The sequence below is a fragment of the Oreochromis niloticus genome, linkage group LG3 (genome assembly GCF_001858045.2).
Source record: "Oreochromis niloticus isolate F11D_XX linkage group LG3, O_niloticus_UMD_NMBU, whole genome shotgun sequence".
In the NCBI taxonomy this organism is placed as follows: Eukaryota; Metazoa; Chordata; class Actinopteri; order Cichliformes; family Cichlidae; genus Oreochromis; species Oreochromis niloticus.
The window spans coordinates 47,228,768-47,300,856 of NC_031967.2; the positions used below are offsets into that span (position 1 = coordinate 47,228,768).

General features: G+C 38.2%; 2 protein-coding genes, 1 long non-coding RNA gene and 5 other non-coding genes across 9 annotated transcripts; 1 reads left to right on the forward strand and 7 right to left on the reverse strand.

Annotated features, from left to right (window-relative positions):
• Nucleotides 1–2,945: 2,945 nt before the first annotated feature.
• Nucleotides 2,946–16,077, reverse strand: LOC100691037 (RING finger protein 175). The gene is made up of 9 exons (XM_003455537.5): nt 15,792–16,077; nt 15,416–15,453; nt 15,084–15,225; nt 10,024–10,178; nt 8,534–8,641; nt 6,869–6,989; nt 6,438–6,571; nt 5,663–5,764; nt 2,946–5,343 (listed from the first exon to the last, which is right to left on the reverse strand). The coding sequence occupies exons 1-9, from the start codon at nt 15,810–15,812 to the stop codon at nt 5,223–5,225; spliced, it is 942 nt and encodes a 313-aa protein (XP_003455585.1). The 5' UTR covers nt 15,813–16,077; the 3' UTR covers nt 2,946–5,222.
• Nucleotides 16,078–17,844: 1,767 nt separating this feature from the next.
• LOC102078218 (uncharacterized) lies at nt 17,845–21,496 on the reverse strand. The gene is made up of 8 exons (XR_267227.4): nt 21,393–21,496; nt 20,227–20,302; nt 19,905–20,018; nt 19,299–19,422; nt 19,013–19,074; nt 18,728–18,805; nt 18,160–18,217; nt 17,845–17,948 (listed from the first exon to the last, which is right to left on the reverse strand). It is a non-coding gene; the product is annotated as an uncharacterized LOC102078218 (long non-coding RNA).
• LOC112846582 (small nucleolar RNA SNORD14) lies at nt 18,023–18,114 on the reverse strand. Its single transcript, XR_003219592.1, has one exon. It is a non-coding gene; the product is annotated as a small nucleolar RNA SNORD14 (small nucleolar RNA).
• LOC112846583 (small nucleolar RNA SNORD14) lies at nt 18,292–18,383 on the reverse strand. The gene has a single exon (XR_003219593.1). It is a non-coding gene; the product is annotated as a small nucleolar RNA SNORD14 (small nucleolar RNA).
• LOC112846581 (small nucleolar RNA SNORD14) lies at nt 18,876–18,968 on the reverse strand. The gene has a single exon (XR_003219591.1). It is a non-coding gene; the product is annotated as a small nucleolar RNA SNORD14 (small nucleolar RNA).
• Nucleotides 19,145–19,237, reverse strand: LOC112846580 (small nucleolar RNA SNORD14). Its single transcript, XR_003219590.1, has one exon. It is a non-coding gene; the product is annotated as a small nucleolar RNA SNORD14 (small nucleolar RNA).
• Nucleotides 19,505–19,597, reverse strand: LOC112846579 (small nucleolar RNA SNORD14). Its single transcript, XR_003219589.1, has one exon. It is a non-coding gene; the product is annotated as a small nucleolar RNA SNORD14 (small nucleolar RNA).
• Nucleotides 21,497–22,324: 828 nt separating the features above from the next.
• On the forward strand, nt 22,325–43,791 carry LOC100695074 (tripartite motif-containing protein 2). Of its 2 annotated transcripts, XM_025905513.1 has the most exons (15): nt 22,325–22,400; nt 22,830–23,003; nt 30,934–31,619; nt 33,117–33,265; nt 34,458–34,638; nt 34,783–35,042; nt 35,559–35,697; nt 35,793–35,978; nt 36,629–36,824; nt 37,875–37,978; nt 38,060–38,227; nt 38,355–38,523; nt 39,792–39,862; nt 39,998–40,138; nt 40,231–43,791. In XM_025905513.1, the coding sequence occupies exons 3-15, from the start codon at nt 31,521–31,523 to the stop codon at nt 40,381–40,383; spliced, it is 2,016 nt and encodes a 671-aa protein (XP_025761298.1). In that variant the 5' UTR covers nt 22,325–22,400; nt 22,830–23,003; nt 30,934–31,520; the 3' UTR covers nt 40,384–43,791. The 2 variants fall into 2 exon arrangements, with proteins under 2 accessions (XP_025761298.1, XP_019210003.1); XM_019354458.2 differs by lacking the exons at nt 22,325–22,400; nt 22,830–23,003 and adding an exon at nt 25,123–25,262.
• Nucleotides 43,792–72,089: the final 28,298 nt, after the last annotated feature.

The following is a 72,089-nucleotide window of genomic DNA, read 5'->3' on the forward strand; positions in this document are numbered from 1 at the left end:
CATTGTGTCCAGTTAAAGTCAATCGACTTTTTAAAGGAGAGTTGTTAGATGCTGCGCTCATGAGGACAATGAGTTTTAACTTGGAGCACAATAAAAAGCTGCCATATTGGATCAACGAACAAAACACTTAATTGAGCAGAATTAAGTCAAAATGTAATATCCTCATATAATGACACATCACACATGACCCAGCATTGTTCTAAGAATGCAAACTTTCTTATTGGAAGTTTTCACAGCTGCCAGAAAGTGACAGATTTCTGTCTGGTCTTAATGAGTGGTCGTTGCTCTCTCGTTTTCTCTGGAATTGCGGCAGAGAGGATGTAACACCCATGATAAGCGCTGAGGTGTGTGTCCTTGTCAGGAATCAGCAATACTCAGCTTCCAGGTTAAGAAAAGTGGAACCAGAAGATATTCAAATACATCTCTTCACAGCTGCTGATGAATTCTACAAAAAACAAAGTTTGTTAAAAACATTTGCAGGTGAATCACCACTGATTTATCAGTGACATCCATTTACTCAAAAATTACTGACAAGTGGATAACTAGAATATATAGTTTATAATTTCAACAATGTACTGTACAAAATGGAACTGTATATGACAAATGTGGTGTGGTGGTTGTGGAATTTTTAACAAGGGCCCTACAAAACTTTACAGTACTCATGCTGCCAAACTTCTGATGGCTAGGTGTGCAGTTCCTGCTTTAAATGCATTCACTTTTAAGATTAAGAAATCTAAGTGATAAGAGGCCAGAAATGTTTGAACTCGCTCATGAACCTACATCACTGAGGTCATCTCTCCTGCATGAAGTACAAGCGCTGGTTTTCCAGTGTGTGCATCTGATGGCCCAAAGCTGACTCAGAGCCGTAACACCATCCATGGCTGCAGTATGGAACAGATGTGGGTGTGTCCTCATCTCCCAGAGGAGTCCAAATCGTCATCAAACAGCCTTACAGACACAAAAACATGAAAATATAAACAACCAGACTATCAGCAGTGATTTAAGTACTTTAAGACCTCTGTGAAAATCATTTACAGTATATATCACAGAATTTAAGGCATTTATAATCACAGAACATACAGAGAAAAGTACTAAACTGAATCAATTTCAGCTTTTGTTTTTCATGATGTATATTGTATTAATAATTAAACTTCATTATCTGTATCTTTACCACACAGGTGTAGATACTGTAGGTTCAGTGAATGCTTAGAGGCTGGGATTTGATGAATTCATCATATATACAACCTTTGATCATCATTTATGTCCAGTTGAGAATGAATCTGTGCACTCACATATTAAATGAACTGAAATCAGTAGTGTGATCTCCAGTCTTGCTAGAAGGAATGAGAGAACTGACAGCTGTTATTTTAATCAGCCTGTCTCAGTTGTTTTAACTCTAAGTATCACAAAGTAATGTGGTAACATCTGGACTGACGAGTTTACTGTCAGCATTGTAATCACTAGTTTAAAGGCTGTAGGTTGCAGCCATTGCTCTAACATTGTATAAATGTAACAGGCCTCAGTGCTGGTTCTAACAGTCTGAGCTGCTTCCAGCTTTATTTGTGAAGAGCACAGCAGCTTACAAAACACGTAGCTAGCTCGTACAGCTGCGACGTAAAATTTTCATAAGCTAAAATGACCTTAAAATAACGGGGCTACGTGGGGTGATGCTAGCGTTAGCCATGTTAGCACGTTACCTTCAACAGGTGGTCAGACTGAGTAAACGGGCACTCAGTCAGAGGTTGGCTCTCCGTTTCACTGCAGGCTCCCTTCATTCTTCACATATCCGTGTCGAGCCGAGTGTAAATCCCGAGGCTGAACGGCCTTTGTACAAGCACACACGCTTCGTAGCAGGGCGAAGCTATGAGCTAGAAAAATCCAGGCTGGCAGACAGCCTGTGTCTGACCAACCAATCAGATTGCTCCTTACATCCCACGGTGTGGCTAATTTGAATAGCAGCAGGATTTTTAAAATGAAGTTGTTAATCCAACTGCTAATCCAACTGCTAATCCACATGTTAATCCCTGAGCGAACAGGAAAGGGAAATGGATTTTGAAATGCAGTTTATTAAAGTGCAATTCGAAAAAGGTTTTTGAAATGCAGTTTATTAAAGTGGAATTCGAAAATGTTTTTTGAAATGCAGTTTATTAAAGTGCAATTCGAAAATGTTTTTATTAAAGTGGAATTCGAAAAAGGTTTTTGAAATGCAGTTTATTAAAGTGGAATTCGAAAAAGGTTTTTGAAATGCAGTTTATTAAAGTGCAATTCGAAAATGTTTTTATTAAAGTGGAATTCGAAAAAGGTTTTTGAAATGCAGTTTATTAAAGTGGAATTCGAAAATGTTTTTTGAAATGCAGTTTATTAAAGTGGAATTCGAAAATGTTTTTATTAAAGTGGAATTCGAAAAAGGATTTTGAAATGCAGTTTATTAAAATTAAGCACAGAATTTTTTATTTCGATGCGCGTGGCTCTTGTGGTCCTCCATATATTTTAGGCTATTTTTAAGTTGTATATTTCTTGAAGCTTTTCTTTGTAACTTTTAGATAGCCTCTTTTATTGCCATGCACTGCTGATAATGCAACTGCAGTCATTCTGTTGTTCACGTTTACACGTAGCTTGTGCTCACATCCTGTGTCTGTCCTTCTCAATTTTCCCATATTATTACATGTACTTTACATCAAGCTTATTGCTGACTTTGCTCCAACACAACCAACACTATGGAAATCACATTTTTATTAAAATGAAGAGAGCCACATAACCTTAAGCACCTTTTTTAATGACTTTGTATTTAATAAATGAAAGATTAAAGTAATCAGCAGCAGTTGTGATAAGCAATCTGATTTGGCAAAGGAAAGCTTTCTACCGGATGCAGGTAAAACTTCCAATCTTCAAACTGTTAACATGAAACTGATGCCCAATCCCAAACCATTCCTTACACATTCCCATTCCCACAGACTGGAATTATCACATTAGCTTCTGTGGATGGATAGACTTACCTTTAAAGCCAGCTTTAAGCAGCCATTAAAGGAGTCACAATTTCTGGCACTTAGGCTACATCCACATGTACACGGGTATTTTTGAAAACAGATTTTCTGTTTTTGTTTTGAATTTATTTTTTTTAATCCCTTCCACACGTGCAGTTTTGAAAAAAAAATCTCTCTGTCCACATGTGAACACTAAAAATGAAGTCAAACGCTGTCAAGAACATGCCAAATCCTAACAGTGTAGCAATGTTGGCCAGTCTAGAAGCCCGGGAGGGAAAGAGTAAACAGGGTTTTGTACCCTCACAAAACCTAAAGCCACGTCCAAAGTTCGCTCTGATGCCTCTGTCTTTCTAAATGGAGGGACAGTAACTGCGTGTGTATATGTAAGCGTGTAAAAACTGCAGATAGTAAAATTAACAGCAACAGTATTTTTTATTGTAGAAATTTATCTCATGTAAACAATAATGTGGCGCACTGTGACGTTTTTAAAAATCTCAGTTTTCAGTGAGTGAAAATGCTGTTTAGGGCGAAAAGCACAAATGCATAGAAAAATCTGCATTTTCAAAAATAGCCATGTACGTGTGGATGTAGCCCTAGTCGTGGGATTTAATTTAAGCCTTGGAGATTGCTGCTTGTGCACATGTCAAAAACACCTAAGGCTATACAATCTCTGGCAAAAACCATGTATTTATAGATATCTGCAGTGAATTAAAGCAGAGTCTCTTTCCATCTAAACATGAAGTTCTGAATGGCCCTCCAAAGTAACAGAATGAATTTGAATAGGCATTGGATTGGAAGTGGGCCTTTAAATGGTCCTACTCTAGTAAGTCTATGAAAACTCATTAATAAACACAAATCTGACATATTGACATCTACTGCTACCTTAGGGTGACCATTAACCACCAACTTCAGCTTCATATAAATTAAAACATAATAGAAAAAAAAGGAGTACATTAAATGTAAACAGTTGTACACAACTATTTAGACTGGACTAGGTAACACTTTTCTTAGTTTGATTCAAACTTTTCTTGAGATTTTCAGTAGATGCACCTATGGTATCCATTTCAAAATCCTATGTTGCCTCTTATCCACAAACTTGGGTGTCCAAACCACCTGCCCACTCAGCAGGGTGACAATACTCCATCAGCTTCTTACAGCCGGGAGTGTGCCAATTCATGTATTATACCAGAAATATTCTTTGACTAGAACCACCAACACCAACAATTTGGGATTTCTGTGAAAGAATGAGAGAAATCCCAATATTTAAGCGTACATGTGAGAGGCATGAAACAACAGGAAAAGCATGTCAGAAATTAAGGCTGTAGCTGCAGATTCAAGGCAAAAACTCAATTTTTCATCAAACCTGAACCGCGACTATGACAAACATGTACTCATCATGATTCAGTTATTATAAGTCGAATCCCGGTTGTGACCCGTTTAAACTTGCAATGGCATTCACATGATTTAATATGCCCGAGAGCTAGCATGTCAGAGTAGACTTGGGTTTCAATTTCATTCTCATGGCAGGAGAAAGTACAACACCTTATGAACTCTGTGAAAACTGTACAACAAATTGCTACCGATAGTTACACCAGACTTCTGAGTTTTATCAATGCTGTGGGAGACGTATGCTGAACTGTAGCAGAAACAGAAGAACAGCAAACAGAATCAAGATTACATACAGTACACAGCATGCTTCAGTACTTTGCATCGACACACTCAAATACTGTCAAGTTACAATTATAAGTGTAAGTGTAACCCAGAGCTGTCCTTTTTATAAACAATGTGCAAAGAGCTGCAACAATCCAAATAGACATGAAGTCTAATGGGAAGGAGAAATATTATATTTAAAAAAAAAAAAAACAACAAACAGTGAAGGAGTGTGCAAATTAATCACTAAATCTGTAAGATGGAAAAAAGTAAAGCACCTTTCAGCTCAACAGAAATAGCATGAATAACAGCAACACTTCCAGAAGGACCAAACTAGATTCATCTTCCAAAATACTGGCTCTGCACTCCAATCATTTTGTTTGGGTTGGCAGCAGTTTTGGGGTTGTGTTGAGACTCTGACGTTTTCCGTTTACTCTGCAGTAAATCGTGCAAGAGTTCAGTCAAAGAACACGAAACAAAAGACTTTGAAAGCAGCTGCAATCGGTTCCTTGTGTGACAGTTTGCTACCACATGTGTCCTGAGCGTAACTCGACTCCAGCCGTACTTACGGCGGTGTTCCTCGGGGCTTTACTCGAGGCCCAGGGAGAAATTAATGCCGTGAACTATTCCAATGATGATGGGTTGCCAAGCAACCAAGTATCTAAGCCAGTCGAGAAGCTGCCCATAAAGGACATGCGTCTTCTCCCAGCTGGAATTTGAGGAATTAAGGATGAACATCATGTTTTCTAGACAAACTTTGGGGGTGCACTGTACTAATAAAGAACAGTGAAATTAAATAAGTAAAAGAACATAATGTTGAATGTTACAAGGGCAATGTTAATAGTCTACGCTTTTTCAGTTATTTGGAGGTCACTTGCTTCATAGAAATCACTTTCTATGAAGATCTGAAGAAGTTTCTACTTATTTAGTCATTAAATCCATGTTATCTTCTTATTTTAAAGAAAAAAAAAACCCCAAACAAACAAATAACAAACAACCCACCAAAACTTCAATCAGCAAAAGGATACGGGTTGTTCATCATCCTCTTCAAGTCAACCTTCTCATTGCAGTATGGACACGTTTGCTTTTTACCCACAATGCACCAGCCACGGATGCAGAACTCGTGGAATCTGTTGGTTCAGGATCGAGTTAAGGCCGAAAGAGCAACCCGTTTACAGAAAACTCATCATCATCATAACTCCAAAAGCCATTTTGATTTACAGGTGGCTCCCTGACATAGGTGGTTGTAGCTGCTACTTTCCTGCTAATCTTGGCTAACTAAAGTCACTGAACCAGATCTCGAGTGTGTTTTTCCACTTTTGGAGGATTTTAATGCAATCGTGCGGTTAAGAAGCCATCCAAGAAATTCTCCAGGAAGTCCCACTATTGCCTCATGTGCCCTAACAATTCAAATGTTGATGGGGTGGGTTAGGGTCTCTCAGGGACACCTCCAAGGTAGTAATCATATGGACGGTTAAATAACTGGGACTCCCTGTCAGCTGTTGGAACTGAAGAAGGCCTTCAGACAAAAGGTTAAATGTCTTCATGAACCTTAAAAGATGTTGAGCTGCATTTAAGATTACCTAGACCTGGAGACAGACATACTTCAAGATCTCTCCTTTCAGTTAGGAACCTTCCTACTAAAAGCTGACTGCTTGACCACAATCCTGGCACCTCTAGTGCCACAACATGACTATAGCCAAAATGTAATCATGTTACATCAACATCACTAACTTAAAACACATTGAAATTATAAAAGCATTTCAAGCTCAAGCTGTAGGAAACAACAGGGCTTTAGGATACAAGTGTCCACAGGAGAGCTGGTAGGTGTCTTCTATAAATCCTTCCTCCTCCACGTTCACCAGGATCCTCTGACCACAGACCGCACAGATATCATTGGTTAGGCTCCTGCTGGGCATGCCACCCTTGTTGTAGTACTGGAAACACAAAAGTGCTACATCAGCAGAACATAGAATTACAGGTCATCATTATTTTACTTTTATGGATTTATATACACAAACAACAGTTTCTGTAGCTATTTTCTTTCAAAACCGTTTTTTGATCGTGTTTGTGTTAAACTTCAAAAATGATGACAGCTTCTAAGACTATGTGTACTGTTTGCAAGCACTTAAGCTTAATTTAATTATACTTTAAAACACTGTTAGCTTTATTTATTTACAAACTACCTGAAGGCTGCTATGTTGACCTGGGAGGGCAAAAAAAAAGTGTTTTACCCCAATTGTAGAAGCCATGTAGTCCGAGCAGATTTCAGCAAAGTCTCTGCCCATGACGCCGTAGTAAAGTCCATAAAACAGCATAATCACGCCGACATCCATCGAGTCCTCTGCCTTGATCCTATACAAAGAGAAAATGGAAATAACTCAGTTATTTAGCTGTACTCATGCCAGTACAGCTAATTTAACTGTGCTCAGTGGAACTGAGGGGTGTTTAAATGGAGTCATGTAACTACCACTTAGCATCTAAAAAGCCACTAAAGAGGTGTTACACTGTATCTGAAGGTATTCTGTCCTGTAAAAGGTGAAAGGTCTACTGTTTGATAGCTCACTCAGCCAAAAATCATATTCAAGATGCTAAGACCACAGTTTAATCAAATAAACTGACTTAAACTCCTGGCCCCTCAGAGTCACCCGATTTATTATTTTTTTTTTTTTTTCTGTACATCAACTTTAATCTGTTTAAAATATGCAAACATTTACCTTCACAGCATTAATATTTTCTAAGGCAGTTAACCTAGACGAGAAGTGGATCAGCATTTTGTTGTTTTTAATTATATTTCCTGTATCCTTAGGCCTGGTGGATATCTTAAGTACAGGAGATAAACATATTTTGAGTCCACATGTGGTTAAGGTCTGTTAAAAACCACAAGCACATCAATTTTATAACCTCTCCAACTGAAAAATCTGGTTTGGATCAGGGTCAATGGGTGCTCTCTTCATGTCTTGTACTTTACCTGCCTGTTCAACTTGTGATAAATGTATGGGGACGTGAAGGGACATTTATGTCCACTGTATCGTCTTCATATACTGGCTCAGAACTGATTTTTCATAGAGTGACTCTGAACTGAAACTTTTCAATACCTCCATTGAAAGAGGTTTATTTGTGTTTTGTCTCACTATCTTAAACTCTTCCAGGCAGTTGAAATCTCAAATAAAACAGAACTCATGGATGGCCGTAAACTCAACCAGAAGTCAACACTTTAGCACCCTCTACAGTTCACTGCTACACTTGAGTGGCACTGGTAGCTTTCTGCATGTTTAGTCCGTTCTGGAAATGAAACTCAGTGGAAATGAAACTTAATGAAACGAAACTTAATGAAGTGAAACTAAGTGTAAATGAAACTCAGTGAAAACAAAAAGCTCAAAAATAAAAATGTCATTACAAAGTACACAACTCCAGTATCGTGGGTTTCTGACAGTGACTGAAGCAGACTGTCTCGTTGCTCTAACTGCTCTACATTTTGATTTCTGAATGCTTTTTGTTTTAATACTTTCAGTGTTTAATAGCCACTATTGTAGGAGCAGTGGCTCCATTGCGTATCAGTTAGGTAGGGCGTTCAATTCAATTTTATTTATATAGCCCCAAATTACACACAACAGTTACCTCAAGGCACTTAATATAGTAAAGTAAAGATCCTACAAGAATACAAAAACCCCCCAGAAAAAAAGCCCTGCAATCATATGGTCCCCTATTAGCAAACGTTGGCGACAGTAGGAAGGAAAAGCTTCCTCTGTATCTGGTGAAAAAAATCTGCCAGAACTATGCAGATCTACCTGCTGTGGTAACTGCTTGTGAATAAGGGAACAGTCCAAATTAGCTTTGAATAAACTCTGTATGATTAAACAAGCTCATTAAGAGTTGAGCTGTCAGCACTGACTCACCTGAAGAAGACGTTGAAGCCGAACATGGTGAACATGATGGCCATGTAGCCCAGAACCCCGACTGCATAACTCAGCTTGTAGATGAGCAGAAACCACTTGTAGACCATCCTGGAAATTCAAAGAGACAAAGACCACATCACTCCCATCCCTGCTCTGGAGTCCTGCTGAATATAAACGCAATCAGATTTCGTTAATTATTAATTACTTTTTAAGCTTTACATCGATCACTTTGCTCCTACTTACATTTTGAAATTGCCTCCAACTTTTCATACATTGCCATTAGCTGTAATTGATCTTATTTCTTTATTTAAGTACACATTTATCAGTTTAGTTAAATACATGTATAATGAAAAATTATTCAAGTAATTACACACTTATCTAAGCACTTTTTGTTAACTTCACACATAATTTTTTTTTGCCTAATTTTAAGAGCTTCTTTATTTATTAATGAGCTAATTTAAACTAATAAATACTGACAAACTTATTTAAGGCCCTGTATGTTTATCAATGTACTTGTTCAACAATTTGGGAAGTTGTTTAAGCACTTATTTATTCACTTACCTGCTTTTACCTCACTTTTTTTTTTTTTTTTTTAAAACATACCTATGTAATTACATATTTAAGCACCATACATACATACATACATACTTACTAGTACTGCTTTATTTACTTCCTTAATTAATAAATGAGCTTTTAAATATTTATTTAAAGTATTCATTTTTCCCTTCACTCGTGTACTCATTTAATTACCAATTTGCTTGCTTGTTATCACTATTTTATTGGGATATTTATTTCCATTACATTTAATCGGTTGTCCCTATTAGCTGAATAACTGACTGTGGGTGTACTTATCTTGAGTGTATAGCATCAAAACACTTGTGTGTCTTGCTTATCTTAGTGTTAGGAAAACCTCCCATATTAGTCCTGTTAGTTATCACTCAACATGATACAATGTCACTGGATACATCTGCTTTGAATGAAAGGGTTTTGAAATTAGGAGCTAATGTTCAGAAATAAATTGTATCTTGTGCACAAATTGTTTAATATCTTTAAACAAAATTGATTTAAAAGTATTTTGTGGGATTTGGTTTTGCATTTTTTTGCTTTTCTTTTGTAGGTTTCTGTTAGTTTTATCACTTTCATCTCATTATAAAAATATTAAGAAGGCCAAAAAAGGCTCACAAGTATATAAACGTACAGAAAAACCATCCTAAAGCTTGATTTATACTATTGTTACCCCCAGTCAGTAAAGCATAATGACGGAGTTGTCAACAACTGTGATGGGTCTCTCTTTGTAAACTGTAAACTTCACTTATGATTATCAAAAGGATAAAACAGGGTGTAACTGTATGTAGGTTGCCATAACTCAGATAATCCATTCTGAAATCTTTAGTCTTTCCATTATTTCAGTAAAAGAAAGTCAATCTTTAGTTTGTCTTCATCTCCACCAACACAGTGGTTTTAAGAGCCAGCAGGATCGTTCCCCTTACCTCGGCGTCCTGCAGGACAGCGGCTTGCGGGTGGCTCTGAAGATGACATAGCTAGTGATGACGGAGAACATCCCCCACATGGACAGAAACCGCCACCAGTACAGTTTGATGGTGAAGTAAAGAGGAACCACCCACATCTGGACCAGAGTCACCAGCTGTTGAGGACAGAGACAAAGTCCGTATTCAGTATTAGACTCTTAAGCCCGCTACATACAATGGTGTGAATGGTAAACGAATATAGCACATTTCTTCTCTCCCAGAGGACCAAGTCCCTTATACAACATCCTTCCTTTACCCATTCACATAAACTAAACTTTAGCTGCTCTTTCACACACATTCACAGCAATTCAGAGTCACCATCTTTCCCAAGGATAATTGCACGCAGCCTGAAGCGGAGTAAATATAAAATGTATTGTTTACATTTTTTCCAAAGGTTATCCAAACCTACCTGCCAGTGTGTGAACAATTAATTGCCCCCTAATCCACATAACTGGTTGTACGACCCTTGGTAGAAAAAGCTGCAAGCAGCCTTTTGCAATAACTGCCAATGAGCACTGTGGAGGAATTTAGGCCCACTCTTCTTTGCAGAATTGTTTTAAATCAGCCATAATGGTGGGGTTTTGAGCATGACCTGTTTAAGGTGAGGCCAAAGCATCATGATTGGATCATGTCCAGACTTTCACTGAGCCACCCCAAAACCTTCAATTTGGTGTTTTTGAATCAGTCACTCGTGGATTCGTTCTGCTACATAATTGAACTAAGCTTAACTGGACATTATCCTTCAGGATATTCACCTGCAGATGGGGAAACACCATTCTTGTACATCACTGTTAACAGGAGGAGTATATGCTAACAAAGCTCTTTACATTTTGGACATAGGTCATGTGCCATAGCACTTTGATGCTGCCATTCTGTAATAATAGCAGGCTAACATTACACAACCAGCCAAAACAACACCAAAGTGCATGCCTGCAGTTGAGCTTACATGTGCAGAATGACACTGACAATGACAGAATAACTGCTTGTACAAAAGTGTTAAGTGACTTGTTTCCTCTAAAGGATTTCCTTTGGTACAAAATAATATCAGTAGTGTAGTTAAGGCTATAAAACAGGCAAAAAGATGAACTGGATGAAGCTTGGACATTTCCAGGATCCTGAGAAAACTTAATCCTCAATATAAAAAATATAGTTTTATTTTAAACCTATTCAGCATTACTATGAATAACAATGGCACCAGGCAAATAAAGACAAACATCCTGTGCATAAAACTTTGCAGCTTCTAACCACAGCTAATGCCAACTTATTTATAGCGGGTTTCACACAGGAAAAGGTACAGCAGAAACGTTCAGGACGTGGCCAAATTTCTTCTCAAACCACCTCCTCTAGCTTCATTCCATCATCAGAGGACAAGAAGCTTTCGATCTTTTCTACAACTAAAAATCTGACATTTGATTTTACAGAAACCTCATGATGTGGCTTGTGCTTAATCATTAGGCCATACTTAACCTTACAACTTCCACTGCATGCTTAAACTTATGTTAGTATGGTCATGATGCACAGGGTTAAAGGTGTTAACGCTCCACAATTTAACTGGTCAAATGATTACGCAGAAATCACAAGCACCAAAGGAAAACTAATTCAAATTTTATGCACATTGGAAGCAAAATAAAATGAAAAAACAGCAGCAATTCACTATCTCTGAAGTGGTCACACAGTCTAAAAATTGCGGCCTTGACTATTTAACATCTGTTTTGTTCATAATCACTCAATTATTTTCAATTTTATTTTATTCATACAGCACCAAATCGCAACAACAGTCGGCTCAGGGCACCTTATACTGTATTGTAAAGACCCACAATAATACAGAGAAACCCCCAACAATCAGAGAACCTCCTATGAGCAAGCACTTTGACGACAGCGGGAAATTTTTCCTTTAAACAGGAAGTAACCTCCGACAGAACCAGACTCAGGGAGGGGCGTTTTTTTTTTTTTTTTTCCTGCTGTTGTACATTGTAGATGGTTCCTTCCCACTTAGAGTAAGAGATCCCAGATAGAGATCAGTGCTGTTTGTTCAGGTGGGATTCACATGAGCTTGTAGCTCACTGTCTGAAAGTGAACTAATGTAGTGCACACACTACTCTCTAGGAAATTTTTAACCCCATCCTCAAAATTGAAATGTACTATTTAACACTGGGGGATTGACAGATGCGGCGGCACGTCAAAATGAGATTGGCGATATAAGATGACAGCAAGACAGAGCCTCACTGAGATTCTGTTTCAATTTGTGTTGAAAGTGCAAACTTCAAACTACGTACTAGTTTTTAAATTGTGTTTATAGGCCAAAAACAGAGTTATGATTAATAATATTCGGCATATTCCCCGTTTACTGCAATAAGAGACGATGAACACCAGACTTTCTAAAGACAGCTCTTGCATTGCAAGCGAAACCCCAAAACACAGCATTCCCTTTCTTACTGGTGAAAAATTAACCACATCAAGCAATCAAAAAAAATATATGGCAACCCCTGACATTTGGTTGCTGAGTCTGAGTGGAAGATTGTGGGAGCTATGGTGGAAAGTGATTGACAGCAATACTGACAGTGAGTTTTGAAAATTTGTTGTTGTTTTAAGTGTCAAAACAATGAGACGGCTACTAAATGTGGATCAGGCATTGAAATTTTTTTTAGGTTGGAAGTAGTTTCGGAGCCAGACTGAGCCGGAGAGTGACAAGTATGACAATGAAGTGGAAGATACACTTTTTATTCAACAAGAGGTAAAGAGGGGAAGAGGAGGAGAGGAAGAAGAGCCTCTGACATCCACACAGAGTGTACTAGGAGGTCTGCAGAGAGAGGGAAAGCGTGACACGCCCACCAGGTCCAGATCTCCACTGGCCCAGGCAGCAGAGCCACACCTCAGCTCTGAGTCCTGGAAGTCAGAGAAGGATGCTGACATCGTCCCAGACTTTAGCAGAACACCAGGAGTCCAGATAGAGACACTTTGCCCCCATAGTCCAACGGACCTTTTCTTATTGTTTTTTTGCTACTGACACAGTCAATACAAATTTGTGCAAACACAAACAAAAAAACAAAAACAAAAAACAAAAACATAATTTAGGCAAAAAATACAAATGGACTAAGACAGAACATCTCAACCAGTTTTTTGGTCTCCTGATTTACATGTCACTTGTGTCACTTCCAAGTCTCAGAGATTACTGGAGGCAGAATCACATCTTGTCTGTGCCCCTTCATCCAAAGTGATGACGAGAGACAGGTTCTGCACCACATTTTGGAAGATCCACCTCAGTGATCCTGAGGAGGATTTAAAAAAAAATGACGCAAAGAAGGGAACACCAGGCCATGACAAGCTTTTTAGAGTCAGGTCTATATATGATGAGACCCTCAGTGCCTGCCAGGCTTATTACCACCCAAGGAGGGAGTTGTCAGTAGATGAAAGGATGGTGGCAACCAAAGCAAAAACTGGGATGACACAATATATGAAAGACAAACCGACTATATGGGGGATGAAAATGTTTATATTGGCTGAATCAAGAAGTGGCTACACCATCAGCTTTACCATATACACTGGCAAGAGTCGAACTGCAAGTGAGCATGGGCTGGCCTATGATGTGGTGATGAACCTCATTCGGCCTTTCTGTCTTGGCACTGGATAAAAAGTTTACATAGACAATTTTTATACCAGTCCCAGACTGTTCCTGGACCTGACAAGCATGAGGTTTGGTGCATGTGGCACCTACAAGGAAAAAAAGAAAAAAAAAAGAAGAGGATGCCCCAAAGAGACGGCAAATGTTCTGAATAAAAAATGTCAAAGGGGATCTATGAGATGGATCAGAGAGGGGCCACTTGTTTTTGTGTAGTGGATGGACACACGGGAGGTGTCTGTGTGCTCCACCATCCATCCTGCATTTTCAGGGGAGACAGTGAAGAGAAAGGTGAAGGATAGAGATGGACACTGGGCTATCAGAGAAATCCCGTCCCACACCAATCATGGCATATAATAAAAATATGGGTGGGGTTGACTTGTGTGACCAGCTCATTCAGTATTATTCCAGTCACAGAAAAACTGCTCGCTGGTACAGGACCATGTTGCTGCAGTTTTTGGACATTGCGACAACAAATGCATTCATCATGCATCATGAGATGTGCAGTGCCAATCAGGTTCAGCCCATGGCACACAAAGATTCCATAGTGTGTGTCAGCTTTGTGGCATGGACAAGACAGGTGTTCCCCACAGCAGGAGAGCTGAACACATTCCTGTTCAAATTGTCACCGACACAGATGCTGCCCAAAAAGCCACTAAAGGCAGACTCAAATGTAAACGCTGTCTCCAGGAGGACAACAGGAGGAGTGACACACCCTGGAAGTGTCAAGCCTGTGGTGTGCCCTGTGTCTTGTGGTGAAGAGTTGTTTGAAAAAAATTGTACATAGGTTTTTAAAATTTACTATTTATAGTTGCATTTCAAGTTATGAAAATGATTCGTTAAACATGTTTCGTTTGTGTTTTTACCCCCCCAAAAATATAACTTTTTTCTACTTAGATTTTATGTTTTTGTCTGATTTAGATCAATTGTGCTAATAGAGTTAAGTCAAGCCAGAGGGTTAAATTGTAAAACTCTCCATTTTTCCCTGGGCAATTTTTTCTTAGAAAAATTACCAATTTCATTCCTAAATTTCTTTTATTTTTTTCTTCATTAATTTTTCAGGCTATTTGTCATTTGTTAATTTCTAACGTCAGTTTCTAAATCTCTGCAATTCTTTCAATGACGTGCACGTCCTTCCTGGCAAGTGCAAAAGCTTTTACGGGGGATCAACTAGAAGCCTATTTAAGTAGAAAGCAACTGCAGAAGTCAGGTGGTCAAAATTCAATAGAAATAAAAGATTAATGGGGTCAAACAATGGATTTAGTCACATTATTAAAAAAGGGCCATGCAGAGATGTTGCACTGGGGACAAAAATGGAAAACAAATATTATGAAAGCTAAAGATTTCTATGCATGCTTAGAGACAAATCAGTGCCTTTAGCCTCCCTGCTGGCAGCACTCACATTGTAGGAGCGGTGGTGCCTCTGCTTCCACTGCACCAGGACTATCTGAGCCACCACCAGCGTGGCGATGAGGATCAGCACCATCTCTGCGTGCATGGCCTCGTGTCCTCTGTGCTTCATGTGCAGGCGTTCGTGTTGCACCCTTTAAAGATGAAGAAGAGGAGGAGGAGGATTAAGAAAGGAGTGAAGCATGTGCAGGTGAGTCAGGACTAAAGATGAATTTGTGGAGGGCAAAAGCTGCATTTATTTTCATATTTGTTAAAAAAAAAAAAAAAAAAGCAGATGTTTTTGGATATAATGTGTAAAGAACATACAGAAGAGGGTGTACTCACTTCCAGTTTTCTCTGTGTGTCATTTTCAGCAGGTCGTCCTGGAATGAGAGACAGAAATAGCAGCTGTGAGCTTTGTGGGTCTCACTGGACACTTTAATGTAGGTTAACACAACTTCCCACACTGTGAGACAAGCTATTTGATGAACTGTGTTTACTGCCTTTAATAAAACAACATGAAACCTAATGTTTCTGTAATAAAATAAGGCGTTTCCTTAAACATGCCTCTGTTGTGCCACGTCGAAGCCACAGTTTTCACTGCTCACCTGAACTACGGAGCTAATTAGCCTCAGTTAGCCGCTGCTTTCTTCACTTGACACCGACATTAACGGTCGTTAGAGTTTACAAACAGCTAGACTGAACAGTTTAGTTCACTCACCTGGGGATGTACACCCGCCATTGTCTTGCTTTCTGTGCGCTTCTGGTGCAAGCTATCCGGCAACCAGCAGCTAGCTTAGCCCGGTCCCTACTGACCGAGTAAGGAAGGCCAAGGGTGCCAAAGTTTTAAACGCGATTCAAAACTATCCCGCCAGTTTTTATTTTTTTTAAAAATCAGTTTTTATTTTAACACTTTTCCAATTCAGTTTAGCTTGAGTTAGTTTCTAGGGTGGGTGAAGTTATTAAATTGTGAGAATTATTTTTCTTAATCTTTCTGTCATTTCTAATTTCAATTATTTCATGTCTGTATGTATCAGGACATATTCTGTTAACTTGAATTTTTTTTTTCCAAGGCAACATTTATTTATTTATTTTCAAATGAGACAAGGCTCGACATGGTTGGTTTCTGCTTGAATTACCCCGTGCCTCAGTGCTGTGGTCAATTGTGATTTTGTATCCATAACAAATCCTTCACTGGGGTGGTATGAGGAGGACCCAAAGGGAAAAACAAATACAGTGGCGCAAAGCTGCCATTGAAAATTTGGTCTTTTAACCCATTAGCATTATCCGGTCTTTAAGTGATGATGTGAAGAATCCTGCTTCCGGGCCTGAAGTAGTCTGCGTTTAAAATGGCTTTTGTGTTGTTAACATGTTTAATGTTTTGTATTTTCTTCTATTTAATCTCAAAAAGCTCTTAAAAACAGTCAGTGATCACTGTTGACCTCCCTCGGCTTTTATTACTGCTAATCATTTATTTAAGCTCAGTTTTTAAAACCTTACAATGCAACTACAGCCCAGCCCATGCAGCAGTATATGAATGACTAACCTCGTATTGTGGATGGATTATCTCACTTGTTCTCCTGGCTGAAGTTTGGTCCGTTTACAGCATCCTGCCATGCAATTACATTTGTTCCTGACCACCGAGAACCCTCACATTAACTTTTATTGAGTGGAAAAAAGTTAGCGTGTTTATATTATGCTCACATAGCTGTGTCGCTAGCGATCACGTAGCACATCGTTATATACCAGCTAGCCAAACTTCAGTAACCCTACAAACATCACTGGTGTTTAGTTTTCTGTCTTCATTTATGTTGGAAGTGATAGCAGAGCTGTATGTTTGAATTTGTTTCAAAAATCCCTTAGTCAGGACATGCTATATTGTATTTAGATAGAAGCTAGCGAGCCAACTTCCTGCTAATTTTTAACTCCGTTAAATGTCATAAATTCCGTTTTCAAGGATGCCTGGATGTTAAACTCAATTGTTACACCTAGTACAGCAGAACCAGGTGTAACCAGGTGATCATTTTATTATAGATGAAAGACTTTAGACAGTTTAACTCTCAGTGATGCCACAGTGATCGTTTGATTTATAGACCTGCAGCGGAGTTTAACTCTGACGCCACTAGCCGTGTCTGGGCTCAAAGACCGGATATAAAACAGTCAGTCACTTAGAAACGGGGGGACTGTTTTACCAACTAGCAAATCAGGTACACCCATTTACCTACCTACTTGTTAATACAGATAATCTCTCACCCAAGACCAACTCAACATTTCATGTATAGCCTGATATATTCCCAGACACACTGGGTTTTCACAGTATTGAATTAATATAGTTGTTAAATATCTGAAAACATTTTCAAAATGTTACTCTTTAGTGTTAAAATTAACATTATGCAATTTACATTCTCCAGGATTCTTCTTCATGTCACAGAGTTAGATCTTGAAAAGTTTGCACAAATCATATCCATCAAATATTTATAGTATTTGCTCAATGCAATGCAGTCCAAAGAGAAAGCGACAGTGTCCATAGTCTACAACTCAACACCCCTTACTGGTTCAACCGTGTTTGAGTGACAGTTTCACTAAGAGAAGACCAATAAAAACCAAAACAAAATCTTTCCACACCCTATTGGATTTTTATTACTTTAAAAATTCTGTACAAGTAAAAACAAAAAAACAACAACAAAGAAACAAACAGTCATTTTAAGTCTAAGAACAACTCATTTATAATCACAAAACTGCTAGCTTGTTTTTTGTTTAACATTAAATTAATGTTTAAGATAAGACTACAGTCAACTTTCAAAGAGCAGGGCAAAAAAAAAAGAAAAAAGCTGAGTTATCTTTGATTGCAGGTCCACCATCAACGTTGACGTCCAGCCTGAAAGTGAGATAAATTGAGATAAAGTTAGCTCTGGAAGAGAAGAGTTCACAAGCAAAGCTACAATCTAATATTCGCTCAGACATCCAAGGAAGATTTGAACCATCTTTGGCATTTAAACCTCTGGTGGAAACTACGAATGGCAGGAAAATCATCATCACAGCGACAAACTCTTCAAAGACTTAAGACTTCATAAAGTTACCGTACATACCAGCTTTAACAGTCTGGAGGATCCACAGATTAGCCTTGTATCCGTGGCAATAAATGCCCTGAAGTGAGAATAAAAATCAAGTTAGTTCTTAAAACAAAAATGTTCAAAAGCAGAGCTACAATCCTCTAATGTTCGCTCAGACATCCAAGGAAGATTTGAACCATCTTTGGTGTTTAAACCTCTGGTGGAAACTACGAATGGCAGGAAAATCATCATCACAGCGAACATTTCCCCTTCATGTTTTAATCCAAACTGTGCAACTTCACAAGCATTTAAAAGGAAAAGAGAAAAATACATATGATAGCGATCGCATGTACAATTTTGGGGGAGAAATCCAATTAAGAGTTTAATCACTACAGTCAAAGTTACAGGGGACACATCTACAACACCCCAGGACTTTAAAGCACAGAGTACAAACTTGCACATATATACACAAGTAATGTGTCCCAATTTTTTAATGTTCAAATAGTGATAATTATTAAAAAAAAAAGTTCCAAAAACTATTTTTGTAACTAAAGTGGCAAAATATCAATCTCCATCCTAGCCAAGAACAGCTTGGAATACGTACCAGCTTCAGGAACTCTGACCACCAACACCAGTCCTGGAGAATCTGCAGGTCTATCCTTCACAGAAACATCCATTCAGCCTGAAAGTGAGATTGAGTTTAGGTCAATATATAAGTAAGAAAGAGACAAGATACAACATGAATTAAATGTTCGCTCAGACATCCAAGGAAGATTTGAACCATCTTCGGTGTTTAAACCTCTGGTGGAAACTACGAATGGCAGGAAAAATCATCATCACAGCGAAACCATTTCAAAAGATGAAGTCCAAAATATTAACAAATACATACCGGCTGCAGCTTTGGTGACACAACGGATTTACAGCTGGTGGGCATAACTGAAGACGTTCATCCTGAAACAGATTGAGGTACAGTCAGTTTTGAAAGACGACATGTTAATAACAAGAGTTAAACTTTAAGTGTTCGCTCAGACATCCAAGGAAGATTTGAACCATCTTTGGTGTTTAAACCTCTGGTGGAAACTACGAATGGCAGGAAAAATCATCATCACAGCGAACTGTAAATTCTTCAGAGCAGCTCTACCGCGATCAAATGACCCCCTTTAACAACAACTTACCCAGAATCAGGTGCAGTGGTGCTGATCCACATCTGCTTCTGTCCATCCAGAACTCCCTGAACCCAGCATGCTAACACAGCCGAGCAGCTTTATGACTTTTACTGAAGGCCATTCTCTGCAACGACTGGCAGAAACAGAAAATACAAGTAGTTAGAAGCAAGAATGAAAATCGGATTTTAAAAGAAATTAAAAAAAATTCCCTTCAGTCGCTCAGACATCCAAGGAAGATTTGAACCATCTTTGGCGTTTAAACCTCTGGTGGAAACTACGAATGGCAGGAAAAATCATCATCACAGCGACTCGGGGTTTAAAGATTTAAGACTTTTTCCACGGTGGAATTACTGTACAGCACATCTGTACTTTTGATCTTCTGTATTTTAGAGAAAATCTAAAGGAATTAAAATTTGTGTTCTCAATTTGTATGTTTAGAAATTACAGATGTACACTGCACAGTCTGTACCCTGGAAAAAGCAGTTCAAAGAAATCACCCATGCCCATGATGAGTGGCTAGTGACCAGGCACAGATTTAACTGGTCTGCAAGCATTTTGCTACACTGTACAAGTTATAGTTAATGCATCAGTGGGTAACTTAACTAATAAACTCACCTGCAGATTTTAGTTCTTGAGGAATTCACCCCATCTTCCACCCTGATGCACTAGAGCACCCTCCACACAGTGTTGTCCCCTTTAAGCTCATTCTCTGTGATGACTGATAGGAACCTGTGGAGACACTTACGGCATTAGAAAGCCAGCATATTAGCAGTAGCTGCTCATTAAGAACAGCTAGTAACGCTCAGACATCCAAGGAAGATTTGAACCATCTTTGGTGTTTAAACCTCTGGTGGAAACTACGAATGGCAGGAAAAACATCATCACAGCGCAAGAAGCTGCTTCATTTACATAGCAAAAAGCACTAAGGAAAACTTACCTTGACTGTGCTGGAGAAAAACTGGAGTCTGCGTCATCCTCGTCAAAAAGAACGCCGTTGAAGCGTCAACATTAAACTGTAAGAAGACACCTTTCAGTTAATAGTTCAAGGCCACAGCGACCAGAATAACTGGATCTCAAGAGAGTTAAACCAGTACAATTATTATTATTATTATTGTTCATTAGCTTTTACACTAGTACATCCAAAAATCTACAGATCTGTGCATCCACAAAAAGGGCCAAAAGCTTGACACCTTTACGATCTTGTTTCACTTCATTTATAAATACTTTAGATTTGACGTAAAATTTTACCATGACTTAGTAGTTCTTGGACACCAACAATTTGTAACTTTGCTATGAAAACTAAATTTTATTCTTATTAGTCTTAAATAAGTAACTGATTACACCTCTGATTGTGGCAGCCATTTTTGAATTACATCACGTAAATTTTCAAAACCCTGAAATGCCTGGTTAATGTTTAAACGGTTTCCTTTAACATAGGTGTGCGATTCCACACTTTTGGACTTTTTATAATTGAGGGTTTTTTGTTTTTTTTAAATTATTTGATTTTTCATGCATTTTTAGTAAGTAACCCATTCATTAATTGTATAGCTAAAGTAACTGAGCTGTATGCTGTTTCACCATATCTGATACCAAAGGTCCATTTCCCTGATTATAATTTGTGCAACACCCCCACCACGTGTTCAGCTGATGGAAATTTCTGGATACTCGTTGCTTGTCATTTTAAATAATGGACGAGTTAAAAAAACAAAACAAAAACAATAATAAAATCGTAAAAAAAAATAAAACAATTGAGCTATTATTTACATGCCTATTGATAAAACCTAAAATTGTTACATCTTCAGTCACATTTTAAACCCTCTTCATGCCACCACATGGTTTTAATTTATATATCACTTGTATGTATGACCAATGCAGCCGTGTAACTGTAACTGAACTGTAATTAACTTTAAATAAACTCTACAGACGTGATGTTACGAGAAAACCACGTGACAAGTTTACAACGACTCCAACACAATCTGCCGCCATCCGTGAAATAAACGCCTCATCGCTGGAAAATATCGGCACGTGACATCTCAACACACAGTAATTAATAAATACAACGTTAGATTTATTAAATAAAGTGAAGATTAAACGCATATTTACCCAGACACAGACCAGCTCCACTCTCTTTGACTGCAGGTTCAAATGACGGAACACCGAGCTCCTCATCCTTTTATCTACAGGCGGCGACTGAACGACTTAATTCAGCTTTACCGCCACCTGTTGGATCGGAGGCTGAACTGACACACTGTTAGTGCCTTCTTTTTAAAATTTTATGTATTCATTTCACGTAAATAAATAATTAATAAATTCAATATAAATAATAATTTATTATTATATTGCTATTTATTGATATAAAAAGAATAGAAGAATAGATATAGATTAAAAAAAAAACTCTAGATTCATGTCACACATACAGGTTGGACCAGCATTTACTTGGAAAACTGCCCTAATCCCTCATTGCATATATTCAACAAGTTGTTTTAAACATTGCTCAGAAATTGTTGACATGAAAGTTTCACACAGTTGCTGCAGAGCCATAATGCGAACATCTGCCACACCTAAAAAGTGCTCTATTGGATCGAGATCTGCTGACTGTGAGGGCCAAGTACAGGGATGTGGATTTGTGACATGGTGCGCTATCCTGCTGGAAGCAGCGATCAGAAAATGGGTACACTGTGGTCATAAAGGGATGGACAGGGTCAGCAACAATACTCAGGTAGCCTGTGGTGTTTAAATGATGTTCAGGTGGTATTAGCACCATACTTACACCACCTGCAGCAGCCTGAATCATTGATATGAGACAGGACAGAACCATGCTTTCATATTCCGGCCGTATCATCACAGCAGAGATTTAGACTCATCACACCAGAAAATGTTTTTCAAGATTTTTCTCTCTCTTTTCTCTGTGAATTTAGCCTCAGTTTCCACCAAGTGTGGCCTTCTGCTGCCATAGCCTTCCTATCATATTGAAGCAGTCTGACCATCCTCCTCTGACCTGGATCTTTTTCTCTTTTTCAGACCCTGTTGATGAGTGTGCAGAAAAATCCCAGATCAGCCATTTCTGAAGTACTCAGACCAGTCTCTGATGTTCAGCTTGAACTTCAGCAGGTTATCTTGTCCATGTGATTGGCTGATCAAATATTTGCATTAAGGCAGAAACCTATATGATGAACCAGAGAGCAGTAAACACATACAAACACATAATAATTAGAATATATGATTAATAAATAAAACAAGCAAAACTTGACTGTATTGTCTTTAAATAAATTCCATATTTGATTAAAAACACAATTCTGTTAAATGTATTTTATCTAAAATGATTTTGAGTGGATTAAAGGTCAATCAGGGGGCGAGAGACACTGAGATAAAGAGAGAGAGTCACTCTCCCTCACTATCACTGAATAACTGACTAACAGAACAACCAATCACCCCTGGATTGAACTCTCCATCTCGCTCCTGATTGGTGGATGCTGCAAAGATGACTGATTGGTGCGTTCCTCCTCTTACCCTCCTCTTCATCCCCTCCCTCCTCCGTAGTGGTGGTGGTGGTGCTGCTGCAAGCTGCTGGTGTTGCCGTGACGATGATATCCTCCCCCTCCCACACACACACACACACTGAGAGGAGAGGCAGCAAACAAGACGCTCTCGTGACGCGATGGCTTCAGGCTGGAGAACAGACAGCAGTGATCGGCTGCGTCTGAGGAAAACATGGTGAGTGCTTTCATTTCCGTGATGAGAGGACAGACAGACGACTGCACGGACAGATGGATGGGTGGATGATTGATGGGTGGAGGAATGTGTGAGGATGACAGCAGCAGCAGCTGTAGCATGCTCTGTTTTCCTGAGAGGGAGCGAGAGAGGGAAGAGGGGAGGACGGAGGAGATGGGGATGGACAGACTGCAGATGGATGAAGGTGGAGAACTGAATGAATGAATTAATGCAGGAACAAACCGATCAGCTTTAAAGCACATACAAGCCTCTCTCTGTGTGTGTGTGTGTGTATGTGAAAGTGTGTGTGTTTGTGTGTGTAGGTGTGTGTGTGTGTGTGTGCGTGCTGTCAGGCCTCTACATGCAGGTTAGCATCCTGAGTGCTAACAGTAACAGGAGGTACGTCACTTCTGTGAACCAAAACTGGGCTGATCTGCTTTTGTTTCTACAGCCACATATAAACAGAGAAATACATACAGCTATGGATGGATTAGCAAACAGACAGCAGGGGCATGGAGCAGCAGGTCAGAGCTTGTTTGACATTTGAAGTTAATGTTTCTTCATTTAAAGTCAGTCGAGTGACTACAAAACATAAACTGACCACAGAGATGAAGAGAAAATGTAGAAATGACTGAAAAGATGCCAAATTGGCTACAAAGATACTGAATATAAGCCGGAAAACATGAAAAACCTTTACAAGAACAAGGAAAAATGACTAAAGAGGATATGAAAAAGGCACACACTTGCTGCAAAGAGACCCAAAACTGAAAGTTAAAAGTAAAGCAAAATAATAATAAGAAGTCTGAGAAGAAATCTAAAATGATTACAAAGAGAGAAAACTAGAAAGAATGCAAAAGAAATGCAACAGTAAAAAAGGTGCAAAATCTCCCCAAAGAAAAGGAATTGAAAATGCAAAAACATCTAGAAGGAGAAAAAAACATACTGTGGAAGAAGAAAAACAGCTGAAAAAAACCCTAAAAATCCCTAAAGAGATGCTAAACTTTTAACAGATGCAAAATTTCAACAAACAAACAAAAAACAAATATAAAGAGATACTAAACTAAGAAAACAAGAAACATCTAACCATTCTCTTCTGCTTATCCAATACCAAGAAACATAACCATGAAAATTGTAACATTATAAAAAAAAACAAAACAAGATATATGAGATAAGATGAGCATTAAAAGATGCAAAATCACTGCAAAGATGAACAAAATAAACAAGATTCACAAAACATTAAGGATGGACCAGGAGCTCATTATCATCACAGTTATTGTTTTATTATAAGTTTGTAACTAAATTATTAGAGGTTTTGTAAAAGGTCGTATTGAGGACAAACTAACCCTGTTAACTAAGTGTAAGTGTGTGAGTTCAGGAGTGTTATGACAACATGGTCAGTAGTGAAAAGCATGAAAATATGTATCTGCATTAACATGATACAGCATTGTGTTGTCATAATGGTGATACCAAGGCCCCAACCTTAAAGCATGATTCTTTGGAGAAGCAAAGCATGAAAGGCCCATGGTGGACCGACTGGGCTGCATTGGTCCTTCAGCTGGATGAACTAAAAATTACTAAAGACGGAGCAAAGCTACTCAAAAACACATCAAATTGACTGCTATTCATTAATTTTCAGCTCATCCAATATAGTCTATCCTAGGTGAGCACAGAGTGACAAGCTGGGTTCATCTTTGACAGGCCATAGAAAAGACTGGATGACTGTGATGAGATGAGAGAAGGAGCCAAACAACTAAGAAACAAACATTGACTATAAAAAGAAAAAAATACGCATGAAGAAGTGCAAATTGCAAACTAAAATAAAGATTGCTTAAAAAAGAGCTTTGATGAAGCGCAAACATCCATGAAATCTGTAAACTGGGCATAAAATTTAAAAAACCCACAAAGAGAAAGAAATAGATGAAGTGGTAAAACATTTTAAATAGAAATCACTGCAAAAGAAAAAAGTAATTACAAACTAAAGAAGAGAGAGAGAGAGGGGTGAGAGAGACCTGCAGAGTGATTAAAACAAAGAGAAAAACAGAAACATTCCCACGGGAATACAAAAGGAGACAGATCAGATTACCTGCTGTGTGTGTTTATGTGTGTGATGTCGTACTGTGTATTTACTGGTGAGCTCTTCAGAAACTGGTTCCACTGGTACGTTTCTCAGGCTGCAGAAAGGATGTTTTGTTTTTTTCCTTTTGACTTCTAAAGAAATCTCACAATCCTCTAATGGGCGCTGGTCTGCTGAGCCAACATGATGTAAGTCTCTCTAATTAAATCAAAATATTAAGTTTGTAAGAACCATAGAGTGCTTTTTGTTTAACCAGCATTCAAAATCAAGTAAATTTAATGTATTACTATGTCAGGTGCCCGTGATGTCTATTTTTTAATGAATACAACAACTCTGATTATTTATTATTTCTGATTTAAATGATGATTTTCCATTCAGTGCATACTGTTATATATAAAATATTCATATCCAAGTAATTAGTTAAGAGAGTTCCAGTTTCTTCCTTTGGAGTTACTGCAATGAATCATTCATTTCCAGCCTTCTACGACCTCCATAAATCTCTAAAACTCCAAGCAGTCAGTTACAGTCGCCTTGCTTCTAACTTTAAGCTTCAACAAAATCAAAATAGACGAGCTATTAAAAACAAACAAACTTGAAAAACAAAAGTTTACGGAAGCTGTACAAAATTTGTAAAGCTTCCATAAACTATCCACACAGACCAAAAGCATTCTTTGTAGCAGGCTATAAATATTTCTGATAAACAGTTGGACATTTTAACAGAGGTGTCTATGGAGAGCTACCAATGACTGTAGACAACAGCTACTCATGTTTAGAGCCTCTAGTGGACCATAGAGGAACTGCAGTTTTTTTGGTCTTTGGCATGATCTTTTAACCCCTGACACTGTAGATGCTTTATGAGCATGTTTAGTTCATGAACAATGAGCAACCCAAGATGATCTCAATTTAGATTTAAATGGTAAGAATATGAGTGCAGATGAGTTACAGAAGTTTTAGCTCATCTGGACAAAGAACCTTCCACAGTTCACAAGAATCACTATTCCTCCCACAGTATTTGTCAGATGTTAAAGAAACTTGCACACAATGATCCCCTAATAGGTCTTCACCCAAAGCCAAGGTCAACGTTAAAGTCACATTTATTTACAGACAACAACCTGTGAATAGTAATGAACTGTGAGATGGATGAGCTACTACATTGTTGATGTTACTGTTAGACTATAATCTCTTTGAAGAGAGCAAAGTGACTCTTACAGAATTACTTTTATAACGAAACTGTCCAATATATATATATATATATATATATATAAAAAAAAAAAAAAACACCCAGCGCGCCCCTGCGGGCGGTTTATCCTTCAAGCTCGGGTCCTCTACCAGAGGCCTGGGAGCTTGAGGGTCCTGCGCAGTATCTTAGCTGTTCCCAGGACTGCGCTCTTCTGGACAGAGATCTCCGATGTTGTTCCCGGGATCTGCATATATATATATGTATATATATATATATATATATATATATATATATTTATAGGGCTTTTAATTGCATTATTTAGACTTTAATAGTGCTGTACCTTTACTAAAGTGGGAAATGACAAGAAAATATCTCAGTTTAAGACCACTGTGGTCAAAAGATGATGATTATTTTCTTCTGCAGTAATTTACATTTTCAGGGCGTCCCCTGCCCATTCATTATGATACAGGGAAAAGTAGAGGCAGGGACAAAACATGAACACTAGGAGCTGAAGTGGAGGTGGGGTTGAAAGCAGCTTGCAGATGTGCACCAACAGCAACTGTGGGGAGGTCAAAGCAGGTTATATAGCATGCTGTGTGAAATTTACCAGCTGGATGTGTGGATAGGTTTGACTTGTTAACTGATATAGATCTGAGCAATATAGTGTAGCTATTCCTCAAAACAGTGTGAGAAGATTAAACACAAACAGGTCAGTATGAACTTGTGTTTGGACAAACATAACTTTGAGTATCCACAGAACATGCAGATACATTCAAAGCATTGATGAATCGCTGACTCTTCTTTATGAATCTGTCAGGAAAGAAAACAAAACAGAGAGAAAGGGTTTGATTGTCTCTTTGCACTGTGACAGTTACAGGCAGCCACCACACACAAGCACACACAAACACCCAAACACAGCAAAAGCATTGTAGAGCAGGGAAGGACTGAGAGTGGAAGAAGGGCAATGTAAGAAAAATAATTTCCTTGATTGTGCCACGTTTGTATGTGTGTGTGTGTGTGTGTGTTTCAGACAGACATAAAGTGTGAGCTTCTCTGTGTAAGGTTGCTTTCACGTCAGGAGAGGTCGTGTTTTCTGGGGGAGGAGGTGTTAAAACAGGATTATATACAAGATCACAGAGAACTCGTAACCATAATCCCTCCTCTTTATGAATTATTCATGAAAATATTCCCTTTTATATTTTACACACAGATATGGGAGTGTATATGCTTTGGCCGAGCAAAGTGACAGTGAAAAATAAACCTATACACCAGACACAAAGAGAGAAGGAAAACAGTCAGGCTTCCAAAAACAGCACTGCCCATAACCTTGTTTTGTAAACTAGTATAAATTTACATGGATTTACAGCAAAAGGAAAGGAGCTATTTATCTGGCTAAAAAATAAAATAAAACCAAAATTTTCTCTTATAAAAGTGATATTATTTATGGCTTTTACAATTATGTTTTTATTTACAGATATGTTAAATCATAGTAATATGATCATTTTACTTACTTTTATTAAAAAGTCAAGTGTGGTTATTTATAACAAAACAAAAACAACAAAAATCCTTTCAGTAGTTAGAAAAAAATGTTAAATTTACAAGAAAGAAAAAACAGAAAAATCAAAAACAATTGTAAACAATAATTAAAAACATAATTATAAATGCAAAAACTGTAATTGTATTTTTATTGTATTTTGTTTTATTTGCAGTGGTGTAGAGTATACACACAGTAGTTAGTATTAAATGTTTTTAAATGTAAAATTATTTTCATCTTTGCATATGAAACACTTAACATGTTTCATTAGATTCATGGTTCCCCCTCAACCCACAGGCAGTGATCCTGCATCTGTAACGGGGTTTTCTGCTTTATGTGTACAGTGCACTGTACACTGGTAGTGTGGCTTTAGTTAAAGTGTTATATTTTATAGAACTGACTAATACATGTGTTTTTTTTTCCATTGACTAGTGGAACAAATTGAGCTTTTTTTCTATCATGTGCTGTAGGACCAGAGCTAAAATTCAATTTTTAGGTGCTCACACTGATTCAGCATCATTACCACCATCTCTGTAACTTCAACATGATAGTAAAAAAACAAACAAAGAAAGAAAAAACCCAGACTGTGACCTGGAACACTTTGTGAACCGAGCCATAATCATTGCAGCTCTCAGCACACTGCCAGCTAAATTTAGACTAAATTTCTGGGATTATAGAGGACATGACTGCTTCACTTTTTGGTGTATTTCCTCCTAGTTGGTGAACCCCCTCACCCCAGTCCTATGCAGTCTGTTACTATGGAAACCAGAACCTCCCTCCCCACCCGGCTCCCTCTCTATTCTCCATCACTTTGAAGATTTTTTGTTGACCTACATTACTGCTTCCAGAAGCTCTTCATAGTATTTTACTCCAGATTTGCTGTTCCTGGTGCTCCAACAAGCAACAACATGCAGTCATCCCCCCTGTTTGTGGATCATTGCATCTCTCCATGGCTTCCTACACAGGTTTAGCTTGATGTATCGTACCATTTGGGAGGCTATGCAGTCAGGTGAAATATTAAACCCACCTTTGATGCATTATGTTTACATGATAGAGGGTAAGTAGCAACCAGATGCAGCCAATCAAATGCATGTGGTTAATTGCTTATCAACACCTCTATGAAACTAAAATTTTGTTAGTAGTCAAATGTGAAGCCATCTGTGCAACAGCATAAGCTTGGTCCAAATTAGGCCATGCAAAAGGACAATTGTCCCAAGCACACAAGCAAATGTACAGCAGAATGGCTGAAAAAGAAAAGAATCAAGGTGCTGTAATGGCCCATTCAAGTCCAGACGTCACCCTGATTGAAATGCTGTGGTGGGACGATAAGGGAGCTGTGCATAGATAGATCCAGCAAACCTCAAACAGCTGAGGCAATGTTGTAAAGACATAAAAGTTGTAAAGAACAGTGCCCATAATTCCTCCACAACAATGTTAGAGACTGATAAAGTCATGGTTCTTTAATGTGCTGAATCATGCAGTGTCATTTTAAAAGAGAGTTTTCCACCAGACTACATAGAGTCCTGTGAAAAAAAACTCTTTTTTTCACGTGAATATATGAGCATTAGTGTATTTTTTCCAGCTAGTAACCATAATTTGTGCTTATATCTGCACCTGGAAAAAATGTGTTTATAGTAAGTAACAGTTCTCTGGATAAGAGAAACTTGGAGGAGTTTTTTTTTAAACACTTATCCCTATCACCACGGAAGAATATGATTTGAACTGTAAAAATTTGAATTATGATTTTGTAAATTAGATGGCAAATAGTAGCCTTTTAACAATAAACCAATGGACACTTATGTTCGTAAAACCTCTCAAACGCCGCGTTAATTAAATGCAATTGAAATATCCAATCCAATCCAATTTAAGAGCAACTGAAAGCCAGGAAATATTAACACAAATTAAACAGTGTCATATATAAATATTAAAGTGAGACTAATAAAGCCAGTACTGACAGTACTAAAGCTTGGATCATTAGCTAACATGAAGAAAGGCCAGAAAGAGAATGAGACTGATTGGTCAAGACAATTCAAACCACTTTATCTACATGTAAATCAAATATGTCAGCAGAAATTTGATTTACTTTACCAATTAAGAAATACTTTTACAATTTGCCAATATTTGTATTTCCTAAACAATATTACACAATCCACCTGTAACACATATCCGATAAATTAATTAATTATTAAGTAAAACAAAGAAAAAAAAAGAAAGACAATCAGATCCATGTAACACCAAATCATGATTTTTATAAGTTACAAACAAAGCTGAGTTGTCTAGTTCAGTGAATATAATGGAACATCATATGCCAAGTTTCATTGACTACAAGCTCACTAGCCTTTATTATTGTCAGTCAGCTAGCCAAAACTGATTGGAAAGGCGATTCTTCAAAAGTCCTGTTATATGTCAGATAAGTGCATTAAAAATGCTTTGAAAGGGAGGGACCAGGATGGTAATTTAGCTCTCATATGGAGACAGCCTCAAGTGGCCACTGGAGGAACTGCAGTTTTTGGAACTTATGTTCTTACGTTATGTAAGCTGTGGAGATTGGTGCTTGGTTCTCTTTAAAAGAAAAGCACTCTGTGCTGTTCCTTGTGATTACATAAATTTCCTGAAATCAAAATATAGAAAAGAAACTTTGAGAGTGCGAGAAATAATAACATAATTTCTTTAAATTACTTTCTTTCTTTCTGACCGAATTTGCTACGTCCTATGGCGTGTTTACAGACTGTAACCTAAACACCTCAGCTCCATATGGCCAGTAAAAGCAGATCATTGGGAAGTTCATTCAGAGGGAAACTCATACATGACACTTGGTCAAGTAACTGCAAGACTTTGTGACTCCGTGAATACCTAAGAAAATATCTTACAGGGCATTGCACACTCATTACCCATGGAAATACAGGTTTCCCAGTGCCATAAAGGGTTTTTTATTTAGTGACAGTTTGAGGTACTATGACCCACATTTAGTAATTACATTTAATCTACCTGATAACACTTCATCTTAAGACTGAGACAAAGGCAAAATGACAAAGTATGAACACAGTCAAGAGTTAGATGCTTAAGTATAAAACCTCTTTTCTCTCTCCATGTTTATCTGCTTTTCCAACTAATTCCCATTCCTCTCTCTGTCTCGTTTCTGCAGGACACAGTGTGATCTGCCTTCAGCTTGAACCCTATGTGAATCAAATTAACACCATAGTTTATTGCTTTTCACCCAATAAGACCTAAAGAGGATTGACCACTTTCATTCACTATAATTGTCTTGGTTTATGTGCTTGAAGAAACATCACATGGAAGCAGAACGATGTTTTAAATGGGATACTTACTTAAATGTGGATACCTGGACACTCTTTTCACCATTAGTGGAATAACATATGCCAAAGTTTCATTGACTACAAGCTCACTAGCCTGGATTACTGTACCCTGAAATTACAGAAAAAACAAACCTGCATCTGGATTTCTGGCATTCTTTTCTGGAGGTGAAATGTTGACATGCTTTTCCAGAGATCTAGCATCCACCAAGAGTTATCACAAGGAGTTCATATGAAAATTTGATCCTTTTCTGTTGAATACATAATGGAATAAAAGGGTGAGACAAGGTGCTTACAAAAACAAACAGTTCAAATACATCTGGAACCTTGTATCCAAACATAGAGCCCCTTCCCCTGGCTGCAGAGTGGAAACAGGGGTGTGTTTGGAGGTTTACCCTCACCAGGCTGCCACTTGCAGATGGAGGCCCACCAACACTCCCCAGATAGCAGCAGTGAGGAGTGCACCGTCCTGGAGGCTCCGCCCGGCAAAAACGCCTGCCCACAACATGCAGGGAAGGTAGGTATCCAGTAGGTATGCAAATGTACTAAACTACATATTAAATGTGAAATGAAAGAAAGCAAAAACTTGTCCACATATGAGTCAAAGCCAAAATTAGCTCAAACCTTGGAAGTCAATTTCAGTTGGCTAAGAACAAAACTTTCTGTTAACCATTGTCTTTGATCTACCCTCTATGGGCACAAAGCCAGCTTTTGAGGGTTTCTGGTGTAACCAATAGGTATCTGGACAGGTTACTTCCTATTCTACCCTCCACACAGACTGTTTAGCTGCATGCAACCAAAGCCTGCTGAAACATGATTGGTGGTAGTCAATGCAACTACAAATGGAAACCAGAAGTTTTCCAATACCATACAATGTTCACGCCTGACCTCCATATTATAATCCATATTTATTTTTATATTCAACCCATATAGCTCCAATATAAACTAAACTAAACTAAAGCTTTTTCTTGATTCATGTGACCCAGACCTTTGACCTATGGCCTTGAACCATTATATACTAAAATTATGTATTTCATTACCTTTACTCCCATGATTGGAGCAGAATTGGTTAAAATCATTGTTTTTTTAAATCTAAAAACTTGAAATTTTAACATATTCATATACAATGCATGCTCAATCATCCAAATAAGTAAATCCCAAAGGTTGATTGTTATATCCAAATGAACAGAATCAATCTTTTGGGAGATACTTTCTTTAAATCTTTTCTTCTATGTCAATTTTGACCTTTGACATTAACAATCAAGGCAAATGTCAAATGCTGAGCATTTCTGGGTACTCATGTCGCCCAAGGCCGAGTATATTCTTGTAAAGTTTGAAGATGAGCCATAAAAAAAATTGGGTTAATATAAAGTTTTTACTGATTTTCACTTTTGTTGTGACCTTGATGTGATTTTCAGCAAAATTATTCAGCTTAAGCCTTTATTTGTACCTACCATCAGACAAAATTTTAAAATGATATTTTGAAAACTAGACTGAAGACTGAAGTTGACCAGATAGACAAACAAATTGAACCAATTACCAAAGACTGGTAAAGACTGGACTGTAAAAGACTGGGTGGCTGTAGCTCATTAGGTATCGCAGGTTATCCACAAACTAGAAGGTTTAAAATGTTGCAATTTTTTTTTAACTGTTTTAGCTGGTGCTGTTTCTTGGACAGTAGCACTGACTACTATGACAAGACTCATAGACTCAATGGTGCGCTGTTAAGTAATATGATGTTTGCAAAAACATAAGTTTATAGGACAGATATGAGCAAGTTATGATTCTCAACATTAAACTTTAAAGTGTAAGCCCAAAGCCTGATCTGTGTTTTCTATATGTTGTTCCTATTTAATCCAGTTAATGACTAGCAACTGTACAACAATGAGACTAAACTAAAGCCTGCATTTTAAATATATCTAGGCTATCATGGTGCATTTAAGTCTTAAGTTTTTCTCAGAGTGTACCTTCTCTCTCCTCTTTCCTCCCCCCATGCAAACCTTTCCATTTGCAGGTTGCTGACTTGTACTGCTCTGCCTGCAAGTGCGCACTGTGTGAGGACTGTCTTCCCGACCATGCAGAGCACCCTAAGGTGGCCCTCAGCCAGGCCCTCGAGCAGCACCGCAACAACCTGCAGGAAAGACTGGGCGCTGTTCAGGACAGGTACAGGTTGAAATACCTGGTACAACATTAATAAACTATATTCAGTCCATTAATCTGTGCCCCCAACAAACCCTTATGTTATAGCATTGTGCAGTGGTGCTATTTCTATTTATCAACAAAAACACACACAAAAAACCCCAAAACTCTAATGCTGAATTACTTTTTTAAATATTATAAACTGCAGAAGTAAGCCAATGATAAATATCTCCTGCCGTTTATTAGGATTTTATTATTTTTATATATTATATATTTTTATTACTTCCCTAAGACCAGCAGAGGGCTCTCTCATTTACCAAGCTTCATTTAATAGTGTTTGTTGCAGCAATTCACAGATGTTCCCTAAATGCCTCACATTTTTTAAAGAAAATAATAGATGCGTGAGAGTGTTCTGGGCCCAGGACTTTTCTCAAGATAGACAAATAATAATCTCTGCAATTCCATTATTTGGTTAAATAAATGTTTATGTAAGTTTGAAGAGAATTGGATGAATGGTTCTTGAGAAAAATGAAGAACAGATGGGTACCAGACCTGCAGAGAATTGTTGAATTAGCAGTGTACAATGCTACAAATGCTACTGTGGGAATAAGATAGTTGAAAGATTTCTTAAAATACATACGGGCGAGAGTAGAAAGTTAAAGAAGTTACTAAGTATTTCTAGTGAATACCATGCCCATCCACTCATGTATGGAATTATAGTAAGCAGGGAGTAGTAAGTGTAGGTCCCACATACAAAATGCACTTAAAATATTAAAAGTCAAAGTTTTCCCTTTGCAAAAATTGGAATAAATAAAAATACAAATCATCTGATAGCATTTAATTCTTATAGCTCCAACAGGTACAAATGTATTTGCTGTGGAGAACAAGTGGCATGACAAATGACATATTCAGTTAAAGAATAATGCACCTAATATAACTCAATCACGAGTAACTATTAATAGACAGTGAATGGAGGAAAGAGGAGATGCTGACATCTGGTGGACAGTGAGCAAAATACAGGACAAGGATTAAATGATTTACCAGGCTGTAAAAGCTTAACACTAACAATAACATGTTATTAATTTTTCTCAATTAAAAATACAGGTTTCATATGTAAATATTTAACAACATAAATGTAGCATAAAGAAAGCTTGCTATTGTTGTTTTGCAAATTAGATGTGTAACAGCCTTTCTCTTTTGTACCTGTCCTCTCTAGACTCCCTCAGATTTCAGATGTACTGTCCTTTGTTAAAGAGATCCTCCAGCAGCTGACCAATCAGAGGGCTTCCATTGAAGAGGACATTCAATCAAGCTTCGAGGACTTACACAAGCAGCTGGATGTTCGAAAGAGTGTACTGCTGATGGAGCTGGAAGTTACATACGGACTCAAACAGAAGGTGAACAGAGTTTGTTTAATTTTTCCTTTGATTCTTTGGAAAAAGTACAACCTCTTCAGTCACTGGGATACTTCTTTAAATAAAACACATCAAATAAAACAAGTCTGAAACTGTCTTATGAAATTTTTCTTTTTCTGTCTCCAGGTTCTCCAAGCCCAGATAGACAGTCTTCTACGGGGAGAAGGGGACATCACAGCCACCTGTACCCAGGCAGAGGAGGCTCTGGCTGGAGAACCCTGTGTGGCGAGCCTGCAGGTGGAGCGAGAGCTGTGGGAGAGGCTGGGTGAGCTTGCTGGTCTTGGTTTGCCATGCCAGCCGGAAGAGAATGACCAGCTGGATCTGGTGATGGAGACAGATGGGTTAAGGAAGTCCATACACAACCTGGGGACTATTGTCACAACCAGGTGAGACAATTCTAAACAATTTCACCTCAGTTTTATTTATTTAATGCTACATCACAACAACAGCTACCTTAAAGCAATTTGTATTGTAAAGTAAAGACCCTACAATAATACAGAGAAAACAGAAAACCCCCTAAATTCAGATGGTCTCCTATGAGCAAGCACTCCAGCAGTGGTGGGAAGGAAAAACTGCCTTTTAACAGGAAGAAACCACTAGCAGAAGCAGGCTTAGGGAGGGTCGGCCATCTGCTACAACTGGTTTGAGGTGAAAGGAGAAAGATAAGAAAATACACGCTGTGGTAGAGAGCCAGAGATTATATGCAGAGCGGTGTATAAACCTACAGTGAATGAAAAAGGTGAGTGAAAAAAAAACACAGAAACATTCAGTGCATCATAGAAATCCCCCATCTCTAAGAGCATGGGGTTTGGGGGCATTTCAATGTTGAGCAAAAACATTCAACCCTGTGGTTTTGGATTTAATGCAATTTCATTAACACTCGTCTTTCTTCTCGTCCTCAGTGCGGTGGCAAGCCAGAGCGAAGCCATGGGTGCAGGTCTTGAGCAATGCATTGTTGGGCATCCTGCCTCGGTTACCATTGTAACAAGAGACAAGTCAGGGGGAGCCTGCAAGAGTGGAAATGCGATCCTCTCTGCTGAGGTTTATTCTACACCCAAACTCCTTAAAATTAAGTACTACTCTGTGTTCACACTTCAATACAAACAGTGACAAAACATGATCATGTGTTCATGCAGGTATTCACACCAGACGGCAGCATAGTAGATGGTGAGATAGTGGACCACAAGAATGGGACTTATGAATTTGTGTACACGGTGCCAAAGGAGGGTGACTTCTCACTGGCTCTCCGTTTGTATGACCAGCACATCAAAGGAAGTCCCTTCAAACTGACTGTCACCAAGACTCTAGAGGCTGAACTAGACGTAGGTGGATCTTTCTTTCAATATTAGTGAATTTCTACTGTCCGTTTGTCAAATAATGTCTAAATTCCTTTAATGTCAAATGTGATATACACCAACAGCCCAAACTTGTCCTTGGGGTGTCAACCAGTGCTATTTTGTCATAGCCAATGGCACGGCTCATTGATGTCCAAAGTGTCCTTCAGCATCTGTGCCCTGACGCATCAGCTTATGACATTACTGAAAGGGATCTGACACTCACAAGATATTTTTAATTATTGCTATGAAGGCCTAGTCAAGTAGTTTTACCTGGATCTAAGAGCTTGTTAATCCTCTTCTCATCAAACGAAACTGATATTCAAGTATGTCCAATCTCACTGCAAAACTTTGTGCTGATTTCATCACACAACACAGAAAAGCTCATATTGTCATATTGTAATGTTTTGCTTGTCTTTTGAAGGTCAAAGCTCTTGAGCAACAATGATTCAAGCAACACAACTCAAGCATTTAGTCCATTGACATTAAACTTGAAAACCTAAATTTATTTGATTGAGCTTACCCTACATTCATCAATTCATTGACTTTGGCAAAAGATGCAGGAAGCTTTCCAAACAAAAACCATATAAACTTCATAGTTACTGTGTAATGTGTTTCCCTTTTTTCTGTCTCTCCAGGTTTCTCCCTCTACAACAACGGCAACCAACTCAGCAGCCAATGCTACGCCGTCCACTGGGTCCTCTGAAGGAGCAAAGAGACGAGGAAAGTCACCTGGTCAGAAGAAGAAAGGCTCAAAGAGGGCTAGCAGTGCCCTTGGTACCCCAAGGCGCAAAACTCAGAACCCCATTGAGGATGACCTCATTTTTAGGATCGGTGAGACATTTACCTGGAAGAAAGGAATTGTGCAGACAGACTAGGATATTGTACACCTGCTTATTTAAAGCTAGTATATCCTCATTTTTGTGACAACGAAAGGTCATTTTAATGCTTCAATCAATGTAGGCTTACTTCTCCCCATCATATGAGTCATTTTTTCCACCATGGTGGAATTTTCATCTGGCTGATTCCAGTGTCTGTTACTTATTTCATGCTAAAGTTTATGAAGGGACTAAAGTAATGCCATTGTGAATTTTAAAAGCTCAGATTCACCAAATTGTTTTAGCACACAAGTATGATGGGACTTGTGTCAGAATAACTCTAATCTTTGACATTACAGCTAATCTTAGATTCTCCTACCTTAAATTTGTTCTAGAATTGCACCACACATATGAAAATTATTGTTTTAGAATAATCAAAATTCATTTGTAATAGCAAGAAAAAGACAATATGAATCTTTCCATAAAAAAAAAACAAAGTCAGTGGAACAAAAAGGACAGGGTTTGGGACAGTTAACATCATCATACAGTGCCCTGATTTTCAAAACTACATAAAAAAATTGCCTCCCTGTATAATCCCACCAATTCAACAAGCAAAAAGTTGTTGAAAACATGTTCAAGATTACTTTGATATTCAGCTAAAATGATAAAGGTGAAATGCCCAGTTTTAGTCTTGATAATGATACTCCACTCAGATGTCTTTTAGACCTCTAATCAACTCGTTCAAAAGGTAGGTAAATGTGAAATGGTCTTCCATAGAAAGTCTTTCTACAAAGTCAGAAAGACAAAAAGAAAACATGAAAAAAACTTGAAAATGAATTTTCACCTTTCACTTTCAACAAAATTTACACAAAGGGGGCTTCTTTATAAAACAAAAAAACAAAATCCATGGGTATTTTGTGCTTGAGGGGGTAGGTCTAGTCCAAATGTATGTTCAAGGAAACTTGAAGTCAAATTGAAGCTTCATGCCAAAGGTTAGTGCCTCAGTGGTAGCTGAAAGAAATTTCTCTATATAATGGAATTTAAAATCATATTTTGCACTATTCAGGAACAAAGGGAAGGAATAAAGGAGAGTTCACCAATCTTCAAGGAGTAGCTGCCTCTTCCAATGGTAGGATACTGATCGCTGACAGCAACAATCAGTGTGTCCAGGTATGGCCTGTCTCTGAAAAGCTGCAGGGTTCATTAAAAAAGCCCAAATTTGTGTTGGTTAAACAATGTATATATGTCCAGATTTTCACCAATGAGGGAGAATTCAAGAGTCGTTTTGGAGTGCGGGGACGATCGCCAGGTCAGCTACAGCGCCCAACTGGTGTAGCCGTGCACCCCAGTGGTGACATCATCATTGCTGACTATGACAATAAGTGGGTCAGCATTTTCTCCTGTGAGGGCAAATTCAAGGTATGTGTGCTGATATGTCTGGAGTTGAAGGGGTATTGTACTTTATTGCGAGCAAACGCTCATTCTAATGTTTTCTGTGTTGTTGATCTATGCAGCAATCTTATTGTTTGTATTTGTTGTTCACCAGGCAAAACTTGGCTCCGGAAGACTCATGGGACCAAAGGGCGTGTCTGTGGACCAAAACGGTCATGTTATTGTGGTTGACAACAAAGCTTGTACTGTCTTCATCTTTCAGCTGACTGGAAAGCTTATTACCAAGTTTGGAAGCCGGGGCAATGGTGACAAGCAGTTTGCAGGTAATGTGGACTAAATTATATTATTTCACGTAATTTAATTCCCAAAAATCTACTATGGGCTGTGAATTAAAGAATAAATATATATAAAGAAGAAAAGGCAAATATATGAAGAGAAAATGTTTGATTCTGGATTGTCTTGAGATTAACGACTCTTTAAAAAGTTTGTACTATAGGCAAGGCAAGGCAAGTTTATTTATATAGCACAATTCAACAACAAGGTGATTCAAAGTGCTTTACAGAGACATTAAAAACAAAAACAAATAAAAAGCACGATTTAAAATTAATTAAAACAAGCATACAAACAAACAAACAAACAAACAAACAAAACAGTATATAAAATCAGTAGTTAAAAAGTAGGTTTTGAAATTTAAACTTAAATGTGGATTTGGTGCTTTATTCAAATGCAGCTGAGAATAGGTGAGTCTTCAACCTGGTTTTAAATAAACTGAGTGTTTCAGCTGATCTGAGGCTTTCTGGGAGTTTGTTCCAGATATAAGGAGCATAAAAGCTGAATGCAGCTTCTCCGTGTCTGGTTCTGATATATAGGAAACATTGATGTTTTTAACCCCATGAGGTCTGAGTCATCACTGGTAATGAAAGCAGTACTAACTGCCCTAACCCCATGTTTTGGTGACCAGCACAAAGTATAAGAAATGTAAATAGTTAGAGCAATTAGATTGCGTACCCTTTTGTCCCCTGACTGCCAAAACAATGAAAATGATACGTCCTAAAAGTTAAGAATTGGGACAATCACCACTGATGGCTTAGATCTGAGAGGGTTAAAACATTTACCCCCCAACTTTTGGCAATAAGGGAACAAACAACATTTTAACTTGAATTTCTTGTTTGTCCCAGGCTTTGAGGCTAGGGTTGTAGTTATCACTGATGACCTCAGAAGGTTTACGTGCGCTAATAAAAGTACTTAGGTGATGGCTGACAGTTGAATAATTAACTTGCTAAGTCTGAAAATTGATTTAAGAACTGAGTGCATTTGAAATTCTGTTTAAAGTTTAACCGAATGACATTTAAATCACTTGACGACCCCAACCTTTAACTGTAAAATATTGTACATTTTGTTTTTTCTTTTCTTTTTCCCCAATCATTCTAACAGACTTCAAGAACTATTCAGATAGACAAATACCAGTATTACCTTTCTCTAAAATACTTGCGAATTGAAAATGTTAAAAGAGGCTGAAGCTAATTGAAAATACATTGTTCGTTGTACAATGTACAACCTATTTCTTTGTTCCTGTATTTCTTTCCTAAAGGTCCCCACTTTGCAGCAGTGAACAAAAACAATGAAATCATTGTGACAGACTTCCATAACCACTCTGTTAAGGTACAGCATTTTACTGAGCTTAAAGGATAGTTTTAGTGTAATTTTATGGTAAACAAGCAAATATTTCATGTCAAGTCCAAGGATGCTTTCAGAGGATTTAAAATAATATATCTTTATCATTATTTCTCTGGTCAGGTTTTCACGCTTGAAGGAGAGCTTGTATTGAAATTTGGTTCAAATGGTGAAGGAAATGGCCAGTTCAATGCTCCCACTGGTGTAGCGGTGGATATTAATGGGAACATCATTGTAGCTGATTGGGGCAATAGCAGAATACAGGTAAAACATTTATATATGGTCAAACTTTTATATATAAGCCCTACTGTGTAAGTTTTTTATATATAAATAATACATATCTTCGACATTTCCAGGTGTTTGATGGCAGTGGCTCCTTCCTGTCCTATATCAACACATCAGCAGACCCTCTTTATGGACCCCAAGGTCTGGCTCTGACTTCAGACGGACACGTTGTAGTGGCTGACTCTGGCAATCATTGCTTTAAAGTCTACCGCTACCTACAATGATGGAGGCTTGCATGATGATGGGGGATGGTGACGTGGACGCGGTAGACAAGTTGATGGTTTAAACGAAGCGACAGAGTGAGCACTGTCAAATAATATGAATTACTGCATGAGCCTCTAACTGCTCCCTGTGAATGTGGAAAATGGGATAGAAGGGATGAAAAAGTCAAAGAAAAAGTGCTCAGTTCCCATTCTGGGTTTCAACCAGAACTCATGAGGGAAATACCTAATTTGAATGTTTTTGGTGATTATTATTAGGTAAGATCATAAAAAAATAAAAATAAAACAAAACATTGATAGTTGACGAGTCTCAAGAGGGTTTAAGATAGGCTCAAGTGAAAATCTCAATAATTTCCAGCTGTCATACAGACATTGAAGAATGGGATGTAGATAAAAGTTATGCAATACTGGTTCAGAGATGTCAAATTTGACAGTGTCTATAAATGGGCTAATGAGGAAAGCTTTAGATAATAAAATTAAAAAACTAAAACCAAACAAAGGCTGCAAGAGAGATGATAATGATTTCTTCAGAAACAACTGCTTACTAAATTTACGATGTGGTCAATGAGACAGAAAAAGAAGCAAAGGCATTAATATGGACACAAAGGGACATAATGGAAATAATGTGGAGAGAATGAATTGAAAGACTGAAAGTTTTCTAATGTTCTGCCTTCTTGTGCTGTATGTAATACACAAAATAATTGCTTATGAGCTAAAAGAGACCTATGTCTTCCAATTCCATTACATAATTAGAGACTTCCACTGTGGATTTAGTGCCACACTTTAACAGCCCTTGAGCAAAGCACTTAACTTAAAGCTAGCCCAGCTGGAGAGGACTGCAGATGTGCTGAAGCATACAAGATTTCATTTGTAAATATGACAAAAAAAATTCCAAATTTATAAGACATAGACCACTTTTAGCCCAAAGTGCATTGTTTGTACATTAGGATTGTTTGAACATGGAATGTTATTTTGATCCCATATAACAGTATTCTTTACAAATCTTAGGTAATAGATTCATTATTAGAAATGATTGCTTGGCTCTAATTCTGACTGTCTGAATTAATGACTGATTGACTTGATTTGACAAGAAGCGTTGTGTGTCTATGCTTGGTTTGAGTGTTCAGATATTTTTTCCTGATAAATCTGTTGCAATGAGAAAAAAGTGAAAAATTTATCCTATATATTTGTGAAGATACATTTAATAATATTGCATAAGCTGTAATCAACATATTTGGAATCAGTAACAGCAGCCGTCTTTTGCAGGAACATTTGCAGGTCTGGTGCCCTCATGAGCCCTTTGAGCCATTGTGTTTCCATTGCATTGTAGGATCAACTGATTTTATGATGTGAACAAACCCGTTTTACAATGTCAAGGTCTGTGATACCAATTCACAACGCATAAGTTAACAGAACTGATGTCCCATGAGATCAAAACAACAACAACAGTGACAACAATGAAGGGGACCAGGATGGTTGCTGCATTTACATTTAATGTGCTCCCTAGAACTCCTCGCTATGTCCTGCAGTTGAAATGCCCTATTTTTACATATTTCTCTATGCTTGTCACCATGGCAACAAAATATCAGAATTTGGGGGAAGGAATTCTAGAATGTCTCTATTCATTCTTCCTTATTGACAAGGATACAAGAATGCTTTAAGAATTCTGAAAAACTGCTGTTGCCCGCTTGTAAAATTCCACATATTCTGTCAAAAAAGAGAATACCTCAGTGTTCTAGAAGCATGCCTCTGTTGTTATGTAACTGTTGACATCAAACATATCAGACATCTACCGTGAGCTCCCATTTTACAAATCTAAGCTAAAAGACAATTTACAGTAACGTCAGTAATGTATATTTAAAGTAATGTTAAAGTCTCAAGCATTAGCCATTTACATTCGGAAAAGTGCTATATGCCAGTAATAATGAAACTACAAAGCATTTACATAAATTGTTGAATAGGCAAGACAAGAATTTATGTTATTTCCATCTGCAATGAGTTGGGGAATATTAATATACTGCAAACTTCTTTGTTGATTGTGGTAGTTTAAGTGGCATCACATCAATTACTTACACATTTAGTTTTTACTGAAACAGGAATTAAGAAACTCATCATTATGTTCACAGTTGGTCAGAGATTCTCTAAGTTATATATTTTACTACTTCTATTTATTGCTTATTTATTATTTATTTATCTAATTAGTTATTTTCATCTTGCCATTTGATTGTGTTACACCATGTGCATTTAAATTCATAAGTGCCCGTTGCATTTCTACTTATTTGGCATTTCAGTCTTTAGGCTGTATTGAAATGGGACTGGGATTAGAACTGCTGTTAATATTTTGTGAAGTTTCCTTAGTTTTTTTTTTTATTTTTTTATTTTTTGTTAAATTAAAAAATCAAGCTTGTCAGTTAGCAAAAACAGCTCATTAGCAACTCATTTTGGGATCAACAACACTTTTAACTCAAAACTAATAAGTTAGTTGTAAAAACAGTGCAGTGCAATGACCAACCTTATAAAAACATTAGCTTTAAATGGCTAATACTGCTTGTTTCTTACATAACTGATTACAAGCTAACTTATTAATTTTGACTTGTTTGTAGCCCTCAGTTTGATGTTGAATGTTGATCATTTTTTCACATAGAAACAACAAAATCACTTTTAATAACAATGAAACAACTTCATCTTCAATACAATGACAGTAATTATTATTCAGTCCAGTAAAAAAAAAGTTTGGCATCTCCTCGTTTGTCAGTTCATGGATTTGTTGAGACTATATTTTCTAACATAAGCATCATGTAATGCTGCTAAGTGTCAGATTTTGCTCATCAACTTGAAATAAGATGTTTTGATTTGTTGGTACTATTGATTGTTTTAAAGAAATCCGACTGTGTTTCCTAATGTAACCTGGGCTTTGTTTACTGGATATTGAGCCTTAATGTTGGTATTGCATATGAATGTTGTTTGATCTGGTAGAATTGCCTTCTCAGTAATTTTGATGTGATGATCGTTTTGGAAAAATACAGTAAACAAGATTTAATTACAATTTCAGACACAAACAGCTCATTTGTAGCCGACACAACCATTGCACATTTTCTTTTGGAATCCTGAAAAATAAAAAATAAAAAATGCCATTGCACATATGTACAAATGTGGGTGTTTTACGTGTAAGATTTTTAGCAGAAAATGCAACAGCATTGTGTATTGCACTGGTTTGACTTTTTTTTTCCTGCAATCCTATTATGGTGTTTTAGAAGACAGCTTTCAAAATACTGATCGCTTTCATACAGTGTCACTTTCAAGGTCTTTCTCGCTCTGTAACTGCTGTCATGTCTGTTTACTGTTATGGGCTATGACTTAATATCCACATACACTCAACACTGAAAATAAAGCATTGACTACTGAATAGCAGCTGTTACTATGGCTTGGTTTTGTCCAAAATGTGAACAATGTCAACTAATTTACCATCTATATACTTGGAGAGCCTTAGTCACAAATGTTAGAAAATATCAAAGTTTTACGTGATGGCATGGAAAAGTATAATGCCTGTCATATTAAGAAAGCAGTGTTAAATATCTGTACACTGATGACAGTCTTATATTTCATTTCTTTGAACAACTGCAAAATGTTTATATAACATTCTTCAAAAATCACTTAGTCAGTTTTTTAAAGATATGACTACTCTGTGCTTGGAACGGTTCACAGCCGAGTGTGAAGTGGTGGGGATGAGAATCAGCACCTCCACGTCTGAGGCTATGGTCCTCAGCCGGAAAAGGGTGGAGTGCCCACTCCGGGTCATGGACGAGTTCCTGCCGCAAGTGGAGGAGTTTAAGTATCTTGGGGTCTTGTTCATGAGTGATGGGAGAAGGGAGCGGGAGATCGACAGACGGATTGGTGCAGCGGCTGCAGTGATGCAGACGCTGTACCGGTCTGTTGTGGTGAAGAGAGAGCTGGTGACCACACCCTTACCCTATGGTCACGAGCTGTGGGTAGTGACTGAAAGAACGAGATCACGAATACAAGCGGCAGAAATGGGCTTCCTCCGAAGGGTGGCTGGCCTCTCCCTTAGGCTCAGAGTAGAGCCACTGCTCCTCCACATTGAAAGGAGTCAGTTGAGGTGGTTTGGGCATCTGACAAAGATGCCTCCCGGGTGAGGTTTTCCGGGCATGTCCCACAGGGAGGAGGCCCTGGGGCAGACCCAGGACACGCTGGAGAGATTATATCTCTCGGCTGGCCTGGGAACGCCTTGGTGTTCCCCCGGACAAGCTGGAGGAGGTGGCTGGGGAGAGGGAGGTCTGGGCTTCTCTGCTTGGGCTGCTGCCCCCGCGACCCGATGCCGGATAAGCGGAAGAAAATGGATGGATGGATGGATGGATGGATACTCTGTGCCTGTGACAAAACTGGATGGTTAAAAATTGACTGTTGCTCTTTTGAGCATTTGAGTACTAGCTAGGGCATCTAAGTTAATGTTTGGCTTACTCTTAATATGTGTATAAGGGCACTTAGTGATGAATATGAATCAACTTTATAAATTTAAGCAGTTTATTTATTTACTTTTTTACTTTTTGGTTCAGTTATTTTTTGCTAAATACCTGACTTTACCTGATTTACCTTTAGATGTCGGCCTAACATTGAATACAAGATGTAAAGATGCATTGGGTTATTTGTACTTCTGGTTTCTGTCTTTCATGATTTCATCTGGTTGCTTAGTTCTCAGGAAAGAATTCTACACTGCCGCAGTGTTTAAAATATCAATATACATACATTACATTTTACCAATACGTGTTGTAAGCAGTTCATTACACATTTTAATGTATGCATTTTTCACACAGGCAGCTATAATGCTCAATGACATGGACATAGACTATGTTCCCCTAAGGTCCACAGTTTACATTCATTTGTGCTGTAGATAAACATCATGACAACCATAGGGTGGGTCCTACATTTTTTACTAACACTAATTTAAATAAAGAATCTACTAATGATGAAATGAGTTTTGACTGGTGTCGTGAAGATGCTGCATGTCTCAGCTAAACATAGTTTTGAACTTGCAATTGAACCTAATCAAAACAGTCAGAAAAAATGTCATAAACATACACAAATTATTTTGCTATATTACAAAATCTGAATGTGAAGAAAATTATATAGGAGCTACACCCTATTAATTATTTAAAAGGTTAATAAAATTTAAAAAAATATGATTTCTTTACTTTTCTCATGTATGTGTGCTTACAGTACAGCTAAAATGTATATGTTTATATATACAAAAACACACAAAGCAAAAACAAGCTAACAGTAAGGTGGGAAATTGACTGTGTCGAGACCCGAGTGCCTTAATTACTTTTAACTGATGGTCTGTCACTTAAGCTTAGAAAGGTGCATTAAATTACCACTTAAGACTTATTGTCTTTTGTTTCTTAATTCTCTTAGTTCTACGTCTGGATCTAAAGTGTGGTTGGACTCTTGACTTGGCCCTGTATTATATTAATAATACTACTGAAACTGTTCAAATGTCTGTAGTCTCTGCTGTACTCAATTCTGTATTCAATACTTTTCTTTACTTGTTGTTATAACAGAGTTTTCCTGCCCTGTGCAGATATTGCAGAGGTAACACCAAACAGCTGGGCAAGTTAAACCAGATAACACACATTGACGCCAAACATTTCACAGTGCTGCTCACCAGAGGTGAGTCGTTAAAAGCATTTGATACAAGCAACCCAACAAACCATAGCCACACAGCACAGGTTATAGCCGTGACAGTGTAGAAAGCTCTCTGCTTTGATTTTTTAACCATCTCCCTTTTCCCACCTCCTTCCCCTGGCCCTGGGTGCATCAGAACACAGAGAACAGAGAGGCTGCAGAAAGATATGATTATAATGGAGGGAGCCAAAATGCAGAACAGTGGGGCAGATTGGTAGTTAGGAGGTAATAAGAGTACAACACCCATCAGTCCAAAGCTCAGCAGCCAAACACAGCTGATGCTGATGTTCCTGATCCTGACCCCACGGGCATTTCTTAGACTCATGTAGGTGATGGGGTGAACAACAGCCAGATAACGCTCTACACACGTCAGGAGGTGGAAAAATATCTCTCCATAATAAGCAGTAATAGAAACATATGATCCTACTGTCACACTCACTGAGTGATTAGTGTATGTGCCACAATACATGACCAAACACCCTAAGACCCAGATCAGCTCCATGGCAGCCATGTGGTAGGTGAAGATGTCAGAGTGGCTTGCTGTTTTAAAGGAGCGCTGCTGCTGCCATCTTTGGAGACCAGAAAAAAAGACTAGAACAAAGACAGTGAGGAGGAGGACGATTCTCAATGTATAGAAGGGAATATATTTGGATGAATTTATGGGGCAGGAATTGTCCAGAAGATAGTTGGAGGTGGAGTTAAGTGACATAACTGCTGTATGATGTAGGTCTGAGGAGAAAAAGAAACAGTCAGTGGGACAGACAGTGGAAGTACTGATAGTTCACAGTTATAATGCATCTTATTAAGGAAATGTTAGACAATAATTCTGATTACTACAGTGCCAGATGGGACAGGCAAAAATGTAGCTTAATACAGCCCTTAACCAATTAGTCTAGCTTTGGGAGTAATAGTGGGAGTAATGACTGGTCCTTGAAATAATTTTTTTCAGTCAACAAACACTCTGACATGGAATGTTAATTGTAAACCAACATTATATTACAAAATCAAAATGAGATGCACAGGAAATTTGTAACAATAGAAAAAATATTTTCAGAAACTAAGAAAAACAAAATGCCAGTGTGTTCCTCATGCATAATATCCTATTATCAGGCTGGTGGAGTACAATAACAAATAACTTATCATTATCCTCTGTTATCTAAAATATCATCAAATTGTGGATTTGTCCACACTGGGAAAAACATAAATCACAGTAAATGTCTATAAATGACACTTAAACAAAAGTTCATCTCTCACTGACTATAAATATTCTCAAATTCAAAACACATTTTTGTCTTTTATCCTTGAAATTATATAATTCTGTAATTCCAGCAAATTGTCTCTGATTTATCAGAGACTATCTTGTTTTCACAATATAGAATATACAGAATACAGAATATACTGTGTTTGCTTCATCATTAAAAATCAACTGATTCCCTAAATTAACCATGAGAGGATTACTGCTCAAAGCTGTAATAAAACAACAGCGCTGTAACTTGGACCAAAGCAAAGTGAGTGATGCTGGAAAAAAAGTTTCAACATTATCACTGAATTAGCTTTTACAACACTTTTAATAACAAGCGCCTAACATATAAAGAAAGTGATCTAATCAAAGAAAATGGACAGCAAAAAAGTAGATCATCCATCAAATAATAAATTAATGTATAGTTAACACAGATTTAAACACTTTCATCTCCCTGGCATTAGTATAAAAAGATAAATAACAGATCAAAGGCATTTAAAAATTAATGTGTTACTATATAATCAGATATTAAATAGCACCTTTACGGTTGAATTGTTTCCTCTGGTTTGCGTCTCCAAACTGTCTGACTACTCTTCCCTCTAAATGGGCTCTGATGCTTCTGCCAGTGTTCAGGTTGCTTAGAGTTCACACAGCAGGACTTTTTGCATAATTCAATAGGTGGTACTTACTGTAAAATACAGCATCAAATTATACTTCAGCATTTGGGTCATAGTGCAGCCTTGCAGGGTACATCTGTATTTTCTAACAATTATAGATAATATATGTAGCAAAAATCAAATTCTTATTTCCACCCCAACATATAGGAAACCAAAACTAACATGGAGTTTTTGTAATTAGTGCAGCTGGTTTAGGTTGAGTTTTTTGTATGTGACAGAAAAAAGCATACAGTTTAGGCCATTTTTTACTCTGTCAGTCCATTACATCAGACAGTATTCAAATGGCTTGTAATCTAAGACAGGTGTTCATTCAAATCATGCCGCATGTGTATACATAGAGCAGTTTGAAGTTTGAAGCAGTTGCGAGGATTATTTTATTTGTTCTCTTTTTCCTATGTCAAGAATTTGAAAACCCATCCATTCTCCTATTTTCTTTCACTTATCCAGGGGGCAGCAGTCTAACTAAAGAAGCCCTGACCTTTCTCTCTCCAGCCACTGGCTTCAGGTTATTAGGGAGAACACTGAGGCATTTCCAGACTAGTCATGAGATGTAATCTTCTCACTGTGTCCAGGTTCTGCCCCGCAGCCTCCCTCTGGTGGGACATACCCTCTCCCAGAAGGCCCCCTAGTCAGATGCCCGAACCACCTGAACTGGCTCGATGTGGAGCAGTGAATCCACTCTGACTGAACACCTCACCCTATCTCTAGCGGAGAGGTCAGCCACCATTCAGAGAAAGTACATTTCTGCCACTTGTATCTGTTTTTAGTAGCATGGAAAACTAAGCCCCAAGGGTCTGTTACTTTTAAAGGACTAGAGCAGGGGTTGGCAACCTGCGGCTCTAGTCCTTAAAGTGCGGCTCCGTGTGGTTTGGGAAAATAAATTAGAAGTATTTAGCTGAAGTGTATTTTATTTATGTTAGTTCTTTTTAAACTTGTAGTTCTAAATTGATAGATTATTGTGATATTGAAATATAAAAATAAAATTATATTCTATTATTTTTTCATCGATCAAAATAAGAGTCACACTCGCGGAAGCCGGTAACGTCGTGCATTTATCGAGATTTTCAACCCCAGGTAGGCCAATTACGGATCTTCGGATCCACATTATGTCAGCAGCTGTTCTCCACCGTGAACTATGTTAAAGACAAACACCGTTCACGCCTCACAGATGACAGCTTACAGTCCTGCGTAAACTGACTTCGTACAGCCCCGATTAGCAGACGCTGTGCGCAGAGGTTCAGGAGCAGAAGTCCCATTGTAAACATACCACGGCAGACCCGACGATGTTTCCATGAACACGCTTTTCAGCATCTCTATATTGACCACTTTTCACACATGGTTGCTGTACGCATACAGCCGGCTCTAGCTTTTCAGCTCACAGCCCGACATATACCAACAACACAACAGCACAGATAGCGCAGACGTTAAGGCGGCGAGGCGTGATTGCGGGTGCCGCTCAGGTGCGTCCGCCTCCCCTGCAGCGGTGCTGCAGACCACGCCCCGCCACACACATTAACCAGGTAAAATACATATTTAGGCAGAATTTTGCAAATATCTATTTTTCATTTTTCAGCAGCATAGAGCTTTTTTCAAATTATTTTTTAAAAGTCAGGTCAAGGCTCCAAAAGCCCAAAGGCGATATAAGGGTGGCGGCTCACAACAGTTTTTGTTTGCTACATGGATCATTTTAGTTCAGGTTGGTGTCTTTGCTTTTGTTATATTTCTTTAAGAGTTCAAAATGTGTTGATTACATAAATAAAATGTAATTTTCTCTGTAGCACTTCATGGATTTTATAAGCAGCACACCTTAGTTGTTCACACAAAGCACAAAGGTAAAAAACAATATATACAGTGTTATCTTCATTTTAGATGTCAAAAGTATTTGCGGCTCCCAGTGTTTTCTTTTGCATGGAAACCGGGTCCAAATGGCTCTTTGGGTCTTAAAGGTTGCAGACCCCTGGACTAGAGTAACCTGTAAGTACTATTACTGTTGCTGAGTAATACTCAGATTTTTACCTTTACTCTTTGACGAAGGGTTAAAAAGAGTCCACAATGTCCAAGACTCAGAATGACTCATATTTATGTTCTCCTTGTGAATATATGTTTATTTATATATGCTTTTCACAGCTTCACTGTTTATTCTGTCATTACACAAATAATTCATTACATAATTAGACAAGCACCATTTGAATACAGCATTCAAATCTAATGTTTATTTAGTCTGACCATCACCCTTTCCACTGTGCATGATGCTGTTTTTCTGAGGACTAATTTAAGTCTTCATAGTGAGGATATAGTGGTATTGTGGAGGTATGTAAGGACAACACGAGAGCTTATCAAATTTTACTCCAACTTTAATCTCAGCTTCACTCAACTGGTTTCACAAGACGGCAAAATATCTCCTAGAACCCAGAAATATTACTCTTCTCACTTCCCTTCTTTCTGGGTGTGAAAGAAGCAACGACACACACCAATGACAAACTCATTTTTAATAACAATGAAAAGACTATGTTGTTCAATACAAAACAGTCCATATAAAAACTCATGCCATCTCTCCATTCATGTAATTTGTTAGTCTGTTCAAGGATCTGTTAACAGTATATTTTCTGAGTTTTCTTAGTCGGTTTAATACAGTGTCACTTCACAGATCTTTCTTGTTCTTTCTACTCTGAGCACTCAAAGCACTTTACACAACTTGCGTCATTCACCCATTCAAACAAGCAGTCTTGTTTAATCCTCTTTATATGTAAGTCAAACTTGGGGTTAGTATCTTGCCCAAGGATATTTAGCATGCAGACTTGAGCGGATGGGGATCAAACCACCACCTCGCCATCAGTAGGTGACCTGCTCTACCACCTGACCTACAGCCACCCCAAAATTTGCATGTACGAAGATGTAGAGAGGGTTTTTGTCGGGTTTTATGACATTTTATTTTTATTTTGCATGTTCAGAAATTCTGTTTTTCTTTCCGTTGCCTCAGGGCAATGTTGTGCAGTAAGGTTTTATATTCTGAGGGAGACTTTGATAATAGTGTGTTTGTATGTAACGCTACATTATTTCATGTATTGTTACACAAATTTTTTACACATATCACATGTTGCTGATGTGATACCTCTTGCACTGATGGAGGGCTTAAAAAAATCAGTGACAGTTTACAGGCCACAAGGCATATGGGTGACTATGGTAAGACAAGATTCAACCTCTTCTCAATCACATCCTCATGAAGCTGAAACATTGTTTGTGGATGAGCCAATTGTGTCATTTAAAGGCAAGAGCCAATTCAAAGAAAAAAAATGGGGTTTCAAAATGTTAATCCTTGCTGAATACATTCAGTTCAACTCATTGCAATTTTATTTATATAGTGCCAAGTCAGAGCAAGATCTAATGACATTTCACACAAATTTGAAGTTACTGGGAAAGAGGTCCAACCACCTGAGCTTCCAGGTGTAGAGGAAAGCGGAAATGTGGTCTCACATCATAACTGAACAAAGTCTGCGCAAATCCAAAAAGTGAAGTAAGTAGAGAGGTATGGGCTCAAATTGTGGTCATAAATATTTTGTACTTGTAAATCACTTTTGTACTTGTAAATCAGGATTTGTATGTGTAAAAGGAATTTGTGTGTGTGTAAAAAAGATTTGTGTGTGGACTTAGCCAAAAAATACACGTGAAACTCTGCACTCAAGTTTCAAGTTACAAGTATGAATTTTGACCCTATTTTTTTTCCTTTCATCTGATTGGCCAATGTCATGTCAATCACAAATTGAACTATCCAATCAGAGAACAGATGGGTTTGGCTGTTGGAAGGGCGCTTTTTTGAACTGCAGGTCCTTGAAGGGTAATACAGTTTGAAGCTGGAGGATCTCTATATAAATATCCAATAGCAGCTAGGTCCGCTAACTTTTAGTAGCTGTTGAAAAGATAAAGTTGTGGTATATCGGTGGTTAGAAATACCATTATTACTTTAGGATTAGTTTAACACAAAGTCAGGGCTGACCCGGGACCATTGCTGTGAGTCACAGTGCGCAGCATAAAGGTCCTTCACATCGGCCGCAGCATGTGCTGCTAATGCTAACTAAAAGCCAAGGATCCAGAATTTGTTGCGCTGGCTGCTGAGCTCTGTGGGTTTTTGCAGCAGCTCTACCTGTACTAGATGCACCTGCTCCCTGTCATTTCTATCTCTGACTTTATGTCCTCTACAGGAGTTTCTGTTTTTTTGCTGGTTCTTCAAATGTACAATACAAACATGTATGCTAATTCATAACGAAGAAAGCTTTGTAACTATCCCCACTAGTGACGACTGTCATTTCCATAACACTGCCCCCCCCCGAGGTCCGCAGCGCTGTTGAAAAGGATCTGGAGGTGCCTGTATTAAGCACATAAACCTTTGACACAAAAATCACAAAGCTCTGACGACCACAAACTGTTTTCCTTCGTGGTGATGAAGGAAAACGCTGGGCTGGCATGTAAAAGGGCATTTATTCCCTTCAAGGACCTGAAGCTCCATAAAGCACCCCTCCAATAGCCAAACCCATCTGTTCTCTGATTGGATAGTTAAATTTGTGATTGACATGACATTGGCCAATCAGATGAAAGGAAGAAAAATAGGGTCAAAATTCGTACTTGTAACTTGAAACTTGAGTGCAGAGTTTCACATGTATTTTTTGGCTAAGTCCACACACAAATCTGTTTTACACACACACAAATTCTTTTTACACATACAAATCCTGATTTACAAGTACAAAATATTTATGACCACAATTTGAGCCCATAGTGAGGGTGAAGCAGTAATAAGACATCTCAAATGTATGAGCAGAAGAAGATGCAGAGACCCACAGTTCCAATTACAAATTAGGATCTCAACTTGGCCATTACATAACTTTGGCCAATAATATCTGAAACTCTCATCAGCCCCAACTGGTCATGACTGATGCCTGCCCTTCTCTGAGCCTAATAACAGGCCTTCAAGTGTCTTTCAATTCTTTATTTCAAAATTTGTTGACATGTTTGAAAGAATTACCTTTGTCCTTTAGATGCAGGTGTACACCTGAAGATGATCCTGTCAAGGTGGCACTTCTATGTTGCACCATGCGTTTATGAAGTGAATGTTTGGTTACTCCAATGTAGAGGTCTGAGCACTCCGCGCTGCACTCCACAGAACACACTATGTTGTCCATGGGATGAACCAGTTTTTGGTCTGAGTGTGTGGCTGGATCTGCAGTACACTGAGGTGTCGTGGTTGGAGAAAATTCTCCTGAGTTTTTCTGATAAACCGGCTACATAAGGGATGACGATGTTGTTCCGTTTGTCATTTTGTTTCTCCCTGGGTAGTCTCTGAACAAGGGAATGTTTTTGTTGTTGCTCTCTAACACTTGTGTAAAATAGAATGGCCCAAAGTGAGTCAGGAAATGATGTTTAATAATTTTCAGCATGTATCACCAAAATCTGTGCAGTAGAGTGTAAAAATGTAAAATGAGTTGCTTAGAACATGTGCTTGTCAGATGTATGCATTTTTCAGTTGGGGAGCAATAGAACAGTATGAGAAGCACTGATGACATAGGTGCAGACTATATTTTTGAGCTGTTTATTTTTGTCAGCTTATCAAGTGTGCTCTGTATCACAACAAAGATTCGCGATGAAATTGCAGTATGTACAGCTCAAAGAACCACACTGCACATTCATTTATGCTGTAGATAAACATCATGACAACTATAGGCTGATTCCTGCACATTTTTACTAACATAAATCTAAGTAAAGAATCTACTGATAATGAAATGCATTTTAACTGGTATCATGAAGATGCTTCATGTCTCAGCTAAACATACTTTTGAACTTGCCGATCAACCTAATCAACATTGTCACAGTAAATATCATAAACATGCACAAATTATGTGCTATATTACAAAATGTGAATGTGAAAAAATTAATTTGGCAGAAGGTTAATAAAATGAAGAGTTAATTTGTTTTTGTCATGCATATGTGCTAAAAATACAGCAAAACCCCTACACGACCTAAAAGCACTACAGCCTGCCTTGATTATCTCTAGTTGATGAATTTGATACAAAAATCTGTTTTCAACATTATGTTATTGATGAAGTGAAGGTTCTGCCCTATTTGTTTTTAAACTTATGAATAATACAGAAATTTACCGAATGATTACTTAAATAAGCATAGACTTTAACTTTAAACCTTCCCTGTACAGACGAACAACTTAAAAAAATAAACTTTGTATGCAAACACACACAAAGCACAAACAAGCATTGTACAAACAATAAAGATGATTTGTGCTGTCATTTTTCATGGCCAGCAGCCATTATTCTGTATGTGACATGAGAACTTTTGTAAGACAAACCATTAAGTCAGATTTGCATTTTTTTCCAATTCAAACAAGGATGAAAGCAATGTGGTTAAAATTTCACTTCAATCCAGAAACCTTTTCAAAGGTTAAAATAACTATGACAGCTGACCACATCTATGATGTCACATCTAGAAATAACAAGTGATGGATCCAACATGTATCTTATGATTACCTTCTTTTGTGTGCAAAAAGGACACTTTTCTCCCTTGTAAAAATAAGTTAGGATTGGGCTTGTACGCTTTTTGAACCCCGAACAAGCTGCCTATAATCCACTGGAACCAGTTCATAAGCTAGAAGGACAGCACTTTTCAGCTTATCATAATTCAGACTATCCTAAGCTGACATTGAAGAACAAATTTCCTGAGCCTTGCCTACCAGCTTGCACTTTAGCAGGATGGCCCACGCATCCCGCAGCCAGCGGAAGGCTACAGATATACATTCAAATGACTCAAAATAACTGTCTGTCACGGTCCTGGGTCTTATGACCCAGTGTTTTGAGTTTAGTTTATTTGGATGTTTATATGATTAAGCTCATGAGTTCTTCTAGTTCCTTGTTATTAGATTCCCCTTGTGTCTTCCAACCCCTGTTAAGTCTCCCCTGCTCTTCATGTGTTTCATGTCTGTGTCTTACGTTGTCAAGTTCTGGTTGTCATGTCTGCGTCTCATTAGGTTTCCTATTTTATTTTGAAGAGATCTTGTTTGTATATTATGGTTTATGTTTTGAGTCCTTTGTTGTACTGTCTTTGTTATTCCCTAGGTTTCAATTATGGTTATCAAAAGTTTAGTTCTTAAGTTCTGTCATATGGCTTCCCTGTGTGTTCCATGTTGCCTACTGTGCCTTTCTGTACCATGTTTCAGGTCCCTATGTTCTGTCTCCCCAGTTGCTGTTAAGTTACATGTCTAGAGTTCAGTCAGTGTTTCCTGTTTTACTTTGAAGGTCCGTGTCTCATGTGAGTGATTCTAGTTTTGCTTCCCTTGTCTCGTCCAGCCTGATTACTCCCAGCTGTGCTCTCCTTCTGTGTCTAATTCCCTCGTTATCCCTCTGTGTATTTAAGCCCTGTGTTTCTCTTTGTCAGTGTCGTAGTCTCCCATATGGCTGTGTTTTCCTGTGTGTTAGTTATCCATGTCCCAGTTTAGTTTTGTTATATTTTTTGTGCTAGCCTGCAATAAAGCAATGTTTTGAGTTCACTTTTGTCTCGGTGAGTTTTGCGTTTGGGTCCTTCTCCTGCCTGCACACAGCCGAAACATGACACTGTCTACCTCAGTGTCATGAAACACCTGAGCCAGCTGACTTTTTTCCTACATCAAAAGCTGCCCCTGGCTCCAGAATGGAGGCAGTCGTAGGAAGGGAGGCCTGTTGGAGTTCTAACTGTTGAAGCTTGACAGTTGTCTCCACTTCCACCTTTTTCAACTTGTGATTACTAAGTGTTTTGGAGTTCGTACATGTTTTGAAGTTTGTACGTACTTTGTCTGTAGGGGCCACCGTAAATGTACTTTTATTTATTCACTCCACATAAAATGTAATAAATAAATCATATAATACAAAAACCAACTATTCACATTTCAACTTTTAACTATTTAAATTTTCAGCTTTTTCCTTTTAAACAAATTTAAAATGAAACAACACAAAACACTGCAAACCACAACACAATTAAATATAAATTAAAATATGAAAACAAAAAGAAGATGCATATTCTCTGTCATATGGGCCTGCATGAATAAACTTTCTGAATCCTTTATCATCCACAACTGAAAATAGTTGTGGATGATTACTATACGTTTCTAATGTGACGTTGTTGTCCCTGGCTCTCTTTCTCTCTCTCTCCCTCCCGCTCTGTTCCTGTGCTACTGCGAGTGTAACTACCGCCCCTCCCCCCTCTTCCCAGCGCAAAGCACAAGGCTCGCGTGCGGAGTGAAGCGAAGTGCACATTATTTTGTGCTGTACATAAACATCATGACAAGGTTTGTGTTTTAGTTTGATTCCTACACATTTATACTTTTTGCTTTTTACTAACATAAATGTAAATAAAGAATGTACTGATGACATAATGAAGTTTAACTAGCAAAATGAAGATGCTGCATGTCTCAGCTACATATTTTTGAACTTTTCAATGAACCTAATCAACACGGTCACAAACATACAAAAATGATTTGCTATATTAGAAAGGCACAACGTGAACAGAAATATTTTGGAGCTACACCCCACTAAGTCTGTAAAAGGTTAATAAAATACAAAATTAATGCTGTCTTTAATTTTCTTACAGTACAGCTAAAAAAAACCCATAGCGTCCAAAAGCACAACAACCTGCCTTATTTATCTCGACCTGGTGAATTTGATACAAATGTGTTTTCAACATTCTGTTAATGATGAAGTGAAGGTTCTGTTTTCAAGCTTATGAATATTACAGAGTTAAAGTAAATGATTACTGCCTGCCAGGCCTCATACAATCTCACACAAAGGAAAAACATGCACAACTAATTTATTCTGTGTTGCATCCATAACCCCCCTGCTTTAAAAAGCAGTCTAAACACATGGGCATTTGCTCAGTTACATCAAACTTCATTAGTTAGGACAAATGCTGAATAACTTTTTGTTCTTTGTTAAAAACTCTCCAAAAGACTAGAGTTCTGTTAAATAATAATAAAGCCATGAAAACAAATTTGATCATCATTATCTTCAGGACACAGGACAGTATCAAAAGCCTACAAAGGGACAGTTAAAAGTTATTGATCAAAGTCTTTTGTTATTATGGTAATACAACAGAAACTGTTCGAAATGTTTTAGTATACTATACTTTTTCAAACCATGTACATCTATAGTGTCTGTGGTACTCAATCCTGTATTGAATCCTTGTCTTCATTTGTTGGTATAACAGAAACATGAGAGTTTTCCTGCCCTGTGCAGATACAGCAGAGGCAACACCAAACTGCTGGGCAAGTTAAACCAGATAAGACACATTAACACTGAACACTTGACAGTGCTGCTCACCAGAAGTGATTTGTAAAGAGCATTTGATACAAGCAACCCAACAAACCATAGCCACACAGCACAGCTTATAGCTGTGACAGTGTAGAAAGCTCTCAGCTTTGACTGGTCAACCATCTCCTTTAGTCCACCTCCTTCCCCTGGCCCTGGGCGAATCAGAACACAGAGTACAGAGAGGCTGCAGAAAGATATCATTATAATGGAGGGAGCCAAAATGCAGAACGTTGGGGCAGATTGGTAGTTAGGAGGTAATAAGAGTGCAACACCCATCAGTCCAAAGCTCAGCAGCCAAACACAGCTGATGCTGATGTTCCTGATCCTGACCCCACGGGCATTTCTTAGACTCATGTAGGTGATGGGGTGAACAACAGCCAGATAACGCTCTACACACGTCAGGAGGTGGAACAATATTTCTCCATAATAAGCAACGTTACAAACATATAATCCTACTGCCACACTCACTGAGTGATTAGTGTATGTGCCACAATACATGACCAAACACCCTAAGACCGAGACCAGCTCCATGACAGCCATGTGGTAGGTGAAGATGTCAGAGTGGGTTGCTGTTTTAATAGAGCGCTGCTGCCGCCATCTTTGGTGACCAACATAAAAGACTAGAACAAAGACAGTGAGGAGGAAGGTGATTTTCACTGTATTGAAAGGAATAAATTTGTATGAATATATGGGGCAGATATCGTCCATAACATAGTTGGAGGTGCAGTTAAAAGACATAACTGCTGTATGATGTAGGTCTGAGGAGAAAAAAAAGCAATTAGAGGGACAGACAGTAAGGGATTGACAGATCACAGTTATAATGCATCTTATTAAGAAAACAGTCTTTGACCAATTAGTAGCGCTTTACACGCAATACTGTGAGTGATAACTGGTACTTGATATAGGGTTTTTTTGTCAACAAATACTCTAACATAAAATCTTAATTGTCAACCAACATTTAAAAATAAACCACAATGACATGGGTAAGAAATTTTTGACAGTAGAAAAATATACTCAGAAAGAAAAAAAAATACAATATTTTGCTCATTCATCAAATTATCAAGGTGGTGGAGTATAATAATAAATAATTTTCTATTATCCTCTGTCATCTAGAATATGATCACATTTAATTCGTAGATTTGTTCACAAATAAATTAAAGCAAATGTCTATCTATGATACTTAAAGAAAAGTTTTCATTTCTAAATGAATATAAAAAAATTCAAATCCAAAACACATTTTGTCTCTTAATTTTAATAACTGTGTAATCCCATTCAGTGTTCTCAGATTTACCTAAACTACAAACAAGGATCTTGTCATTATAGTGACTCGATTTCACTACAGTTGCAAAGTGGAAGCAGCTATGAGTTCCACACATACTGTTAACATACTGTTTTATGTTATCAAAAATGAACTGATTTAACTGACCATGACCCACTAAATTTAATCAAGAGTGAATTACTCCTCAAAGCTGTAATAAAACCATAGCGCTGTAACTTGGACCAAAGAAAAATGGGGCTTTTAAGAGTAACCTTTGTTATAACAAAGAATAAAACAAAAATAGATTTTAAAATATTCACTGAAGTAGTTTTTTCAAAACTATTAATTACAAGTTCCTGACATATAAAGAAAGCGAGGCGAAAAAAAAGTAGATAACATACATCCAATTTTAAATTAATGTATAGTTAGCACTGCTTGAAACACTATAATCTCAGTGGCATCAGTATAAAAAGATAAATAACAGATTAAATATTTTTTGAAAAAGAAGGCATTTAAAAATTAATCTATCACCATATAATAAGATATTAAAGATCACCTTTTTGGTTGAATTGTTTCCTCTGGTTTGTGTCTCCAAACTGACCGACTGCTCCTCACTCTAAATGTGCCCTGATGCTTCTGCCCGTGTTCAGGTTGCTTAGAGTTCACAGCAGTTGAACAATGGGAGCCTTTTGCATGACTCTATAGGTGGTTACCATAAATTACAGAAGCAAATAATACTTCAGCATTTGGGTCACAGTACAGTATTGCAGGGTACATCTGTATTTTCTAACAACTATAAATAGTATATGTAGAAAAAAACAAATTCTCTTTTTCACCCCAACATGTAGGAAACCAAAAGCTGACATGGAGTTTGTGTAATTATTTCAACTGGTTTAGGTTGAGTTGTACATACGTGACAGAACAGTTTAGGATGTGCAAATAATGGGAAAAATCAACATTCTTAAAGATTGTTAATGTCTATGTTTATTTTATCAATCCATTACATCCAGAGATGCACTGTAAAATCTAATTAGTTCCCAGAACTCAAAAAAATTGAGGAAACTCGTTGCCTCAAAAAATTGAGTAAAGCTTAGCTAAAAATGACTAAGTTAGGACAACTTATTTATTTTGAGTACTCTGTACAAGCTCATTTGTTCCCAGAACTCAAAAAAATTGGATCAAGTTTACGTAAGATGACCAAGTTAGGGCAACTTACTCATTTTGAGTACACTGTACAGCCTTGTTAGTTCCCAGAACTCCAAAAAATTATGGAAACTCGTTGCCTCAAAAAAACTAAGTAAAGCTTACTTAAGAAGACTGTTAGGACAACTTATTCATTGCAAGTCTGCAGTATTAAGAATAACTTGATATTTCTGACTGTACAATACTAATTGTTTACCTACTGACAAACATTTCAAGTTCAACTAAATGAAAAAACTATTTGTGGTAACCTGAATATATAAATAATTAACAACACTTTTTGTAATGATGTTAAAATCAGCCCAACTTTTATTTTCAAACACAACAAAGTATAACAGCCAACATACTGGACATGTTCTGCTGAACAACAAACAATTATATTGCCATCACTGTTATAATCTTACAATGAAACAAAATCTCAGATGTAATTATTCTGAAAATAAGTTTAGGCCTACCACAGTTTGTTTTGTACTTACATTACTTATATAATCAAAATAAAATATTTATTGTTCTGTCACAAGTGCAGTCTCTAATTTAAACAACACATTTGTTTTCCATTCCAACACATGAGCTGGAATGTTGTAATGTTTTAAGGATGGCTTGTTTCCAGTCCAGGCATTACTGCCTGAATGACTGTCATGGATCGAGGTGATCCAAATGTAGGTGCAGAAGAAAGTCTTTAACTTCCCTTAAGTACAGTGGCAGTGGATGTGGGTTGGAGATGCAATGAGCTTGAACCTGCAGGCGACCATCTTCACTGACCACACCATCTGTGACGGAGGACTCATCTCTCCTGTTGTCCTGCAAGCAAACAATCATATTTTTTGGAACATGAACTTAATTGCTTTCTTAAAACATTTTTTTCTGCTTTTGGTATAAAACAGACTCCAATTTAGACAATCTCAGGCTCCCTCCCCACCGGAGAGGTGACATTCAATGTCCCACTTGTCAGTCTGGATAGCTGTGACCACCACCCGACACACAATAATGTCATGAAAGCATCATTTTAAAAAGGGCTATGCAAACATGGCCAATAACTTTCATTCTAATGATGTGCAAAATGATTTTGGGCACAAAACAGATTTTGCTGTTAGAAAACTTGCAGACTTCACTATATACAGTGTAGACCCTCTAAACTAAGTTTGGGGGATGTGATCTTTCAAGAAATGCAGACCAAACTGTTGTTGTTTGTTTACTTACACAGCATGTCTTGTAGAATTAACTGGAGTCACAGCAACAGCATAGTGCAGTCATATCTCAAGTCTAATAACAGAAGACAGGAAAAGATCAGTAAAGAAACAACTTCCCCAAACCAAAGCACAAATAAAACAATAAGTAAAACAGGCTGATCTAAAGTATGATTAAAGTTCAGCCTGATTAATATAAATGTCACTGACAGTTGCTAATATATTGGAAAACCAAAATACTTACTGATGTCTTTCTGTCCAACAACAGGAGTGCTGGTCCCGAGCCTCAAAGACAGTAAGAAGCAAGCAGAGGGAGAAAAAACAGAACATTTTTCAGAAACTGATTTGATCCTTAATGGCTGTGCAATCATTGTAACATAGAGTTTGCTTATGTTGTTAAATAAAAGCTAGATTTGACATTAATAGATGCCACAGATGTTCAAAAGCTGCCACAAAGCATGAAAAAAATGGAGCATTTTTGCAAATATGTGATGTCTTGATAAATCGAGCAGATATTTGAAATTTACACAGCTACATTCTCCCCTGAAAATATCTTAAAAATTTATTTTGTGACCCAGAAAAAGTAATAAGTTTTTCAGTGGCGCTCCTCCGCCATTGCCACGCTTACAAGTACACAGGCTCCGACAACCGTGGCCGACAGATGCGATCCTCCTTTTCCCCAGATGACCCCTTCTGGGTCACAAAATAACCTTTTAAGATATTTTCAGGCGAGACTGTAGCTGTGTAATGCTCAAATATCTACTTAATTTATCAAAATATCACATATTTGCAAAAGTGCTTCGACGTTTTCAGAGAGCTTTGTTATCCACCAGCGCAATAGCTGACCGGGAGGTCAAGGCTCGATAGAGTCCGCGAGCACAGCTAACTCCTGGCTTATCATTTTCAACCCCCCTGCGGTCTTTTACTGCTCAGGTTAAACATGATATATATATTTAGTTAGTTAGTTAGTTATGGCTATGGATGGAAAATATCCCCCACACCCCACCCTACCCCTCCCGAAGAATTTTGTCTGGGCTCTTATCTCACTTTTTTATTTCAAACAATCAACAGAAAATTTCACCACATAGTTTTATGTAAGGTTTTTAAGGCTGTGGTGTTAATTTTTTAAGTAACATGAGCCCAGCGGCAGCAGCAACGCTAGGCTAACACTAACTAGCTAGCAAGATTTTAAACCTGGTGCTAAACTAAGAGAAGCCACAAAATCAGTTTGAATAAGAGTAAACATTTACTCACCAAGTCAGTGTATCAGGTAAAAATCCACAGCAATGACAACAATAATATCTCCAGGTTTGCTCAATATATTCCATAACAAATGCTGGCGCCATGAACATGCGGACTGATCCGAGAGGGAGGAGGACTGTAGGGGCGATCGTGGCTCAAGAGATATCTTTATAAAGATATGAAAATATAATATAAATCTCATTGAGGTGACGACTGTTGTTAATTTGCACTTTATAAATAAAATAAAATAAATGTGAATTGGTTTTAAGGTGTTTTCTTTAAGATATACAGTGATTTTTAGGGCGATCGTGGCTCAAGAGTTGGCAGTTCGTCTTGTAATCAGAAGGTTGCCGTCTCGAGCCCCGGCTCCGACAGTCTCGGTCGTTGTGTCCTTGGGCAAGACACTTCACCCGTTGCCTACTGGTGGTGGTCAGAGGGCCCGGTGGCGCCAGTGTCCAGCAGCCTCGCCTCTGTCAGTGCGCCCCAGGGTGGCTGTGGCTACAATGTAGCTTGCCATCACCAGTGTGTGAATGTGTGAGTGAATGAGTGAATGACTGGATATGTAAAGCGCTTTGGGGTCCTTAGGGACCAGAAAAGCGCTATATAAATACAGGCCATTTAGTATGGGCAGAAATCTGTGCCATCAGAAACTGAATTTGAATAAGTTAAATTTGAATTTGAATTACTCGGATTGAATCTGAATTGTAACTTGAATGAAAGCTTTTGAAAACTGAATTTGAATTAGTTTAATTTGAAATTGAATTTATGGTTTGAAAATGAATTGATTTGCTTTGAAACTGCATTTTATCCTTTAAAAATTCAGCTCTCGAATAATTTCAGATTCACTTCTCACCATTCAGTTTCAGTTCTACAATTCAATTTCAGTTCCAAAATTCAGTTTTTTGGGACTTACATCCGGTTCCGGTTCAAGCGCAGATTAATAGAACTACAGACTGATAGCGTTACTGACGGGAATCTATAGCGTCTTGAGCTGAATTAAGACTTCAGAAGTCATTCGTCATGTCGAATGACCAGCGGATAAACTCTCAGGTTGGTAATAAATGTATTACATGTATAAGAACAAGCGTCATGTTAACAAATGATAGCCGTACAGTAACCTTTATGCTTATTGTAGCTGCTAGCTAAAAACGCTAATTTAGCCTAGTTTGCCCTGAATTCAGCTTTGACAAACAAATATGATCGACTGTTTCTAGTAGAATTCCAAAGTTGTCATCTTGTACCCTCTCAGAGCCCTGTATGCTTGCAGAGACCCCTAGAGTAGGGAAACATGCAAAACGCTGTCCAAACCTTTGTATTTTAGCTTTATTTATGTCTTACACAGCATCCCAACTCTTTAGCGAACTTAATAACTTTAGCTAAAGTGAATAGTTAGTCTTATTCATTAGTGCAGCGTTACTGGATCACCTCTGTTTGAAGTGATATAATATGATATACAACTATCACTGAAACAGCAAACTTTGTAAATAAACAACACTTCTCATTCTCTAAACGTTTGGCCACAGCTGTAGATTACACTATCAGTGCTTGTTCACTCTTGACAATAATTACATTTCTAAATTCTCTTTGTGCATTTACAGGTAAACAATATCTAATATTTTATCTAAATGACTGCTTTGTCTTTGAAAAGGTGAAGAGCCTGAGGCCGGTGACACTCCAGTTCTACTCCAAGTACATCCTTACGGTGGCTCACAGGACAAGGCCACATTCCTGTCCTGCCAGAAGAGAAGAGAAACTTCAGAGTCTTCATGAAGTTCAACCAAAACCTGTCATATTCCATATGACAGGGGTCTCAAACTCCAGTCCTCGAAGGCCGGTGTCATGCAACTTTTCCATGCCCTCGAGGACTGGAGTTTGAGACCCCTGCCGTATGGTGTTCATGCAGTTTTCTACCCCACAGTTACAGCATGTCTGACTGCCTGTTCAGCATATGCAAAAATATATGATGAGTTTAAGCATGTGATGACTAAGGCCTTCCATTATGGTGTTTGTCATCACATGTCACAGACATCTGGATGATCATTTGGAATAAACAAAAAAACAAAAAACTTGTTACTTCATCTTTTATCTTTATTATTATTTTTCTTATTTTACATTTTTCATTGTTAGGCATTGGGTTTATTTGTAGTAGTCCTTTCCAGCTTCTCTCCCTCTTCCATGTTACTGTGTCAGCTTGTCAGCATCTATTTGGGGTTGGGAGTGGAACAGGCAGTAAGGAACAGAAAGTGCCATTTAAACCAGGAGAGGTTCTTATATTTCAGAAGAAGGGATTAATTCAAAAGAAATGACCTCAATGCCATATTTTATTTAGGAACCCTAGAGAGCACTTTGCAAATAACACATTCTTATAATTTCACCCTCACATGAGCCAAGCTACGACTGTCAGGGAAGGTGATGTAGGTACAGAGCATGTGAGAGTGGTTAAGTTAATGTCTCTTGTCTAGATGAAGGCACAGGAGGGATCAATGGCACGGCGTAGAGATTCAGTATCTTCAGTCTTCAGTGGGCACTCCATTTCTGGCACAAAACACCTGTAAAAGATGGTCGATTTAGGAGGTCACCCGACAACTTCAGCCTGTCAAACATAGCAATGGAGCAGTATGTTTAAAAAAAAAAAAAATCTAATTAAGCATGCACTCAGTACCCTAAGAATTATTATGATAGTTAAACACAGTGATAGTTGTATATCATATTATATTACTTCAAACAGAGGTGATCCAGTAATGCTGCACTAATGAATTAGACTAACTATTCACTTTAGCTAAAGTTATTAAGTTCGCTAAAGAGTTGGGATGCTGTGTAAGACATAAATAAAGCTCAAATACAAAGGTTTGGACAGCGTTTTGCATGTTTCCCTACTCTAGGGGTCTCTGCAAGCATACAGGGCTCTGAGAGGGTACAAGATGACAACTTTGGAATTCTACTAGAAACAGTCGATCATATTTGTTTGTCAAAGCTGAAATCAGGGCAAACTACGCTAAATTAGCGTTTTTAGCTAGCAGCTACAATAAGCATAAAGGTTACTGTACGGCTATCATTTGTTAACATGACGCTTGTTCTTATACATGTAATACATTTATTACCAACCTGAGAGTTTATCCGCTGGTGATTCGACGTGACGAATGACTTCTGAAGTCTTAATTCAGCTCAAGACGCTATAGATTCCCGTCAGTAACGCTATCAGTCTGTAGTTCTATTAATCTGCGTTTGAACCGGAACCGGATGTAAGTCCCAAAAAACTGAATTTTGGAACTGAAATTGAATTGTAGAACTGAAACTGAATGGTGAGAAGTGAATCTGAAATTATTCGAGAGCTGAATTTTTAAAGGATAAAATGCAGTTTCAAAGCAAATCAATTCATTTTCAAACCATAAATTCAATTTCAAATTAGACTAATTCAAATTCAGTTTTCAAAAGCTTTCATTCAAGTTACAATTCAGATTCAATCCGAGTAATTCAAATTCAAATTTAACTTATTCAAATTCAGTTTCTGATGGCACAGATTTCTGCCCATAATTTAGTTACTGATTACTTTTTTCAAGTAACTTGACCAACACTGATTACATCTTAGTATTCAAACGGCTTGTAATTCAGGACAGGTGTTCATTCAAATTAAGCAGTGTCATGCAGCCTGTGTGTACATTGAGCAGTTTGATGGGATTTAATTCATAGCATGTGTGTGAGGATTTTACTATGCATCCAGTATCAACTCTGCTTCCATTATTATTAGAAGAGTTATTGTAACCCTGATACATATTGCAAGCCATAATTCTTAAATGCAGTGTATATAATGTATAATGTGTATGTATATCAATATTTAACCCTCTCTGTCTTAAATATATATGGTTAGATCATCTATGATGTCCCACACACTAATTTCAAATTTCATTTATAACGGTTAATGTGCACCTCTGTTTTAGAGCACAGGACATCTGTTCTGTAAAGTCTCACATAGAGTGACAATGATGTCTCATAACATGAGAATAAATATGACATGATCGTGGACAATATGAACTGGGGGCTGCATTAAGTCATGCATGTAAATATGTTTCAAGTATTTTTCAGTTCTTTGTTTCAGAATTTGTTGACATTATTGACTTTTATCCTTCAGATGCAGATGTACGGATGAGTGTTGTCTTGTCGAGGTGGCTCTCCTATGTTATGCTATATGTTTATGAAGTGGCTGTTTGGTTTCTCCATTATAGAGGTCAGAGCGCTCTTCGTTGCACTCCACAGCACACACTATGTTGTTTGCCTTGTGGTTTGCCAAGTGCACTTCGATGTCGTGATTGGAGAAATTTTTCCTGAGTTTCTCTGCTTCTACATAAAGGAAGACAATATTTTTCCGTTTGTCAATTTGGCTACGTTCACACTGCAGGTCTTAATGCTCAATTCAGATTTTTTGATCAAATCCATTTTTTTTGTCTGGTTGTTCACACTACAAATAAAATGTGACAGCAAACGCGCTCTAGTGTGAAGCCTCAAAGTGGCCCGCATGCGCAAAAGAAGACGTCACACACAACACACTCTGTTTAGACCCAGACCAAACAGTATTGTTTGACTGATGGCCCTTAATATAAAGACTTGTTTCGGACTTTACGTTTCCCAATTTTGCTTTAAGTTACAAAGTCATTTTGTTATTTACATATGGCCTAATAATGATCCTTATTGCTGTTTTAGAGAGGAGCGGTGCTTCAAAGGATAGTTGCAGATTTCTGTCAGAATCTGCAGATTATACAGTACAAATAACATGTTCACGTTTCTCCAACGTTGTCTTCCCAACAGTTTCACTGACATCTACACTGGATGGCCAGGAAGCGTTCACGATGTCTTCTCCGGTGCTGATAATTGGCGTCTGGCTTGTGTCAGTGACTTAAAAGACAGATTTAATGCGACATGACCGTTCAAACAGCAGTCGCTTTCTAAAACATCAGATATGTATCGGATTCAGTACCACATATCAAAGTGACCCAGGTAGGATTTGAGCTGTTCACATTGTCATACCATGATCGGATATGGGTCGCATAGGGTCAAAAAAGTCAGATTTGATGCGCTTTCGCCTGCAGTGTGAACGTAGCCTTTGTTTCTTCCTAGTTGGTGTTTGAACTAGGGAATGTTTTTATTGCTTAAACAATTGTGTTAAATAAAATAGCCTAAGGTAAGTCAGCAAATGATGTTGAATAGGTTGTCACATTTACAAGATAAAACAAGACTTTCATGTTTCTATGGTAAACCTAAGTGAATCATGTAGGATCTGCGTGAAACTCAATTTATTTTGTTCTTGTGTAGATAGCATGATGCTATCTAGTAAGAGTGGTTAGTTACCTGGACTCACAAAATTTACAAGATCACTGGGGTTATAAGAGGCAGACAACCATACAGACACCACATGTATGCTATTGCTACATATGGTGGTTTAACCAAACCACAAAACGTAAAGAAACGTAAAGAAAAATCTTTAACCAGCTTTGTAATCATAGCTTTCCTACTTTTTTAAAGCCTGGTTTGACAGCTTAGTGGCACGGTGGTTAGCACTGTTGCCTGGGTTCAAATCCACAACCTGGCTGAGTTTGCAGTAGGTTCTCTCTGGGCTTTTTGGTTTCCTTCTAGTTAAAAGTCATGCAGTTATTGGGGTTAGGTTAATTGGTGATTCAAGATTAGCCACAAACGTGAGTTCAAATGGTTGTCTGTCTTTCTGTGTTAGCCCGGAGATAGACTGTGGAACTGTTCAGGGTCCACCTCAGGCCCCAGCCTCCCCCACAACCATGACAAAGATTAGCAGAAGTATAGAGTGATTGTTGTTATAAATCCAAGAATTTTTTGTTAACCAGACCCTAGACTTTGTTGAACACTCCAAAAAACAACTCTTGAAATGAACTTAAAATAATCATAGAAAGGATTTTATCTTAATAAATGTCTTTGTAATAGCATTAGGTAGTTTTAGTGGACTAATGTTATTTGCACTGGATTAACTCAATTGAATTAAATTGGACTCAATTGCAGTGAGTAAGCTGATTCATCATTAATTAAGCTGGTCCAACTCAAGTACATTAAGATGGAATAACAGAATTGGTAATATATAATGCCATATAGTGCTAATATAAAGCCATTTAATCACGTGGAAATTCTTTGCATCATTTTTTTAACGTTCAGTCAAAGAGTTATTTTTTTTGAGTGTATCATCAAAATGTGTGCAGCAGAGAATAAAATGTAAAATGAACTGTTTAGAACATGTGGTGGTCAAATGTATGCATTTTTCACTTAGTGAGGAATAGAAGAGAATGAGACAGAAAATATTCTTAAACTGTTTATTTTCATTCAGCTTATCAAATAGACTCTCTATTACAATAAAGTATCACAATGAAATAGAAGTTACAGTATGTATAACCCACACTGCACATTAATTTGTGCTGTACATCGATATCATGACAACTATAAGCTGATTTCTACACATTTTTAATAACATAAATTTAAATAATCTACTGATATTAAAATGAATTTTAAATGATGTCATAAGAATGCTGCATGTCTCAGCTAAACATAGCTTTGAACTTACCAAAGAAGCTAATCAACATAATCAGAGAAAATATCATAAACCTATACAAATTATTTGCTATAATAAAAACTCTGAATGTGAACAGAAAAATAGGAGCTACCCCCCATTAATTCTTTAAAAGGTTAATAACATGAACTATTAATGCTTAATTTATTTTTCTCATGTATATGCGCTAAAAGTACAGCAAAACCCCTACATGACCTAAAAGCACTACAGCCTGCCTTCATTATCTGTAGCTGATTAATTTGATACAAAAATGTGTTTTCAACGTTCTGTCATGAAGATGTGAAAGTTCTGTCCCATTAGTTTTCAAACTTATGAATACTACAGAGATTAGCGGAATGATTACTGCCTGCCAGGCCTTATAAGAGCATACACTTTAAAACATCCTGCCAAGTACAATTGAACAACATATGTAAACACATGCAAAGCACAAACAAGCATTGTACAAACAATAAAGGTGATTTGTGCTGTCATTTGCATAGCCAGCAGCCATGATTCTATATATGACATGAAAACTTTTGGAAGTCAAATCATTTAGTCTGTTTTCCAATTTTTTCCAACAAAGACGAATGCCAGCATGTCTATGATGTCAAATCTAGTAACAAGTCCCAACGTGTATCTTATAATTACTTTCTTTTATGTGCAGCTGACGAAATAGTGCTTCTTCAAGACTCCGTTTTAGATAGGATTGACCTTTCCTTTTTTTTGTCATGCATAACTCTCAAATGTTGGATTTAAAAATACACTTACATTAGCACTGCTAAATTACCCCCAAAGACCAGAGCTGTGTTAAATACATAAATAAATATAAATATCAAAACCAATTTGATTATCACTATCTTGTGGAAAAAGAGAAGTAAAAGGTTTTATGATCATCTATGATCGAGGTTTTGTGTTTATTTATTTTCCCGTTAATAGGACAGCATCAGCTCTGGGCTTACCTCCATACACCTCCATACACCTCCAGCCCTCTCCCTCCTCTGGGCAGGGCTGATCACAACCTGGTCTACCTCCAGCCCCTTTACAGACCTGCTGTCCAGAGACAACCTGCAGCCACAAAAACGGTCACAACATGGACAAGGGAGTCGGAAGAGACTCTGCAGGGATGCTTCGAGTCAACTGACTGGGATGTTCTTTGTGATTCCAATCAGGACAATATTGACAATCTGACAGGCTGTGTTACAGACTATATCAACTTCTGTGTGGACACTGTGGTCCCCCCAAAAAACATTCTGTGCTTCCCCAACAATAAGCCCTGGGTTTCCAAAGACATCAAAGCAACCCTGAACAAGAAAAAAAGAGCTTTCAGAAATGGTGACAGAGATCAGCTGAAACTGGTGCAGAAGGAGCTGAAAGCCAAGATTGCAGAGGGTAAAGAGTCCTACAGACAGAGGCTGGAAAACAAACTGCAGGAAAACAACACCAGGGAGGTGTGGAATGGAATGCGGGCTATCACTGGCCTGAGACAAAAGAGAGGTGTTGGGATGGATGGGGACGTCGAAAGCGCTAACAACCTAAATCTACACTTCAATAGGTTCGACTGCCCTGCGTCTCCTGTCTCCACACCCAGCTCTTCCCATCTTCTCCTTTCTCCTCCCCCCTCTCCTGCCCCCTCAGACTGTCTCACTCTGTCCCTCTCAGCAGACGACATCAAAAAAGAATTGGGCAGATTCCACTCCAGCAAAGCTGCTGGCCCTGACAGTGTCAGTCCCAGGGCCCTCAGGTGCTGTGCTTCCCAGCTGTCTGGAGTTCTACAACGGATCTTCAACATGAGCCTGGAAATGCAGAGAGTCACATCACTCTGGAAGACATCCTGCCTGGTTCCTGTCCCTAAAAAGATCAACCCGTCAACCCCCAGTAACTACAGGCCAGTGGCTCTGACCTCACATGTCATGAAGACGCTGGAGAGACTCATCCTGAAACATCTGCGTCTGCTGGTGGAGCCCTGGCTGGACCCCCTGCAGTTTGCTTATCAACCTCGTATCGGCGTGGAGGATGCCCTCATCTACCTGCTGGACCAGGCTTATTCTCATCTGGACATTGTTGGGAGCACTGTGAGGGTCATGTTCTTTGACTTCTCTAGTGCTTTTAACACGATCAGACCATCACTGCTGGGGAATAAGCTCACGGAAATGCAGGTGGACGCCCCACTGGTAGGTTGGATTACGGACTATTTAACAAGTCAACCACAGCATGTCCGACTGAAGAGCTGCCGCTCAGATAACATCCTGAGCAGCACTGGGGCGCCGCAGGGGACGGTCCTATCACCCTTCCTCTTCACTCTCTACACATTTGACTTCAGGTACAAGTCTCAGTCATGCCATCTGCGGAAATTCTCTGATGACTCTGCCATCGTGGGCTGTATCAGGGATGGACAGGAGGAGGAGTACAGGAGTGTAGTGGACAGCTTTGTCGAGTGGTGTGAGCTAAACCACCTACAACTTAACATCACAAAGACAAAGGAACTGATTATGGACTTTAGGAAGCAGGCTCCTCCTCCTACCCCTGTCACCATCAGTGGGGCTGATGTGGAGATCGTTGAGGACTGCCGGTACCTGGGGGTACACTTGGACTGTAAACTGGACTGGACCAAGAACACCAATGCTATCTTCAAAAAAGGGCAGAGTCGGCTTTTCCTACTGAGGCGACTCAGGTCCTTCAATGTTGGTAGGAAAATGCTGACCATGTTCTATCACTCGGTGTTGGAGAGCGTCGTGTTCTTTGCAGCTGTGTGCTGGGGAAGTGGGGTGAAGACAGCTGATGCCAACAGGCTGAACAAACTGATTAGAAAGGCTGGTTCTGTCCTGGGTGTCAGACTTGAGAACCTGGAGGAGGTGTCTGAGAGGAGAATGCTAAAAAAGCTTCTTTCTATCATGGACAACCCCTCCCACCCCATGCACGCCCCCATGATGGACCATCGGAGCAAACGCAGCAAAAGACTCATTGCCCCGAAATGCAGAACTGACCGCCACAGGAAATCCTTTGTACCGGTGGCAATAAGACTGTTTAACTCTTCCTCACTCTGTAGGTGATTCTCCTGAGACTATTACCTATGTTATTCTGTTCCCTCCAGACCGTGCAATATTACCCAAGAGTACTTATTGAATATTTGTTTTCATCCCCCCATCATACGCTGCTACTCCCTTTATTCTATTGCACAATACTTTGTCACTTTCTAGAATCGCCTGCACTGATAGTTAAGTTATTTATTCACCAGGATATAGTTATGTATATTACTTTGTTAGAGTTATCCGATACTATGTCTTGCACTATCCTTGCACTGAGGGAGAACG

What these genes read in the sequence shown, in the direction of transcription:
- LOC100691037 (XM_003455537.5), bottom strand. Translation starts at nt 15,812, where the DNA reads ATGGCGGGTGTACATCCCCAG. An exon ending in CTGTCCTGCAGGACGCCGAG is followed by an intron (nt 8,642 to 10,023) that starts GTAAGGGGAACG and finishes TTGAATTTCCAG; the next exon opens with GATGGTCTACAAGTGGTTTC. An exon ending in AAGAGGATGATGAACAACCC is followed by an intron (nt 5,344 to 5,662) that starts GTATCCTTTTGC and finishes CTCAAATTCCAG; the next exon opens with CTGGGAGAAGACGCATGTCC.
- LOC100695074 (XM_025905513.1), top strand. Translation starts at nt 31,521, where the DNA reads ATGGAGGCCCACCAACACTCCCCAGATAGCAGCAGTGAGGAGTGCACC. An exon ending in TGGTGACAAGCAGTTTGCAG is followed by an intron (nt 38,524 to 39,791) that starts GTAATGTGGACT and finishes TCTTTCCTAAAG; the next exon opens with GTCCCCACTTTGCAGCAGTG. An exon ending in GGGGCAATAGCAGAATACAG is followed by an intron (nt 40,139 to 40,230) that starts GTAAAACATTTA and finishes CGACATTTCCAG; the next exon opens with GTGTTTGATGGCAGTGGCTC.